Raw genomic sequence first — 67,469 nt, 5'->3', positions numbered from 1 at the left:
ATTTCCTTTATTTTTTCACATTCAGAATGAGATGATTGTTTCCACACCATGCCACAAATTGCTCCACCAGTTCCCTGTACTCAGCTTCCTGTCTATCTATGATAAGTCATCTGAGTATTTCTGCAAATGACAGGAGTGTTTCTTGTATTGGAAGCCTGAGGTGTAAAGAGTGAAAAGGGATGTTGCGCGCACACTTACCTGCGATGCTCCTGTGCTGCTGACAGCCTGTTTAGACACACAGCCCTTCAATCTCACAAACTGTGGTCTGTTGGTGAGGTAGTCTCTGATCCAGGAGATTGTTGAGGCCTCCACCTGAGATGTCTGGAGTTTCTGACAAAGCAAATCAGGTTGAACTGTGTTGAATGCACTGGAGAAATGAAAGAACGTGATTCCCACAGTGCTGTTTGCCTTGTCATTTAGACAAGGCAAACAGCACTGCGCATTTGTTGAGGCAGGTTTATGATGGCATCTTCAACTCCATGGCAATAAGCAAACTGCAGGGGGTCCTGATAGTTGCTCGTTTGATTACTGAGGTGGGCCAACAGGAGTCTCTCTAGGACATTCATGATGTGGGATGTCAGGGCAACAGGTCTAAAGGCATTGAGGACTGATGGGTGAGTTTCCTTTGGTACTTGAACAAGGCGGGAGGTCTACAACACCAGAGCCTTCTTCATGTACAGCACTTTGAATCATCTTGTTACTGAAAGTTTATAAATAAGCCTGCCTTGCTTTGCCTTGTCTCTTCGCTGTCTCTTGTCTTGTTTCTTCATCGGTCGTGGCCTAGTGGTTAGAGCAGCATGCTTGCACTCAGAGAAGGATGCAAGTACCCGGTTCGATTCCCAGTGCTGGCACTCTTGGTCCCTGAGCAAGACCCTTAATCCCTGATTGCTCCCCAGGCGCCGCACATGGCAGCCCAGTGCTCCCCTAAGGGATGGGTTAAAAAGCAGAGAACACATTTCGTTGCTTTGTACTTGTGACAGTGCATTGACAATAGCGTTGAATTCAAATTCTATTCATTGTCTCACTCCCTGAAGGCTTTTTTTCCCTCATTTGGCAGTTCCTTCAGGTCACTGGTAATCCAGGGTTTGTTGTTGGGGAATAAGTCTAGAGTTTTATTTTCTGCAGTAGAGCAGGTGACAAACTATTGAAAAGTTGGAAGTGGAACAGAATGAGACATAATTAAAATCATCAGATATTGCCTGAAAAAGATTTGGATGTTGTGTCTTTAGCTTATCTACAACCGAGCTGATGATATTGCATGCAGTGTTGGCAACAGCTGATGGTGGAACGTAGACTATTGCCAAAATAACACTGGTGAACTCTCTGGTTGAATACTATGGACAAAACTCACTGCTAACACTACAATATTTGGGTTGGAGAGACAAAACTTCACAGTGACATATCCTGGATGACACCATCTGTTGTTCACCAGCTCCCCAATCCACCACCTTTGCTTTTGCCACTCTTTAAATCTCTGTCTGCTAGAATGGTCAGAAAGCCCAGCAGAGAGACACTGGAGTCGGGGATATGATCCTGCAGCCATGTTTCTGTGAAACACGTAATACTGCATTCCCAATATTTTGGCTGGGTCCTTGTTAAGGCTTGGTGTTCCTCCAACTTTTTTCCCAAAGATCTGACATTGCCCATAATAATTGATAGAAGAGATAGCTTAAATTTCTTTCTTTCTGTCCTTGCTCCTGCTCTGCATCATTGATGCCTCCTTTTTAGCTCATTTATGATTTGAGGAAATAGTTGAAGTATTATTTCAGCTTTTCAGATGTTAATCAGGTGCTCCTGGTTGTCCAAAACCAAGTAATTGCTGATCATGTATTATAACAAAAGGTCCCAAAAATTAACAAAAAAAAGAAGAAAATAAAACATCAAAGCAGATCTTTCAAGTAGCATGGTATCCAACATCAGCTGAGAAAAACAAAACAGCAACTTTTGCAGCTCAAAAAAGAGGAATTGAAATTCCTTAAAAATATCTGCAGAGTGCAAACAACAGAGCTACTCCAAAATGCAGCCACCTTTAGCAGTGCAATTCTAGAATTTTGTTTTTCATTTATTAAGGTTTATTGAAGAGAGAACTGACAAATGGGAAGAACAGACACAAAAAGAACTGAAGAACATCTGACAGGAGCTAATAAAAGCAATGATCAAAGGAACACAGGCAAACCTGAATAAAAGGTATGTCTACCGATAGGATCTGACAAAGAAGCTCCGATCTTGATTGGCTTTTCACTGTAGGGAAGGTGACTGAGTGATGTGAGAAGCAGGTGAGTTCTGAGCTTCTAGGCAATGAAGCTCAGTGTGGACCTGAGCCGAAGAGCTGAGGGAAAATAATCCCCTTTTGTATCTCAGCGGGAAAAGTTTCTATCAGCAGCAAATTAAAAGGCAAATTTTAATTTGCCTTTTAGTATGCATAGACACACTAAAATCACGTAATAACAGTAACAATGAAAAACTGTACAACTGAATCCATGGTACATGTTGTTGTAACGTGTATTAACACTTTTATCAAGCGTTATTGTACTTTTATATTATACAGGTAAGCCATACTTTCAATATTTTTTCTAAAGGGCCTTTTATTGAAGTTGTCCTAATTCATATTTTTTGAAATAATATCATTAATTAAATTTTATGATCTTTATCAGAAACAAAAAAGTCCCTACACTATGAAACAGTTGTTTTTTCCCCCCAAATTTATTTTCAAATATATTTTTTTATTATATTGAGTTTTAAATTTTAGAATTATGAACACCCTACAACTACTTTCTGAAGGCCTCAGATGGATGTTTTGTTCTCAGTGGGATCTTCACTTTTACTGCAACAGTCAGTAGCACACCTAACGTCCTAATTTGTTTTTTACCCTAACCTGCAGATTTTTGAAATTGCATTTTACAAGCAGTTTAAAAAAGTATTTTCTTTAACTTTAAATGAAAGCAGTCATTTCTTTGTATTGTTAAAACCAATGTTAGACATTTCTATGTCCAAATGTTAGAAATACCCACAGGCTTTCATTGGGTGTCCTGTTTTTTTTTCATGACTCAAAGACTTTTCTAGTTGTGTGTAGGTGTGAAATTGGGCACCTGGAATAATATATTAAGTAGAAATATTTGTTTTTGTATAGAAAAACATAAAGGGAGTGGTGATAAACGTCTCAGTTGGCATAAAAAAGGAATTCCTCTTCTATGACTAGTCATAACAGTGTTCAAAGATTGCACAGACTGTTCACTGATGTGAACAGAGCTGTGTTCAAGGAACTGTGTACACCATGTACATCGTTGGAGGCACACTTCCCCACGATGTGACAAACAAGAGTCATTGTGCCATTCCTTTGTGTCATGTTTTAATCACCGAGTTAGAAATTCTTTGCTTATTTAAGTGGTCTTTGTGTATTAAATGTGTGTAACAGTTATGCAGGATTTAAAAGACAGACTAATACAGGACACAAACATGCCATATTTACCCTGGCTGCCCTTTAAAGCTGATTTAAATATCTCCAGAAGGCATTTACTCTACATACTGATAAAGTCTGATTAAGTCAGTGATTGTTTCGCTGTTTTTGTACAAACCCAAAAAGGGTTTTGATGACATTATTAAAGTGGAGATTTAAATCATGGGAACAACTAAAATACATCCACAGTGGAACCATTTTTTCATCCTATTTAATCTTTCTACTTTAAAGTTTTTACATTTTTATTATTTATCCTATGCAGAATGTATAATTCATTTAACTTTTTGAAATATTGGCATAATTTGAAATAATTAGATTAAATTAGACGATGAGACCTAACTAGAAAGGGAATTTCCAATCTTGTGACTGCTACTTTACTTATATTTACATCCTGTTTGCTGTGTTAATATACTGTCAAGACAAGTACATTCAACATTCATGCTCACTTACTTGTTCCCTTTAAACATAATCAGTTTTGTACCCACCTGTATAAAGAAACCAGAGAGCCACCATCCATCTGTCTGGAACACTCCTGCTTTGTAACACTCAGCAATGACGATCATAACCGGTATTTTCGGACTGCAGTCACTCACTTTAATTGTTTCTCCAACCACGGGCACGTTGTTTGGACTAAGCTGATGGATACAGCACCAGGAAAGAAGACACTTGGAAGATGGTACTGTAATCCATGCCAGGAAACTTGGTGTTATTAATATGGTGCCATTTCATGCAGGGTCAGCCAATGCAGGGATAAAGGTACCAAAACCTGACAGCTAATCGCTTATGACTGGATAATTCCAGCAGCATTCCTCCAGAAAAAAACAGAGGAATTGTTTTTTGCCATTAATTTGAATGACTTAAAGGTAAAGTCTACGATTTTTCCCGAAGTTTCCCCAAGGCCCTTTTTGAATAACTGCGCATGCGCAGGACCGTCTTACCTGCTCTTCCCCTCCTCGGGTGGATTGCGTGAAATAAAACTCCCAAATCATTCTGACATGCTACGTAACACCAGTGTGCGTGCACGTTCCCTGTTAGTTTCCGCTTGCTGGCTGCGCACGCGCACTTCTGGTGTTCACGTATCCAGTTAGCTTTGCAGTTAGCTTAGTGGTTAATTCGGTGTTAGCTGTTCATTGTAGCTCTGCTGCTCTCACCGTACTTTGAACATGGCTGAGAGTCACAAGAAGCAAACTGTGTACAAGTTTATGAGAAAAAGAGGAAAGCCTCAGTAGAAAGAAATAAGACGCTTTCCTCTTCTTCTCATAAACCCCTGGAATTTGAGGAACAGAGGGGGATGAGAGCAGGACCAAAACTCTAACCAATCCCTGCCCTTTGGACCGAATGGCAGGGATTGGTTAGAGTTTTTACAGGCCTGCGGCTCCCACAGAATTTTTTTAACCTCCTTTTTCTGAATACATAATGTATTGACTACTTCAGGATGGAAGGCCGATATTACCCAGTATAACAAAAAGTGTTTCTGAACAGGATTACAAACTACAGCTTTAAGGGATGTAAAAAAGTAGACAGTTCTGCTAGCCAGCAATCGCAAATATGTCAGTTTTCTTCACTCCTTGTCATTTCTGATACCTGCCATGCAGTTTGCCTGATCTCTTCACCGTTGCTTTGCCGTTAATTGCTCCTGTCAGATTCTCTCCAGTTCCTCATGCTTGTTCTTTGTTGCAGCTAAACTATAGTTGCCTACCAATCTATGTATCCGTAGGCCACTCGGGGTTCATTGTATGAATGTGTGCACATCAAGAGCGTTGCTGGATGAATGTACCTTTGAGTGGTCACTGTAACTTGAAAAGCCCTATATAAAGTTATTTAAATTAACTGACATTTACTTATTTATAAATGTCCATTTACAGTATGAAAATCATAACATGACAATGTAATGTTACAGCCGTAGGCTGTTTGTTTTTGTTGCTCTGCTGCTCTGTGCATGGCATCAACCCTTCCTTCCTGTGCTGAACTAGAAATTATTTCTGAGTGTTTACACCTGTGGCAGCTTTAATTACTGAGAGCTGCTGCACCTGGGAGGAGCTATATATAGACCTGGCTCTCCCAGTTATTGTTGCACCGTGGTTCACAAATATGTGATTCCTATCAAGATTTCTCTAAAGAAATAATTTGAGTGTTTGATCCTATACTCCTTGAGTGCCAGAGTACTTTTGTCCATTCGTGAAAAAGGGCAGACCTGTTACCAGCTATGTATTGAATTTCCATACCATCGTGGCACACATCAAATGGAATGATGGATGCATTTATGCAGGGACTAGATGAAAGAATCAAAGATGAACTGGCAACCTGTGACTTACCTGGCTTTCTGGAGGAACTGGCTTCCCGAGTGGATCTTTGGCTGTCTTAAGAGGTGTAGGGAAAGAAGCTACAGGTAAAAAAGATCATTTTTTTTCCTGGAAGGCAGACTAATTCTTTGTCCCCCCCCCAGCAATCTGGTGGAGAGTTTTCCCTTAGAGGAACCCATGCAGTTAGGTCGTAGCCAGTTATCCCCAGAGGAACAGGAATGCCGCAGGAGTTTTCAGCTTTCTATCTACTGTGGAGGTAAAGGACAATATATTGCCAATTGTCCATTAAAAAGATCAGGCTCAGTAGTAAAGAGGAGACTAATACTGAGTCAGAGTGGTCACCTGTCCTTCTCCACTGATTCAACTTTACCGGCTACGATCCAGACTAAGGAACATTCTCACCCTGTATCAGTGTTCATTGACTCCAGCACTGATACAAAGTTCATTGACGAGTATTTTGCCCGCAGTCTGGGTATTAAGTTGATTTCCGCTGATACTAACCTGAAGGTGCTTTGTCTTGACGGTTATATTTTGAACTGTTCATTTTCTCAATCTGAACCGGTTCATTTGAGTCACAGAGTGCACCCATCATAAGAGTCATCTTCTCTGTCATCAATTCTCCAAATGTACTTATCGTTCTTGGGGCCACTTGGTCAAGAAGACACAATCCACATATTGATTGGAGAACAAGAGAGATGCTAGGGTGGTCCAAGGATTGTCTGTCCTCCTGCCTTAATGAGGCTAGCATTAAAGCAGGACCAGAAATTAGGATGGAGGAGACCTACCCTGACCTTTCTAAAGTACCAGAGGAATATCATGATGTCAAGGAGGTTTTCAACAAACACAGGGCCACCTCTTTACCCCCGCATCGACCATATGTCACGAATCGGAGCAGAGGACCCAGAATTCAGCCAGACCAGCAGAGGTTCAGATCAGGTTCTTTATTAACAAAAAGCAAAACAGGGAAAAAAGCCAAAAAGACCGTCAAACCAAAAGACGGCACAAAAATAAACAGAGTAACGGGGCAGGCACGGCAGGAACAGGCAAAACAGGATGGCTCAGGTTTCTGGAGACAAGGGGGTCAAAAATCCAAAAGCAAACCATAACAGAAAGTTGCAAGAGGAAAACTCACCCATACTCAACAAGACGACCTGGCACTGATGTCTGGTCTCAACAGTTTATATGGAGGTGGAAGCAGGTGAAACCGGTGAGAAGTGATTGCAGCAGGGGTGGAGTAAGGCAGGTGTGCAGAATAAGTAATTAGACCAGACATCTGTGCTGAGACTCAAAACAAGAACAGATCAGACAAATATAAATAGCTGACAAGACAAGTGGACAGAAACAAACTACACACACACGATCTAATAAAGAACAAAACAACCCTGAAGTACAAACCTAAAACAAAAAATAAAGCTAAGACTAAAACTGATGACAAAACAGGATAAACTAACAGTAAACAGGAACCTAGACAAGACAAATCTCAAAGCAACCAGAGAACCTAAGGAAGGAGGGCAAAATACCTTAAACATAAACCAGAACGTGACACCATATGACTACTCAATTGATTTACTTCCTGGCACTTCTCCCCCTGGGAGCAACTGTATCCTCTTGCAGCTCTGCAGCAATAAAGAAGTATATGAAGAAATTCCTGAGAGCAGGCCTCATTCGCGCAGGCTTCTTCTTCATGGGTAAGAAGGATGGTCCCCTACGACCATGCTTTTATTATTGTGGACTGAACTGCATCACTGTTAAGAATCGTTACCCCTTACCTCTCATGGACACTGCTTTTGATCTCATCAAGGGTGCCAGAATCTTCACCAAGCTGGATCTAAGGAAGGCTTACCACCTTGTACGCATCAAAGAAGGGGATGAGTGGAAGACACCATTTAATACTCCTACAGGACACTAAGAGTACCTTGTTATGCCATTTGGGTTAACTAATACTCCAGCAGTCTTCCAAGCATGACTAAACGACGTTCTAGAGACATGATTGGTCAATCAGTTTATGTGTATTTAGACGAGATCTTCATTCAAACCTTGATTCATTACAGACTACAGCTGAAAGGTTTTTATAGATAGCATTTATACTTGAACTGCTTTGGCTTGTTTAACACTTTTTAAACTCTGGTCTGAGTAGCCATGAGACGGTAAATGAATAGGTTTCATCAAAAGGTTTCACTATAGTTTTCATGTAGTCTATTGTTCTGTCGCTGCATTTCCACTGTATGAACGTAAAATAAATTACCACTGTAAAGATTTACTCTAGATAAAGGGTGTGGTAGGGCGTGCTAAGCAGTTTGACTTGGTTTAACTGTTATTTAGTCATAACAGTTAATAAAATATGCACAGCTCCTACTGTCTATCAACTTTAGTTGTTACAGATGTTTTCATCTTTTTAAAGCCATCTGAAATAATTTGTAAATCCTCTATTCAAAATAATGTTTAAGGATTTAAAACCATTTATCAGAGGTACAAAAATCAACCATAACCTCATAGGTTGATTAGCACAGTTTAAAAAAACAAGGCACTGCTGTTGCTTGTGTGTGGTTAAGGTTTTTTGTTTAGGCTTTTTTATTGCTGTCGATTAATCTTACGATGGAAACATCAGATCCTGAGCGAGACCTCGGTTTACATTGCTGCAGGTCTGCCGTCCTAAAGGCCCTGTTCCTAAAAGCAACAAAACAAAAAAGTCCAGAGAAGAAAAAAAACTCTGCAGGTCTCAAAGTGGAACTGAATGGGTAACATCTAGTGGAGGTAAGATGTTGACTGCCCATCATAACCTTCCCACAGGGCTCAACCTCAAAACAATTGAACTGGTTTGTTTAGTAGATAAAGCAATGAATGAATGGGCGATTAAGTTGCAGGTTTTTATGCTTACTTGCCAACCTCACAAGGACCTCGAGAGCAACCATATAGTTTTTTAGATATAGTAGAGCAGTAGGTGGCAGTAGGTTTTTGGTGTGGGTTTTATTGTTCACCCACTCGTACAATGTGTGAACTATAAGACTCTCTTTCTCTAAAAAAGTCTTTACTGTCAAAACTGTGATTGACAAGCAATGTGTCATCAAGACCAAGATCCAACCTCACTAGTTCATCCCTGTAAAAAAACAAGAGTACAATGACAGCACATAGAATAGGCAGTAGTGTCAATTTAACTTCCAGGGAAGGACAGAATAAAGCAACCTAATCAAAACTTGAACTCAACTGTAAATAGACACTATGTAACACACAGACGCTAAATACTTTAAATATTGTCTTAAAAGCAAAAGACTAGACTTAGTTTTATATTGGACAGTAGTGCAAGAACTTTTGAATAATCGTTGTCACTGTGAAAACAATGTCTGGATCAATGAGGGAAAAGTTTTGGCAGAAACTGTAGAAAACCTACAGGGTAGTGTGAGTTTTTGCTGCCACTTCCCCTCTCTGTTATGTCACAGTAACTGTCAGCATCAGTAGTTAGTCATCTGACTATGGATGTAGCTAAGAGCCAGAGTGGCATCAATAATTCTTCTCCTCCGGGGTGACGGACGTTGGATCGGTGGACAGACGGACAGATGAGTCAGCGCAAAAAAAAAAAATAACACCCTAAATGTCAGGAAGGACTACAAGGAGTATTAATGAGATCAACATGACGTTGACCTGGAGTCTGGGGTGAATTAATGTGGCTCGTTCACAGTGTACAGACCAAACCAATGAGACGTTTCAACTCTAAAAAAGAGAGCCAAAAAACAGTTGCTTGAAATAAAATATCTGGGTTACAGATTTTCACTTTGCAAATGACTTTTTCTCGGTTTTACTGGAGCATATGAAAGCCTCCCTAGCTTCATCTGGGTCGAAGCACAAACCCCCAAGTCTGTCTGTTAGAAGCTCAACAGTCTTCAGTGATGATCACCAGTATAGATGTTGAGTTTATATGCATGGATGCTAAGAAAAAGGTGCAATCTTTTTCTCTTGTTGATAATATCTTGCTGTTTTTAGCAGTCTAACTTGGCTAAGAGTCGATTCACACTGGTTTAATACTTCTTGCTGTCTCCAAAACATTTAACACATTTGACAGAAAATGGATCAGAGCTTATTTTGAAAACCTTATTTATGCACTCTTATTGCATTTTGTAATATAAACCTATCATAATGAAACCAGCACAGGTATTGACATATAAATGGATTGCTTATTCACACTATGCAGAGTTTCTTTATAAACAGATGTGAAAAAGTGTTTGCTGCCATACAGATTTATTTTCCGTCTGGTTTTGTCACATTTCAATATCTGGGATTATCAAACAAATTCAATTTGTATCAGGCAAAGATAATGCGAGTAAATATAATGCTGTCATTTATTAAGGGGAAAAGCTATGCTAACCAACATGGCCCTTTGTGGGAAAAGTGTTCACTTCCCTGGTTAATCATGAAAAAACTGCAACTCACCACAAAACCTGAGATTAATTTCACAAGACACATTCATGCCTGATTACAGCCACATCTGTAAATAAGCGTCTCTTGAATAGAACCGGTCTGACTCCGTGAAGTAGGCTGAAAGATCTAAAAAAACATTAAGAGCATAGAAAACATAGAAAAAAAGTAATTGACATCAGTTTTGAATGGGTAATTTCTAAGGTTTTTGGACTCCAGTAAATGACAGATACAATAATAAAAAAAAAAAACCTAGGAACAAGACACCTTTACTCAGTTAAGCTCAGTGTTCACGATTAAATAGGAAAAGACTGGACCACAAATGACATTCATGGGAAAGTTCCAATGGCAAAACTCACTTCTCAACAAAACGAGCATGAAGGCCTGTCTCCTCTTTGTCAAAAAGGTACTCGATGATTCACCAGAGATTTAGGAAATTTTTCCATAGAAAGAGAAGATAAAAGTGGAACTTTCTGGAATGTGCACATCCTGTTAAATCTGGAGTAAAACTAAGGGTGTTCAATAAAAAAATAAGAATAGAAAAAACACTACACCATGGTATGGGGCTGCTTTGCTGCTTAAGGACCTTGACACTTTGCTGTAACTAATGGAACCATGGGTTTTGCTCTCGACTAAAATTTCTTAAAGGACAACGTCCAGCCATCCCTTCGAGATTCGAAACTTGACCTTGTGCCCCAGCGGATGAGAAGGAATTTAAATTATCTGTGCTCTTAATTGGCAGCCCTGCTCTGGTCCACTTTGATGGAATGATTCTGGTGTGTACAAAGAAAATTATGCTTCTCTGCAATATTCAGTATCTTCAAACATTCACAAAACAAATGGATATGACTGCTCTAAAGTTTTTTTCCATTGCAACAGCTGACATGAGTAAATCATTCTAGTTTGAGGATTAAGAAATGGGCGAACATTAAACGAGTACCAATGTGTGAAATGATGAAAAAGAAAAGCCCAGACTAATGTTGTTTTTCATGTGTAGAAATCTGATGGTGAATCTAATTAAAGCAGGACTATTATAGTGAAAGTAGCACTGCCTGAAGAGAATGAGCTGCCTTTGAGAAAATATTATCCCCTATGTCAATTTATTTTGAACCAAATTGTATCTCAAAGCCAGGTTATGAATTAGTATGGTGATTCCTTTTTACTCTCACTTCTCTCCCCATTCAGACATTAGCTGTTTCTGCTTGCTGTAATGGCTTTGCTTATAGTCGCAGTGAAAAACAACATGGATAATTTGCTGGAAGCCTATTTTGTATTCTCTAAATTACTTTTTTTTTTTACATCCACTCTTTCATTAATATAATAAATCTCGCCTTTAAGGAGGAAAAGATGATGTAAGGGAACTGAAAGTACACATTGGAGCTACATAGCCTCACACTAAAGATGGTCTCTGCAAAAAAAAAAAGTGTTGAAAAATGAGAGGCAGTGCAGAGTGGGGTAAATTAAAGGACACTTGAACTAAATGCAGTAGTTCATTGTGCTCTGCAGACATATCTGGCTTGTGTTTAACCTTTGAGAAGAATGAACGCAGGATAAATAAATCAGATCATCCTAACAGCTTAAACAATCCTCGTGTTGCGTGATCTGTAATGTGGAAAGATGAGAGAAGAAATGGACAACAGAGACAACTATAGCTGACTGTTCACTGGTATTTTATGAATGTTTGTTTTTAAAACCCTTTAAGCTCAAAGGGCCCACAGGTGGGTCTAGCTGAGACAGATGATTTAAACTCTGGCTCTTAATGTCAAACACAGCTTTTTCCCCCTTCAGATTATTGCTTTGTTTTGCTCAAATACTTATGGTTTTACAGCTATTTAAACATACCTAATGAGATTTAAAGGTCCTCTAAGCATGCCAGATGTTTAATCTACTGACTCAAACTGACCATGTTCCGTATCACATGAAACTACAGAAATTCTACTTTTGAGTTTTGCAAAGCCCGTCTTTGTAGCACCATATCTGATGATGTAATTTCAGTGCATAATCAAGCTTATGATAAACCTTTGCACATTGCTTTGTGCATTGTTGATATAATATTGTGCACAATGGTACAATATAATGCAGAAGGAGTCCGACAATAGAAATCAGTGCTTTTATTTGACCAGATTCCATTGTGTGATGTTCAAAACATACTTGACACAGTTTTGCCCAAACTGTGCAAACATCACAGCTCTGCCCGGCACGTTGCCCACTAAACCCTCTGTGGAACAAATATGCTTCAGCTGATTCAGTCCTCATTTGCTGCAGTTATAGGTTATAGTTATAGTCAAGGTGTGATATATAAATCTGATGCTTTTCCTAGGTTTTAAAAAAAAAAAGGGTTTTCTGTAAGGCATGTTGTTCTGTGTAGTAGAAGTGTGTTGTATGACCTTTCCCCAGCAGGCTGCAACGCCAGACACAGGTGTTTCCTATCCATGCCAATTAGGAGGAGCATCTACAGGTAGAGTTGGCGCGATTTTTCTGCAATTGCAATTAAGAAACACAAGTCCCTTTTTGAATAACTGCACATGCACAAGACGGTCTTATCTGCTCTTCTGCTCCTCAGATGGATCGCGTGAAAAGAAATCTCCTAAATGCCCTCTGGTCTTCTTTCATTTCTACTGAGGCCTTCCTCTTCTCATAAACATGTACGTGGTTGCTTGTTTCTTGTGACCCTCAGCCATTTTCAAAGTATACGTAAACACTAAAAGTGCTCATACGCCGCCAGCAAGCGGACACCGGTCCGCACATTGGTGTTATGTTGGCGTGCATGTGGAACAATGACCAGATACACTGCAATAAGGAACTAAAAGTAAGTAAAGTATTTTCTTGAAATGAGTGTATTTTCCCATGATTTGAGCCGATGAAAAAGATTATCTGCCAATGGAATAAGATTTTTGCATTTAAAATAGGAACAACTCATCTCAATCATCTTATTTCAAGTGCAGTAAATCTAATTATCTTATTTTAGAGGTAAAAAATAATCATTCCATTGGCACATCATCTAATTTATCAGCTCAAATTAAGGACAAATTTTACAAATTTTTTCCACTTTTTGCAGTGTAAAGCAATACCCCCTGAACTCGAGGGACAGAGGGGGCGTGGGCAGGACGAGACATGAAGGCATCTGATTGGTTCTTTTGATTTGGACCAAATGATTGGATAGGTCAGAGTTTTTACGGGCCTGCAGCTTTCACAGGGATCTAATTTTCTAACCTAGTTTTTCTGAATACATATTCTACTGGCTACTTTCAGGGGGGAAGGACTTTTGTCACCCAGCATAACAAAAAGTGTTTCTGAACAGGATTACCAACTATAGCTTTAACACAACGGATGGGAGGCATCAGATCATTAGCTCTTCCTGAGCAGTACGGCCTCACCAAATTCTGGTTCTCTGAAACTCCTCCTGAAGATCACCAACTCCACAGTCAGTTCCAAGTCCCAAGAGTCTTCCTGGAACTCCAATCGACTGCTGATCCTTCGGCCCTTTGGCCCCACCAAGTCTCCAGCTGCACTTCCACCCACAATACCAGCACCGACCGCTACCTGCCAGTCACCTGCGGTCCATGGACCATCCTCTCTGTAAGTCAGCCTCTGCTGCACCATCTTGCCTTCCTGCTTGTTGTCGGTGCTCAACACCTTCTATTCCTTTCCCACAGTCTGCGACCAGAGCCTTCCCAGTCGGCCTGTTCCTTGTTCCATCCCCTCTACCCGTCCATCATTCATCCCTCAATAAGCCTTCTAAGCACTACACTGTTTTCTCCGTGTTTGTCGGTTCTGTGTCGGTCATGGAAGATGAAAACATGACATTTCATGGTGTTGTAATGTTTTATTAGAAAATAATCTGGGCGAGGCTCAGAAAATTGGATTTTTTCTTTGTCCAATCACCAATAAATCAGGAATAGCACCAGTTTAAATGGTGGTTTCACTGGAAAATATTATTTTATACATTACCATTACACCGGTAAAAAAAAAAATCATACTTTATAAACTGTTTTTTAGTAACCAAGTTTTACAAACTGCATTCTATTTAAATTGTGTTTTACAAATCTTTACACTTCAGGAGGCGGTGATTTCTCTGAAATGTGGAGCAAAGACACATTTCTGCTGGTACCCATGGACATTAGCTACAGCATTTTGATAGGTCTGTTTTTAGCAAGTGTGAGCATTTTCCAAATTTCCACTTTTTAATTTAACATTTATTTTTTTATTTTTCAAATGTCCATTTTTGAAACTTTTTTTTTTTGCAATAATACTTGAACAAATTTCTCTCCATAAAGCCAGATGTACCACACTTTCCCTGCAATCATACCGAGCTTGAGCTGTTTTACTTTTTTGCAACTGGTTGCAATGAAAGATGGTTCTACACAGTATTGTTGCAAGGGGACTAAGAAAAAGCACATGGCCCACATTTCAAATTTTGATTTGTAAAACAGAAATCTGTAAAAGCCATTTAAGATTTATCTTTAACTTCACAGTTATGCATTTCTTTTCACTGGTTTATCACATAAAATAATTTTTAAAAACTGATGTTTCTGTTTGTCACATAACTAAATGGGAAAAAATATCAAGGGTGTGAATGCTTTTGCATGGCAGTATATGCTAGGATCAAATGTAAAGGTATGAAGAGCCAACAGACAGCTTCATAGTGGACCTCTGCATGGTCAAGCAAACAGTCATTCAGGGCTGGGTTCAAACGACCAAATCTCAAACATCGAAAACTCACATTTCTTTGTTAATTCACATCTACATATGACACTTATGTCATTTCTTAAAAACTGAATAACTTTCAAAGCAGTTTGCACTTTAAGACCTAAAGGAATGCTAGTGCTGATCTTTGATCCTTAAACACATAATGATATCGCTATGTGAAGAAAATTGTCCTCTTGCATTCAGGATTAGACCTGTGGACCTGTGACTGTTCAGTTCAAAGTGAATTCATTTAGCAGCCAGACGTTATTTAGAAGTAGAGAAAACTGAAACAATGTGAGCAACTCTTGCAAACCTTCCCAGACTTCTACCAAACATCACATCTCCGTGTTATTTTTTCTGTTATTTTAGATGACAACAATTGATTCTGGTTCTGGCTCTGTTTTGAATTGCAGCGGTACACCAACAGCCCATGGCTGCTGTCTGCTGCAAAATGAACTGCCCTTTAATAATTGAGTTTCCAACAGCTGCTGCTTTACTTAATGGATGCAAGCTTTAATGTCACATACAGTGCTGTGAAATATCATTTGCCCCCTTGCCCATTTCTAACGTTTTTACTTTTTGTCACAATTTTAATATCAGGAATAGGTAAGCTGAGTAAACACAAAATGTTGTTATCAAATTATGATCTAATTCATGGAGGGGCAGGCGGCATCTGCGTAAAGATCCTAGCTTGCTAAACCTAATAACTGGCTAGTGGGAGCAGCTGTCATCCAGAGTTAGTGATTACTGCCAATCAGTCTTTAGCATTGCTGTGGAGGAGTTTTGGTCCACCGTTCGTTGCAGAATAGTTTTAATTCAGCCTCATCAGAGCATGAACACTCTGCTGAAGGTCATGCCAAAGCCTCTCAATCAGATTTACAACTTACTAGGCCGCTCCACGGCCATCATTTAGTTCTCCGTTTTCTGTTGTCTCTGAGACATTCATAGGTGGTGTTGCTACGCTACCACCACAATCTCGTTTTTTTCTCCATTTGTTGATATAGGCAGTCACAGAGGTTAGCTGGAGCCCCAAAGCCTGAGAAATGGCATTGTAACCACTGATAGATGTCAGTGGCTTTCTTTCTTACCTGATCTATTCTTAGATCTCTTTAAATTGATGTATGATTTGTTTCCTCTTTTGAGGATGTTAGTTTCTGTTAAATGGATTTCTTCATTCTGCAGATTTGTCAATGATCCGGCTTGGGTGCAGTTTGTGAAACTGAACTCAGCTTTTGCAAAAATCTAGTTGTGCCTTTTAATGTTGGGCCATTTTTTCTTTTAATACCTGAAAACCTCATTTAAATCACAGTGCAGCAGGTGGCATAGAAGCAACGCTTATGGAGTTATGCATGATACAACCAGAAACCTCATTAAAAAGTCTGTGATCATTTTTGAGAATAAGCAAATGGTTGAAGAGTAACTAGTAGAACTGAATCCTCCTCTTTGGTTTATTCCATGCCTGTCCCGAACTTGTCAATTACTCTTATCAAGTTTTCAGATTCTCATTGTCCACCAGGAAATTTGAAAAACAATGGTTTGTTTCACTATAAAAAGAAGTCCTAGCTTCAGACTTGGTGTCCATGTATCTGCTTCCAGTTGGTGCCAAGTCACCTGTTACAACGCAAGCATCGTTGAATGTCCAGAAAAGTAAATCTGACGATCTCCTGATTGAACACCAAAACAACCAAACAAAAAATCCCAGCAGTGGCATCCATTTTTAGAGGCAATATGTTGTAGAGTGGGACAAATTTAGCCCTTTCATTCTAACTAATGAATGGAGTCGAAGAAACATGCACACGGCCAATGAGAGAAGACAAGTCAGGGGAGACAGATGGAGGTGACATAAGACCATGAGGCACAGTGGATGATGGAGATGAGAAAGTCTCCATGCTGTACTGTGTGCTTCCTCTAATGTGCAACCACGGGCTGGTGGTCGCATGGCATGAAAATCACTGCAGAACCCATTTTAAGTTTTAGCCTCATTAATTAGCTTTCAACCTCTGTGCCTCAGCATGATAAAGGAGGCACTGAATGCATGCATGAATAGAGCACGGGCTGACTGATGATGATGAGAATGAGGGATGGAGTTAGAACGCTGTGTTTAATGGAAGCAACAAAAAAAAAAAGAGAGAGGCTGATGACTGGTTTTAAATATGCAAGAAGGGCCTGCTTCTTTGCGTTGCAGAGTCGTGGCCATTAACAAACAGCAGATTTTAAGGTGAATCGGGTTCTAACGACGTTGAAGCTCGAGTGCGTGATGTGAAGAAGAGGAGGGTCAGGCAGATCAGGCGAAGGATGGAAGCAGACATTTAGGAGCCATTTTGTCATCACAGGAAATAGATTAACAGGGAAAGAATAGGAAAGGACAATTGTAAATGTGTAAAGCATTGCTTTGAAGGACAAAGATAGACAAATGACAGCAAGGGGACAGAGAGTGCTGGTGATTAAAATGGACTTTGTTCAGATTGCAGTTTGTTTGCATGTTAGGTCAATCATACTCTTTAAGTGTCATTATGAGTAATGGCTCAGTGTGGCATAGTTTTCTTTCTCCATCATGTAGGAGGCACCATATAAAAACATTTCATTGATATGTTGGATATTGTCTGGAGTTCATCCAGCTGTCACACAACAGATCAGTGAATCACTGTAACGACACACAACACTTCCTGAACTCCTGTTCATGTTTCCTCAACACCCCGTCGCTGTACACATACTCCAGCTTTTCACAGAAACTTAACATTCCTATTACAAAAAGGATCTTATTTCAAGCTACGTATTTCCCCATAAGCATTGCTCTGCATGGGAAACTGTGAATTAAATTGTTAAACAAGAGTATTCTGATGAGACAAACGTCCTCAACTATCTTATCTTATCTTATCTTATCTTATCTTAACAACACATCAGTAGCAGCTTCTGCAAAAGGTTGGATAGTACATAAAGTGTAAACCAGTTGCACGTATATAGAAGTACAAACAACCTTTTTCTTCCTCAATCTCTGACATTCATTCAGATCTAATGTTCTATTTTTGTTTAGTTGGGATGACCACAATCCTTTCTATTCGCTGACTGCCAGAATAATGAGTTCAAGCAGGAAGAGGTCACTCAAACACAAAGAAGAAAGAGACATGATCTAAGCCCCAGATATGAAAGTACTTTGGTGCAAAATGTTTGCATCAACCCCAGAACAAAAGCAAAATACCTTGTGGGGATACTGGATGAACCTGTTAAGATTCTCATTATCCACAGTGAAAAGGAGTCCCATACCAATATGAGCTGAAAGGCCACTCAGCGAGGAAGAAGCCATTACTCCAAAAGCAAAACAAAAATCCAGTTTGCAAAAGCACTCAGGGACAAAGACCTTCACCCTTTAAGACATTCATGTGGTCTAATGTAACTTTAAATGAAGTGTTTGGCAATTGTTTAATTTGAAGGAAACGGGGGGACAGTTGTGACCCTGAGAACACCATCCCAACTGTGAAACATAAGACTGGTTCGCTTCAAAAAATAGATGCTCTAATTAGGAGAGATTACAGTACCGTTGCCTTACAACCAGAAGGTCCTTGGTTTCAATAATCACCAGGGGATTTGAGAGTGGCTTCTCTGGGACGGGTTTGCATGTTCTCTCCATGCATGCATGTCTCCAGATATGCTGGCATGTTAGATTTATTGGTCTCTCCCCTCACTAACTGGTGGCATCTTTATTTACTATGTATGCACCATGCAGGTATACAATTTGATTTATAGATGTATTACTTTTGATTTGTATGGAGCTTCTACTCAAGGAAAGTCTCAAACCTAGTTGATCAGTTTATTAATTTAACTTAAAAATGTTGTTTTTTCTCATCACTCTCCGTCTCTTTGAAGTCACCTGGTTATGTGTTGCCATGGAAGTTTGCCCATGAGCAATGCTGATAAGAAAGTTATGTGTTAGTCTCACTGGGAAACAGAAACACATATTGACAGGAAGGAGGGGGGGGGTGGCTTGGACTGTGTTTGGCTTTAGTTTATCGTTTGATTTTGAATTTGAGTTGTTAAATGTAATGTATTTATGTCAAAATAAGGTGTTTGTGACTTTTGCCTTCACCTGTTTTGAATACCATTGGTATAGGCCGTAATGCTTTGAGTAGATTGTCGGAGATGGTGTCTTTCCCTCTGCTGGTTAAGGAAGAGGAATCCCTCACCATTTTGTGTGAAAAAACGCACGAAGAATCTTGATATTAAAAATAAAAATACAAGAAATTTAGAGTTCTGAAACTTTGGGTCCTGTGTGATTTTTGGTTTTGGTCAGTATTTTTGCTGCCATGGCCATTTTAAAGACAAAATGTTTTGATTTCACCCTCAAACCTTGCCGTCTCGCTAAATTGTCCGTAGGTGAGAGTGTGTGTCCATGGCCGTTCATCCTGTGAGTTGCCCAGTGATGGCCTGGTACCCTGTCTTTTGTCCAATGACTGATGGAGACAGGCACCAGGCTTTGATCCTTCACAGATAAGCCTGTATAAAGCATACAGCTAAGCCCATATCTATTCATACCCCTTGCAGAGCAGGACTCTGGAGAATTAATCTGCAGACTGAGGAGGTAATTCAGCCATTTGGTTCAGGTGTGTTGGACCAGGGACACATCTAAAAGCTGTTGGACATCAGACCTTGAGGACTGGAATTAAGGAACAATGTACTAAATCCTTCCTGTTATCCTTGCTCTCTATATTCTCCTCCTGTTCAGACAACCCCCTGAAGCAGGACTTGACTGGGCTCAAAATATGGTCCTGGCTTTTTTGGTCATAGTGGCCCACCATGATGGTTTTATTATATGCAGAGACACATGACATACCAGTCATGATATATGTGCTTACATGACCATATTAAAAAAAAAAGTATACTCAGAGACTTTGGTTTTGGGAGAGATGGCCACAATGCCACAATTCCTTTCTTGAAGTAAGACCGCTTTTCAAAGAAAGACTACTAGAGATGTCTTTTAAGTATTTAATAAAATATACTCTTTATCAGCCTATATACATACTCTGTATTTAAATACCAGAGTGTCAGTATCTGATCCCATCTCAGACAGAGAGCGCTTGTGATTTTCTTAAGATCCTACCCCCTAAACTCTCTGCTCACACATGTACACACCCTCAAACGAACCCCCCCCCCCCCCCCTTCCGCCTCCCTAGCAGGCCCTGAAAATGCTGAATTACAGAAAGGACTTTGGTTCCCGGTGTATAGACATCAAAGAATAATCAAGTATATTGACTTACCAACTAACCTTATTTCAGTCTTATTTCAATTTGCTAGGGTACTGAGTAGATATAAGAACACAGAAAACATTTACTAACAAAACATAGTAAAACACAAGCAGAATGTGTCATGAGCAGAAACGGAGGACCCAGTATTCAGCCAGACAAGCAGATGACGTTTAAAGGCAGTTTATTAAAAGGACAGGTAATGGGTCGGAACCAGCGTGACTGGCAGGCGGAATGAAGAAAGGAATAAAAAGAGTTAGTAATACAAAACCGATCCAGGGTCAGAGCCATGTGGTCAGAAATCCAAATGACAGTCCAAGTCAAAATCCAAGAGCAGAGTGAGGGCACAGATACAGGTCCGGTAACAGACAAACTTCATAATCAGACAGGGATCAGGCAACCTCATATAGTCCAGAGACAGAACGGGGTCAGGCAACAAAGGCAGGCAATCCGATCAGGCAGGGGTCGGGCAAAACAGGCAGGCAGTCAGATCAAGCATGAAAACAGGTCATTCAGGGGTCAGGCTGGCTCAGAATATCCGGAGGCAAACTCAGGTCAGATCAACAGGTCAACAAAGAAACAGAGAACGCTGGACTAGACTCACCGAAAGGCTCGAAATAATCTGGCACCGAGCAGCGAACAGGGGCAGGCATAAACAGAGGAGTGAACAGGTGAACAGAGTAGAAAACTAATTAAAGGAAACAGGTGGAACTAATCAAAGGAAGGGTGGTGACTGAAAGTGAACCAAACTGATAGGGTAGTGGCTGGTGGCTGCATTGTGAAGTGAGCTGGCTGATGAACCGGTAAAATAAAGAGAAGATCAGAAGAACACCAAAACAAAACCCAAATCATGACAGAATGCAAACCTAAGAATACTCACATAATCAGCTCACATTGTAACATTTGTCCCATTACGCATGTATTTAAGTTATTTAATGTTTATTAAAAAACTCTCGGTCTGTCAGGTATTGTCTGCTGAATATCTCCAGCATTCAATGAGCGAGAGGCAGGGTACACTTTGGACCGGTCGCCAGTCTGTCGCAAGCCCCTACATTCACTCCCATTTTATTTTTGTCCCTTGTAAAAATATATATAGAGAGATTTTTTTGTATTTTAAAAAAGAAACCACTTTCAAATAAAAAGAAACTGAGCCCTAAGGTTAGAATGGTAAGAGAATGAATGAAAATGGCAATTGTGTCAAATCAAATCTATGCATTTTAATGTGATTTCATTTTAAATACGTTCTGTTTAAACACTGGGCATGAGACTTCAGTTAAGTGTCTGAAGGGTATGCCATGTAAAAATGCACTGCTCCCTCTAGGCAGTGCTGAAGTGTACCAACCAATCAAGCCATTGTTATTTATAAAGCCCCACATCACAGGTTTGTCTCAGAGGGACGTTATTGATGTCATTTCCAGTCAGTGACAGAAGACTGTGCTAGTCTTTACTGTCTATTTTGGGAATTTTAAAGGGAATGGATGTGATAGGCACATTGTGACGGTAGGTAGTGTTGGAACATGTATAAGCTGTTATTGTGTATAATCTATGAAGCTCCGACTGGTTCACATGGAGGTAAACAATTATTTACTCTACACGTAAATATTCAAATAATATCCAAACAGCATGATAAATATTAAAGCATAAAATACCGTTTGACTATATTCCTCCCAACACTGATGTTTGGTGGAAATCATTGTGCTTTACAAAAAGAACTTCTTTTCTCTGGTGATCTCTGTCATAATCTAGACATTAAAAGGTTTTTTTTTTTTTTTTTTTTTTTAGAGAAACCTGTAAGTAGGATAATCTTCAGCCAAATTTTTAGACTTATGTACTTCCGGCAGCTGACTCAATCAATATTTTTAACATGCATTTGGCTTATCTTCATCGCATCTCCCGCTGTGTGTCTGCCTGCCAGGTTGCATGAGGTTATCGTCGCTGTAATCAGCTTATCACCTGAAAGAGCATGGGGTCTTGATTTAGATGAGTGGTAGACAGAACGACTGGAAGCTTATCTAAATAACTTGCTAGTAAGAAAATTTGGTCTATTTTTGGACAGTTGTTTTTTTTTTTTTTTTTTTAAAACGTGACTCTGACAACGCAAGCAGGTCTGAAGCAGCAGGCTAAGGCGGTTATTATGCCTTAGTGTCCCACTTCCTTCTGCTTCGCTTCATTCCAACCTGTAAGCAGAAGTTGAAAACCTCTAAGCCTGGGGTTCGGACCAGAGGGGGAAAGAGTACCAAAATAATGTACTCAAGTAACTCAAGTACAGTTACTTTGATAACATTATACCTAAATACAAGTAAAGTTACAAGAGTAAAATGTTACTCAAGTAAAAGTAAGGGGTACCTCATTAAAATTTTACTTTAAGTAAAAATTACTTAGTAAGTTTTTTATGAGCAGATGAAAGTCCTCCTAGTGTATTTCCCAAACATATTGGTCTCAAAACTTCTTTTAATTAAATGAGCCATCTCAGCGTCCTTGTATGTCACACTGTCACTCTGAATTCTTCACTACATCTTTGACGCTTATCTGTGATTATTCTCTTATCCAGAACCTGGCAGTTCTTTATCCCATTCTTTGTCTAATATATGCATACTATCCCATATGTAATTATTTTAAATAACTGACTCTAAACTAAGCGTCTGATCCTCTACTTTCACCTTTAGCCAAAACAAATTATAATCTCAACTACCAGATAAAACAGATATTGTTTACATTCATTTTGAAATTATTATTTAAGATGTTTACACGGTCATAGTCTTGAACACAAACCAGATACTGTCCACTTATTGACTCCAAAAGTAATTAGATGCCACCTGGTTAGCGCTAATGTTGCTATTTTTAGCTTTCCATTATGTCCGGTGTTCTGTCGGTGCGGCATACCGCGTCAGAATAGCATCCAGGTAGTTGATTTTTATATCTCTGTCCATGGCAGGATCCCCAGGGGTTTGATTACTTCGTTTAAGGTTCCTGTGTGTGTTTTTTGCACCTCTTTAGTATTATTCATTATCCGTAGACTCTTGTTTCTGTGTTTAGTTAACTTCATGTTTTAAGTAGTTTATTGTTACCTGCATCTCCTCAGTTTAGTTAGGTTTTTTTTCCATCAAATTTGACCATTCATCATGTATTCTTGTTAAATTCTGCCTTATTCCTTTCTCTGTCAAATAATGCCGTCTCTCGTCCTCAGTCTGATCAGCTTTACACTTTACACCTGTGCTAAATTGCTCCACCTGTTGTTCCTTCTGTTTTCTCCTCTATTTAGTCACCCAATCTAGCCACGCTCAGTGTCAGGTCCTCCGTCATGCAACCCCTGTTCTGGTCTCCTCCTTGTCGTGTTCCTGATCCTTGATTTCGTCTGCCTGTCCGTACGTTATTGTTGTTTATTTAATAAATCTCATCTCACCTTGCCACTCCCGAGTACTTGTCTGTAGTGATGGCCAAATGAAGCCTCATGAAGCAATGAAGCTTTCCAGCCCACTGCTTCATTACCTGATGCTTCATTCATTGCTCATTAGTGACATCTGCTGCTGCACAGACACTGTGACAGCCTTCATATTTCAAACATCAGAAAATAGCAGTGTGTGCAATATTGTCACAATAATGTTTTTTGTTAAACCCATCTATCATTTCTTTTTAGTTCTTAAAATAATTTATACCCAAAACAATTCTGCTAATATGTTGAATGTCTGTGGCAATTGTTTTAGTTTATGTGATGGACCGATTTGGCAATGAAGATGCTCTTTATACTTTGTTTTTGTGACTTGTTTCATGAAAAACTTGAATTCTAAATGTCCTTTTTTCTGGGACTTCTGCTTGAGATCCTTTATAGTTAGCTGCACACATATTCTTTCCTCCAACAGCATTCAGTCTGTTTCTCCTGTGCCAGATTTGTGTATCTTTGTCAATCAAACAACAAAATGTGAAATTTCTAGTGGATGGATAATCAGAAGTTAATTATGTTTATTCAAAAATAGGACTTTTTCACAGTTTCTGGTTTAAGACGGTTTCTTCGTCGGCTAATGGCTTCCCCAACCTTGGAAAAGACTCTCACTGGGCACTGAGGATGCTGGTGAACACAGGAACCTCTGTGCCACGCGATACAAGTGGGGATACACTTGTTTCATATGCCAGTATGCCAGTACTACAGAGGGTCCTCATGTCTCCTCAAGTGGACCTCTGCCAGGAGTTGCTCCACTTCTGCAATGGCATCTGCTGTGGCATTGGCGTTTCGTCTCTTCTGGTCCACTGTTGCATCAAGCAGACACCATAGCTCATCTATAAATAGTAGGGCAAAAAGCATTACATGAAATCATAGAACACCAGCAGATGAAATGCAGCAGTACTAATAGATCAAGGTCAAGGAATTTAAAGGGGTGAGACATCTGTGTAGGCCTCACCCCTGATGGCTTCCTCTGCCCCCATTTGCATGTAGATATTGAGGGGTATGGATGGGGTGGGCCGAATGCCCCCTTTTGGCCTCCCAGTTTTAAATGCAGTTTGCAACAACATGCAAGGCAAGGCAAGGCAAGGCAAATTTATTTGTATAGCACATTTCAGTACAGAGACAATGCAAAGGGCTTTACATGATTAAAATATAGGAAAAATAAAACTGGATAAAAGCAAGTAGGAATGAAATATAGAAACATAATAGAACATGGGAGAATAGAAACTAAAAGCAAACATTAAAAACAGTTGGACTGCAATGTTGAACAAATTATGTTTCAGTAAAACAGTTTAACTAGAACAGTCGAAGGCAATCCTAAACAAATGTGTTTTTAATCTTGATTTAAAGGAACTCAGGCTTTCATCACTTTTACAGTTTTCTGGAAGTTTGTTCCAGATAAGCGGAGCATAGGAACTAAATGTTGCTTCTCCATGTCTGGTTCTGGTTCTGCAGAGCAGGCTGGAGTCAGAAGACCTTAGTGGTCTGGAGGGTTGATACACTGATAACAAGTCTGTGATGTATTTAGGTGTTAAGCCATTCAGGGATTTATAAACTAACAGAAGGATTTTAAAGTCTATTCTCTGAGATACAGGGAGCCAGTGTAAGGACTTTAGAACTGGGGTGATGTGCTCTACTTTCTTAGTCTTAGTGAGGATTCAGGCAGCAGCGTTCTGGATCAGCTGCAGCTGTCTGATCCACTTTTTAGGCAGACCTGTGAAAACGCCGTTGCAGTAATCTATTCCACTAAAAATAAACGCATGGATTAGTTTTTCCAGATCCTGCTGAGACATCAGTCCTTTAATCCTGGAAATGTTCTTCAGGTGATAAAAAGCCGACCTTGTAACTGTCTTTAGATGCTTTTGGAGGTTCAGGTCTGAGTCCATCACTACACCCAGATTTCGGGCCTGATCAGTGGTTTTTAGCTGCAGCGACTGAAGCTGTGTGCTAACTCTTGATCTCTCCTCTATTGGTCCAAAGATTATTACTTCTGTTTTGTTTTTATTCAGTTGAAGAAAATTTTGACACATCCAGGCATTGATTTCTTCTAGGCATTTACTCAGTGCTTGAACTGGTTCACAGTCACCTGGTGACATGGTGATGTAGAGCTGTGTGTCGTCTGCATAGTTATGGTAGCTGATGTTGTTGTTTTTTATGATCTGAGCTAAAGGGAGCGTGTAGATATTGAACAGGAGGGGTTTGATGTTGAGGTTTTAAGTAGTTTGGTGAGGAATGTTCTGGTCTTTATATTGGAGAAACCAAACAACCTCTCCACAGACGCATGGCTCAACACAGGAGAGCTACCTCCTCAGGACAAGACTCAGCTGTCCACCTGCACCTCAATGACAAAGGACACTCTTTTAATGTTCACATTTTGGACAGAGAAGACAGATGGTTTGAGAGAGGGGTGAAGGAAGCCATTTACATAAAACAAGAAAAAACAACTCAGGTTTAAAACTTACTTACTTAATTTTTAACCTTTTTTTGGATCGACAATGGGAAAACAAGAACTGAGAACAAACTGAGGAATAAAAGAGGTATCAAATATACAATAACATGTAAAACAAAACTGTATATGCAATAAGAATAAACAAGGACAAGCACCACAAAATTGGCCATCATCAAATATCATCCCTTAACATGAGGTTGGTGGTCCATTTCTCCCAGAGGCCATCACCATCCTGTTTTTAAAGCCTTAGTAAAAAGTTTAAGTGCTCCATGGACTGAATGCTTTTCACTATGGGAAGCCACTGGTTTATATTCGGGGGGTCTTTGGTAAGCCTTCGCTTGGTAATAACCTTTTTACTTGCAACCATGAACATTTTAAGAAGATATTTATCTGCTTTTGACAGTAAGATGAAATACATGTAAATGTTACATCAAAGCCTAGTATTTTCTTTACCGTTCCATGAACATCGTCCCAATATGAGTCCAATGCAGTGCAGGCCCAAAAAATATGGGTGTGGTCTGCAGGGCATTGTCCACACTCTCACCAGCATTCAGGTGGTTGTCTGGTCTGTCTATGTTTTAGTTTGTCCAGTATCGTTGAGGCTTCTGGGACAGTAATAGGGACAACAATCCCAGTTTTACCATGCAAAGATATTTATGAACTAGATTATGAGGTGTTCAGACCTAGAATCAGCCATAGCTGCTCAGGGAGGTCATTTAATCATAGTTTGATCAGAGGCAGACAGGACCTATATTATCTTCAGCCCAGAGTCCATTACCGGCTTAATGAAACCACTGTGGAGTACAGGGACAAGGTTGTGACTAATGACACCAAGGAAGGACTGCCTGAATCCAGTATGAACACACTTGTTAGTCATGATTTGCAGTTAAATCTTGGATTCAATCTGTATCTTCTTTCTTTCCTTTCAGCCCATTTTCTTCGGTTTTTCACTGACACATATTTTTTGGATGTACTTATCCCCCAGGAGCGCTGCTCAGTATTCTGCTGACAAAGGCAGAGGTGGGGAAAAGGTTTAGGATGAGCGCAAATTAAATGAAAAGGCTCCATTAAAAAAAAAAAAAAACGACAAGCGTGTGCTGTTCTGTGGAAGTGTACAGGTGCTGGCCTGAAGAAGACAGCTTTTTATGCAAAGTGCGAGGAGAACAAATGGGGCTGGTGTTAAAAAAAGATGAGAGTTGAGAAGGTAGAGGGGAAGAAAATTGGAATCTATTGTTATGACATGATATCAAATGACTGAAATGTATAATTTATTGCTCTTAATATGGCTATAATCTATTTATAAACCCTAAAACAATACATGGCTTTTTAAAAATGGTGAATACACAACTTTGCATAATATAAAGGTTTATAAATAATCTAAATATCCCTTTTAGGCCTGTCTTTCTGAAACGCAGGCTTCTGTTTTCTTCCATTAATTAATTTGACTGATAGAGATAACTCGCAGCATACACAACAGATAAATCAGAGTGGGTACAGTACATGCAAAATGTCATTGTCGTAGATGCCAGACACCATTCATAAACCATGCAAGTTTATACAGAATATCTGATGTATCATTAGCTCTTCTGGAGGCTGTGCAGAACACCCCTTTATTCCCTTTTGTATTATTTATGTTCTGCTACACTTTGAAAAATTGTCTTCAGCCTGATGGGAATACTCATCCAGCATGTTCAGTCTTTGCTTTGCGGTGAGACAGAATAAGGTTTAGATAAACATTTAAAAAGTCGTCTTCTATGGTGCTGGAGGGCGAGTCACCATGCATCCAGCTCACAAGGCGAGAAGACATTAGATCCCTAGATCATTCAAGTTTTTGGCAATATTTTTTGAAAAACTTCACATCACATTTGTTTTCACAAATAGAGCACTTTATAGATTACAAGCTGTGTTTTAAATTATCTGTAATCAGTGTAGAAAATTCCTTTCTAGTCCACCGTGTCCTGTTTTTAAGCTTTGAGGATGCTCCTCTTCCACAAGAAGATTGTTACATCAATGGCAATCTATTTTAAGAAATATCTCCTACTTTCTAATAAATAGAAATCCAAAATGACAGATGTAGTTGTTTGACGTGTAACATAAGAGGTCAATAAAAAAAAAAAGAATACTGTGAAAAAGTTTTAAAATTCCACTCAGAAATGATTTCCTTGTTTCCTGGTTGTTGTGGGAAATAATAACTGATCCCTCAGTTACATATTAAATAAAATGAAGCAGCAGTGATTCCTTCAGGTTGCAGCATTTTATTCAGACGCAGAGCAGAGATAAAGTAATCACAACCTTGATTCGGCTGCAACCCGCCCCTTCTGTTCCCAGTTTTTGTCTCCTCTAAATCTGAGGCCACCGCCTCTGGCACGCTGTTATTCCGGGCCGCAGCTTTCACCGTAAAGATGTAACAAAACAACTCATAATCCAAAGATTGACAATCCCACACAGAAAATATGCAAGCATTGACCTCGACGGACCAGGGGAGAGTGGAGCCGATAACAGGCCCCGCTCGTGTCCCTTCTGCAGCTGCTCACGTTTTAGGAGCTAGGTCAGAGGTGACCTCAGAATCCAAGCTGTAATTTTCCATCCTCACCGACCCAGACTGAGAGACCATTCGTCACGATCCCTTGGCCTTTGAGCATTTCTAGGTTCCTGGAGATGGTGCAGTCTGTCTGTTTTCACCTTTTTTTTTTTAGCATTGTTCATTAGTCTGCTTCTGTTATTTCCTGTCATTGTTTAATATTCTGCTCATTATTAATTAGTTGGTTACTTCTGTTTCAGTTAGATGCTTATTTTCTTGCAGACCTGTCTTCACTTCAGTTAGTGAGTTTATTTTGTCATAGTCTGGTTATTCAACATGGTTTTTGTATTCTTGTGAGCTTCTGTTTCCCTCCTGTCCGTGTCATATCATCGCTCTCCCCATCACATCTTTCACCTGCTCTGATCGCTTTCACCTGCCTTACCCTCTGTGTCTTCTCCTATTTATCCTGCCAGCTCGTCTCACTCATTGTCACGTCCTCCGTTATGCTACCCCTGTTCTTATCAGCTCCTTGTTTCGTTCCTGGTTCTTGTGTTCACCTGCCCAGGTCTATAAGTTTGCCTTTTGTTTTATCAAACATCCACTTCTTCATGCGGCTCCTGAGCTCTTGTCTGCGCTTGGAGCCATCTCCAACACACAATTAACTGACACCATTTAGATGCTCAGAAAATGTTTGCAACTGTTTAGCGTTAATGATCTGATTAGGGTGTGACGCCATGAGTTTCCAATATTTCACTTTTCCCCCCAATATTAAAATTTTCTGTTCGGGTTTCATTTATATGTGAGCCATAATTATCAAAGTTACAAGAAATAAAGGCTTGAAATATTTCACTCTATCTGTAATAAATCTATGTAACGTATGAGTTCCACTTTCTGAAAACAATGACAAAATATGGACATTTTTCATGATATTATACTTATTTGAGAGGTACCTGTATTCCCAAATCTAGGTTTAGGAGGCTTGTCTATCATCCTTTTTGTCATCTCAGCAAAATTTCCCCCCACAAAATATTTTAAAAGTGATGGTAGCTTCTTCAGCTTTCAGTTGATGCAACACAGACTCAAGAACTACCTCCTTTCTTACTTCAAAAAACAGGAGCCTCAAACAGAGTCAGGAAGATTCAGGAAGCACTCACATTCATAACCAGAGACCATGATAACACGTTACAATATTTCACCAGATAAAATCATGTGTTGACACCGACTGAACAGTTCCTTGAAGACATACTTAACAATGATGTAGATCTCAATTCCTAATATCTAGATAATGTTAAACATCTATAACTGAACAGATTTTATTGCAATAATGATGGCTCAGTTAACCAGAGCTTTTACAAGCATATTATGAAAGGATTCAAAAACTTGCTTTGTTTCTGGTATACATTCTCAAAGGAAAATAAATCTAACCTTGATCTGTTTTTTTAAATTGTCTCCATCCATGCTGGTGGTGCTCGTGCAGAGATTAGCACCTCTTATCAAACAGATCTCCAAACTGCAGCACTTATCTGTGGCTGCACATGCATGAAATGGATTCTGTTTCTGCTCAACCCATTGCCTACATATCATTGGGATTTGAGTGACTAGCACTGATTTTTACACATATCATCCTCCTCTAGTCAGTACAGCCTTTATCTAATGACACGTTCTGCTCGGCTTATGCTATTTTTGGCTGACGTGCTATTCTGAGTGCCATCTCGTTTGGTTGGGCATGCTTTTCATCACCATGCTGATTAATTCTGTCAATGAAACTCGGTGCAAATGCGTGAAACAGAGAGATAACAAGATGACGATTATGTGCTTTTGTGCAGGCATTCATATTACCATCATAGACGGGTTTCTGGATGAGTGAGATAAGAAAGTACATGTTGCATTAATAGACTAGCAATATAATTTGCTCTTATTTATCACAAATTCCCACATAAATTGGGCTTCTGATTTTTTTCTTTCTTGTGAATGGTATATTTGATATAAGAGAAGTTAGAAAAAAATGTGATTTTCACCTGTCCAGTTATTAAATTGCACCATGAGAAGCAGCTTGTTGTGGTTCATATTGTTCTTTATAACGGCTCAACAATAGCGTTTGTTTGATTGATTGATTGATTGATTGATTGATTGATTGATTGATTGATTGATTGATTGATTGGTTGATTGTCTTTGTATTGTCTTTAGTAGGGATGGGGGATTAAAGTAAACATACTCTGGATGTCCTGATTCCAAACTCAGGCATTGCCTTTTGATAGTGATTAAGGGTCTCAGTCCCTAATGAAACTAAAAAAAAAACAATACCTGCTGTTCGTTCACACTCTATCTGCTGCACCCCCAGCTTGACTTGGGGCCAAATTTTGTCAGGGGTGCTCCTTGTCAAGCTGTCTTCTAGCAGTTCATATAATTTTATTGCTATTGTGAGTCTGGGGTTTTACCTTAAAACCTAGGAGTTTTTCCACACAGTTTTCTATCTGTCTGTGTCATCAGACATGCTCTGAGCTGCACTCAGATATCCTCAGCTATCATGTGGAAGCAGCATGAAAGCTGCTGAAACACTGGGCATTAAAAGATATAACGTTCAAAGCAAATCAAATAGTTTCAAAGTTTATAAAGCAAGATGATCAACTGCAAACGCAAGAAACATGACCAGGAGCATATGAGATTATTGACACTTGCTGCATGTGTTGAATTAAGTGTGTCTTTAGAAACAATTATTAAATCTATTAATGCTTTCGCTGACACATTGTCTGAACATTATGGCAGCTTTTCTAACAGAGTTAATTTGTGGTGTGTTGAATTTGTCCTGCAGAAACACTGACTGGATAGAATATATGTTGATAAAAAGAAAAACAAAGAAACTGTAATGTGTGCGAGTGAGATAATTGCCATGCAATCACAATACCAACGTAGGTCGTAAAATGTCTAATCCCTTTAGGTGACAATTTAATGACTGGAAAAAAATCTGTCCGTAACCCTAGTTTTGAGTGTTCTTGGTTATTTTATGCCAATGAAACCCTCATTTTTGAAAAACCTTTCCCTGGATGATATGTTGCTGAAAGGAGTCTGGTCTTCACATCTGTTAGGATGTTTTAATATACCTTCAAGAAACCTTTGACCTCAGTGAGCTTTACAAAACTAAAGTAAGAGCCCAAATCCATATTTGCTGGGGCAAAAATGGATTTGGACCTGAAACACACAACAAAGCTTAAACTTGTTGCATCCAATTGTAATTATGTTAACACAACTATCAAACAATGAAGATTATTGTTTATATATTACAAAGTAAACTTTCCAATTCTCTTGAAACTTCCATTTTCAACAATATAAATTATTTTAATATATCCCCTGTGTCATGATTTGGGTTTGGTTATAGTTTTTGTTTGTATTGGGTCAATTACTTCACTCTCCTGCCTTAAGTTCCGTTTCTATTTTTGGTTCTGTCTTAGTGTTTGATTTTGTTTTAGGTTATAAGTTTATCCGGCCTGCTCAGACCATTTCTGTCACCAGTCTAAGTTCAGTTCACCTGCCAGCATTCTTTTGTCTTCCTGTCACTTCCCTTCACCAGTCACCATCCAATCGGTTTCAGTTTACTCCCAAGCACTTCCCTGTTCCCGATTAGCTCCACCCATGTCACTAATTAGTTTCACTCCATTCACTCCCTTACTTATACCCCCCTGCAATCTGCCACATCATTGTTTGTTTTTTGGTTCCAAATGGTGAGTCTAGTCCAGCTTTCTTTGCCTGTTTATCTGACCCTGTTTGTCTTTGGATTTCTAAGTTAGCCTGTCCCCTGTTTTTGTTCATAGTTTTGTCAGTGACTGCTTTTTGTTATTTTTGGGTTATTGGATGCAGTCTTCCCATTTTTGTTTTGATACCCGTTTTGGCTTTGCGTTTTGTAAATAAATGTTCTTTCACCTAACCTCTGCTTGTCTGGTTGAATACTGGGTCCACCTGTCTCTGATTCATGACACCCTGACTTTTTAGGGACCCTAAGCAGTGACGGCTCTGTCTGTTTCACTTGCATATGACCTTATTACCTTAGTGATTACGAGTGCTACAAGCATGACACTGAAGTTGATCTTTGGGGTTTCAATCAGGCCTCTCTTTCTGAACAAGCAAGACCCTATTAGCGCTCTCTCTCTCTCTCTCTCTCTCTCTAAAACAGAAGAGAGGTAGGGTCAGAGAGAAGGTAATGGTTATGGCGTTCCCAAAGGGCAATCACTCACTGATACTCGGAGAGAGTGGGGGAGCCACAGGGCAGTAGTCATCAGGAAAACCTCTGACTTCATCTACAAAAAAAGACTGCAGAAGCACTTCTGCTCTGTCCCACAAAACAGAAATACAGTCATGACAATGAAAACCAGACTAAAATGCTGTTATTATCAGCTTGTAATGGAGAGTGCCATCTTGTGGTGTGTTACCTGAATGTTCGGAATGGCGGTTTGTGAGGAAAGGTAATATTTGACTCAGTTTATTTATGCAAGTGAATGTGAATTAAACATTATAAACAGTCCAGGGAAGAGTTTGATTCAGATGTAATTTGATCCGCAAGTGAACCAGTGATGGGTTAATAATTTATTCATGACAACGTGTACCAAAGCAGCTGTGACCATGCAAACATTGGTAAGGAAAGCTTTCCCCTTTAGGAAGAAACCTCAGGAGGAACCCGGCTCTCTGGAGTCTACCCCTCCTCCTCAGGACTGGGTGTCCTCAAACCAAGGTGAGCTACGCCTGAAAACAGACAAAAGATGTTCATGACTTACAGTTGAGTGAAATTAACTAGCTGTCATCAGAGTGAGTGTAGTCTTACCCTCCTCTGGTAGATGAGGACATATGACTCCTCTGAATTCCACTTAGAAACCATTTCACCACTTGTCTCCAACACATAGATGTCATTAAAGTGGAGCCATCGATCCGCTCCGTCCTCCATGCGACAGTCCGGGTGTAGTCCGTCACTCACGTAGTGTCCTAATGGAAGAATAAATTAGAATTTTATGGTTGAAAAACAGCCAAGTTTCTATCTCATCTTCAGCTTAAAGTTTCTACAAAGTTTAAATTTAAAGCCCAGTCAAATGTTTAAAAATTAAAGTGTCCAAAGGTGTTATCTGACCTTTCCTAGCTGAAGAACCCACATGGCTGATGACACTGATCAGGCCGTACGATTGGTCACCCTGTGAACAATCAGAGGCTAAAACAGTGAGCATCAAACACAACTCTCCTGTCACCATCACACATTGTTTCCACATTTCCTTTCAGCATTCGGTACTGAGCTTTGTAAATCTATGTACCTGGTGAGCAGTCACCAGCATCTCCCTACTGAGGACGATGGGGTCCACCAGCTTGATCATCACACGGTTCTTCGTAAACTTGAACCTCTTTAGGTGCAAAATCAAATACCTGGACCCAGAGATAAGAACAGCAATTTAAACTAAATGCTTCAGACTTCATAGGGGTGGAGCCAGTTGCTGCAGAAACCCATCTAACAAATTTAGACTGTAGCAGACATTTGAAGATGGTGTTGCCACTCACTTGGGGAGAGTGAGAAGTCTGGACTCCAGGCCCGATGAGTTTCCCCCGCACTGACACCTGAACTCCAGCTCTCTTTCCTGTAGGGAACACGTTAACATGATAAAAACACGATAAAAACAGACAAAATATCCACAGAGATGCACTGCGATTAAAACATGAAATGATGGGCTGCTTGATTTGGACCATATTAGTCAGAGCTGCAACAACAAATGGTAACACTTTATTTGAAGGGGTGTACATAAGACTGACATTACACAGTTACAGCTTCATGAATGTTTAGGACTGTTGTCATTAATTGTCATTCGGTAAATTATGACACTGTTAAAGCAAAGTTGACATTGTTTAAAATGTCTTTGTTATGACAAGCCTTAACAAAACCCCAAATCAAGCCCTTAATTTAACCAAATCCCAAGTCAAACCCTAAACTTAATCTTGTCTCTGTTAATGCCCAGTTGTCATAACAAAGACATTTTAAACAATGTCAACTTTGCTTTAATAGTGGCATAATTTACCGAATGACAATTAACGACAACAGTCCTAAACATTCATAAAGAGTCATTTATGGCCATAACAGGTGTTATGTCATGTTTATGACAGTGTAATGTCAGTCTTATGTACACCCCTTCAAATAAAGTGTAACCCAACAAATCAAAGGCACAAGGTTCTTGTACCATATGTTGCATGTGGATCATATCCTGGACTGAGCCTCCGGGAATCACATCCAGAGAGAGCGTGGTGAATTCCTCCTCTCTTATAGACCGAACACCACAGCTGCAGCCAGGTGAGAAATAGAAAATGCTACCCATTTTTTACACACATTAAAACGTGATTCTTCCTGAATCAATGAAGATGGCTCAGTACTAGCGTGAAGATATGTATATTCAACTCAGTGTTGCGAGTGCTTTTACCCTTTGCATATCCTAGTATTCTGCATTTTGAACAGTAGATGTCTCTGGACTGGGCAGCTGTAGCTTCTCCCCATACAGGCCGCCGTCTTTGATAGGGGAAGCACCAGGTTCCTGATTTGATCCAACACTGCTGTTAGGAACTCATGGGCGTCCTAAAACGCACAAGAACAGACAGAGTGGAATTAATGTCAAACACCGCAGACAGGTAAAACACTGACCCACATGAGGCTGCTATCTCACTTTCATGCCGCCACACCCAAATTCAACTGCCTGGAGAGAGAGAACCCTCTTGAACTTCATGACTGCCTCAAGTTTGAGTCTGGAATCAGCTGAACTGCGACATTTCACAATGTTCAGAAAACACCTGGAACATAAAGGCTTCTGCTTGATGTTGTCCTCAAACAATGGCGAGAAATCCACAGAAAGGTGTTTTCTCTGTGTGTGTTTGTCCTTACTTTACCTTATGAGCTGAGCCTCGGGACACAGTGCCAGCACATCCTCCTGGGATCTGATGTCCTCCACAAACTCCGTGAGCGTGAGCAAGCTCTGCAGGCTGGCGTTCATGTAGCAGATCAAGCCAGGGTTTGGAAATCTGATGCATAAATACACAAAATCACATCCCCATCATGTCCTTGTTTCATTGTTCCCTTTGGTTATGTGTGTTATCAGTGGTTGCAGACATTTTTTACCCGAGAAACATTGCCTCCTGATGTTTTGAACTACGTTCACAATTAGTGGGTTTGACCTGGATTCTATTGTTGCTACACAAACAGACACAGTTAGCCGATGCGATTTTAATATTTCATCTTCCAATGTTGAATGGGTATTGGTGGAGCTACTTTGTGGGGAGTTCCTGGTTGTGCGCTACCGTTGCAATGTCCTCTTTAGTGTGGCTCCTTTGTTGTTGGGTCTCAGTTTCAGTTTGAAGTGAGCTGCAAAGTGGAGAATGAGGATTTTTCAATCAACCATTAGAAAACATCTTAACCAAACGGTTGCTGGGTCAAATCCTTGCTCTTTCGGTCTCAGTTATTGTGTCTTTGGGCAAGACACTTTACCCACCTTGTTGTCTGCGTGTGAATATGTAACTGATTGTAGTGTGAAGTGTGACACCTTCACATCGTGTCCATGATCAACATAAATGGGATTGCATATCTGTCTGCTCTGTAAGGAGTATCTAACGACAATCAAGCCCTACAGGACTACATCAGTTTAACAGCTTCTACCTCCTTTTGTTGCCACCACAACAGGCACCAATGGAGCCACACATGCACAGGGAGCTGTCCAGTCATCACCATCAGGTGGAGATGACAGCTCTTTTCAGCTGAATGTCTCAGATATAAGGCCACAGGTCTGTTAATATAATTGCAAAATCCATCACCAACCTTTGGCCCAATGTGACCTGATGCTCTTGAACTACTTTGACCTTGAATATTGTATTAATTTTTGAATAGCCTGTGCCCATTGCAGGATTCTGGTAACAAAAATGGCTTGTAATCAGATCTGGGAGCACTTTTGCGCTTAATCACACCAAAGTCCTTACCCAAAACGATTCCCACCACCATTATAGCTTTTTAAAATGGGCCTGGTCAAAGCCCAGTGGACTTGGTTTAAATACTATCGCTTCTCTGGTGAACCCATTACCTGCCACCACCAGCGCCAGTCAACCCACAAAAAGGTTTCCCTTCTATGGCCGAGGTTTTGTGTGGTCTACCATCCATTAAAGTCTTGAAATCATTATTTGTCTGACCCCTTCCCTGGAGCTAAAGTTAGTGCACAGCTTCAGCTGCTTCAGCTAGTAACTGCTGATCAGGCCAGAAATTTGGGTGTAATGATGGACTCTGATCTGAACCTCTAAAAGCATTTAAAATATTTGTAAAGTTGGCTTTCTATCACCTGAAAAACATTTCCAGGATTAAAGGACTAATGTTTCAGCATCATCTTGAAAAACTAATCCATGCATTTATTTTTAGTCAAATTGATGACTGTGTTTTGTGTCTGCCTAAAAAGTGGATCAGACAGCTGCAGCTGATCCAGAACGCTGCTGCCCGCGTCCTCACTAAGACTAAGAAAGTGGAACACATCACCCCAGTTCTAAAGTCCTTCCACTGGCTCCCTGTATCTCAGAGAATAGACTTTAAAATACGTCTGTTAGTCTATAAATCATTGAATGGCTAAGCACCTAAATACATTGCCAACCAAACATGGAGAAACAGCATTTAGTTTTTGGAACAAACTCCCAGAGGACTGTAAAAGTGCTGAAAGCATGAGTCCCTTTAAATAAAAGTTAAAAGTTACTGGTATTTGTTTAGAGTTGCTTGTAAATATTAATGTGGGAGTTTTCAGTCCAACTTGTCTTATACTGTATCGGACCTGCTGCTACTATTCCAGTGCGATGTGCTTCCCTCTGTAATGTTTCCCCTCTGTCTCTGTAATGCGTGTCTTTCCTCTGTTTTTTGTTTTGCATTTGCTGTGGCTCTGCCCAGACTCTGGAATAGTCTTCCCTTAAATATTAGAACAGCCCAGTCTATTTGCATTTTTAAGTCTTTGTTAAAAACCCTCCTGTTTGTGCTGGCTTTTAACTCAAGCTGAGTAGATTATTTAATTATCTTTCATTATCTTTTATTATTTTTGTATTTTTCAGTATTTTAAATTATTCTTATTCCATGTGTGTTTGTTGTTTTATATATTATACTGTTTGTTGTGTACAGAGCTCTCTGTATTACATGTGCTATATAAGTAGAGTTGACATTAAAGTGCTAATTCTGTTGGGGTGCCACAAACTAATTAGGTTACATCTGAAGCCAGTTGATTCCACTAGAGTTAATTTAGGGGTATCAAAGTAAATGGTTCTGAATTAAAATGCACACATTTTTCTCATTTTAATTAATTAAAAATTTGTCAGTCAACTGAAGTCCCAAAGGATTACACTTAGGTTTGTTGTTGTAATGTGGGAAAATGTGGTAATACAATCAAACGTAAATACAGTGGATATTAGGTTGTTACCTTCTCTGATGATCCTGAGGATTATTATCAGAAGGTGTTTTTCTCTGTCAGACAAACAACAAACTCATTTGAATAAACAAAATCAACTTGCAACACTTCGTAAGAAGCAGGTCCAAAATGAAGCTCATGAAGTGTTAGATTTGGTCAAATGTACTCTGAAGCAATTGAATAGTCTCCAGAAACTCTTCTTATTCGTGTGTTTCTTTTTCTTCTCAAGCCGATGTGCCGTGGTGGTATCTACACCACCTGAGAGGTCAAATCTGCAGATAAAAGACAAACACAGCAATTTATTGTAGCACTTCATTGCTCTTTATTGTCTGGCGGCTTGAAGCCCACTTCCATCTGTAGTTTCCAACATCTTGTCAGGGCAGATGCGGGATTTTCTCACCTTTGCTGCTGTTCCTCGATGGGCTTGGTTTCACTCTTTGAAGATGCTTTGTCTTTTTTCTGTGTTGCAAAGCACAAAAGAATGTTTAAAAACCACCAAGAATATTTCTTTACATTACAGCTTTCCCAAACTCCTACTAGTTAGATGAATAAAGACAGGGCTTTGTGTATGGAGCTAGAAGAGTCTCAGAATTTACAAATACACATATGTGATTTATACATGCACGGGACGATTCATAAAAGCATTTGTGATCCATACACAGTTATATATTGATTTACTAACTACCTCTAGTCTTTAAACTTCACTGTATTTGTGTGTGGATTTTTGAGACTCCCCTGACTTGACTCGATACACGTTTTTTTTTTTTACCTGAATTATTTGTAACCAATCAGAAATCTCATTTGTTTCAGCTAATCACAAGAATGTACTCCACATGGGTGATGATTTACTTATAAGCCAATCACATGAACCTGTTCACAGAGCACTATGCACATTATGAGCACAGCTAGTGGAGTTCAGATTGTTTAGGCCTCAGCATGGATTCTGGCAACGTCAGTGGAGCGGTAAGTGAAACATATAACTTAATATGTTTAGCTTGCTATCCATTTGGTATGAAACTTTTGTATTTAATTATTTTAAACGCTTTTATTGTGCATCTATAAAATTAGCTAGTGAGATAAGTACTGCAAGTTATGCTAGGGAGCTACGCTTGGCTTTTGCATGTCGATATGGAGCTATAGTATCCTTCCATAAAGTTTTAATTATTGTGAATAAAATTACTATTTCACAGGGTCTGTCCTTTCAAGTAACATCTGGATATAACTGACGCGAGCATGCAGAACTGCAGCAGCTCACTTACAAAAGCAGAAAGCATGTCTGGGTCTAGTTTACAAACAGTAATAGGGATGACTCAGTGGTTAATTACAAAATCATCAGACTATTGCAAAGTAAACCTTTTATGAGGGGGAAAAAAAATCTATACTCATTTTTGTTTTTCAGTAAGGTTAATCTAGAAGCGCTGGCATAGCTTGCTTATTGCTAGATAATGTTATAGTTGCACAATTAAACTGTTTTAAAATCAATAATTAAACAATGTATCGTACCAAGCGGATAGCAAGCTAAACATATCAAGTTATATGTTTCACTTATTACTACAATGACAATGCCAGAATCCATGCTGAGTTCGAAACAATCTGAACTGCACCAGATGTGCTCATAACGTGCATAGCGCTCTGTGAACAGGCTCATGTGATTGGCTTATAAGTAAATCATCACCCAGGAGCAGATTCTTGTGATTGGCTGAAACAAGGGAGATTTCTGAATAGTTGCAAATCATCCCCTGTTAAAAAAAATGCATTTGTGTATGGAATCAAGTCAGCAAAGACTCAAAAATCCACACAGAAATGCAGTGAAGTTTAAAGACCAGAGGTAGTTAATAAATTAATATATACTTGTATATGGATAAGAAATACTTTTGTGAATTTTGTCCTGTCCATGTGTAAATCTTGTGTGCATGTGTGAATCATCCTGTGCGTGTGTGGATCTTATGTGCATGTGTGGACCTTGTCCTGTGGGGCTCTTGTCCTGTACATGTATATGTATTTGTAAATAATGAGACTCTTCTAGCTCCGGATTTGTGAACATACCAGCCTGTATCCAAACAGGCAGGGGCACCAATAAGTTGTCCAGTTGTTGTTTCTTAATGAGGTTTGGACATCTGGGGCTTCAGGAACAATGACCCTGGTCATAAACAGAAACACAGAAGGTTATTCTTTACTTCAGTCATTTATAAAACTGGTAGACCAAATTATGAGTCACTAAATTTTTAAGAAGGGAGTGTCTATCCAAACTCAAACTGATCAAGCACGTATATAATGCTCAAATGATCAACTAGTTGTCACTATGACTATACATGGTAGGTTCTTCTTTCCCTCATCTAACCAGGAAGTCAAAAACAAGAAAATCAAGCATTGGGTCATGACTTTTGTTGGGTAAACCTTAAAAAATCTGGATGCTTTTTTCCCACATATTTTGAAAATAAAGGCCTTAATAAGCAGAATTATGACCGTTGATGCAACAAAGATCTCAAAAGGCAGGTTTATTTTTATTTTTTTTTAAACATACTTGACCAAATGGTTGATTTGTCAGTTAATGGTAAGGGTAGCAAATTCAGACTAATGCAATAAAACATATACTTTTCTATATAATCAACTCATGATCTAGTTTATCTATTTCTATAAAGGACTCATTAAGTGCTAGTACATCCTGAATATGCTAAAAGAATGTTCCTAGTCCTTACTTCTTTTGGTTTATAAGTTGACCTAAGTTACTACAGGCCAAAAAATCTTTTGGGACCACATGGACACTCAGATGCTGCTGACATGCTAATTCACCTGTACAAGACGTAGGCTTCATTTGAATACCTCTATTGGGTAAGGACTCTTTAGCCAAGCAGAAGTGCGTCAGCGGTCGCCATAAGTGCTGTCTGAATAGTGCAATCAGTAAGGAAGGAAAAGGGGCCTGTATGCTTCCTCTCACAGCTAACTTAGCATTGGAACCTCACAGTGTACCTTACTGGCGCTAAGGAACTATAAGGAATCCCAATATCCTTTGCATGATGTGACATATACAAGCACAGCCCACCTCACAGAAATGAATGAAAACAGCCAGGGAGAAGAAAGTGTGCACTTTGTAGTTCATTTTTGGAGGGTTGTAGGCCTGGATTTTACTAGACTCATCCATTTGCATTTTCATTGCATAATGACGTATAAGTTAAAGGCTGTACTAAATTGGCACCGCAGTCCAGAGCTCCTTTCCTACCCACAATAGTGCTCTTACTGTTGACTTCATGAAAGGTGAAGGAGCAGGAGCTAGGAACTATAATTAAATGTTTTTGGATGGAGCCCAAGACTATGTCCAGGATATGGTATCTGCCCATATTTGGACACAGCCTTGAGCTGTGAGTTGCTAATTCCTGGCTGGTCAACAAGAGGGCCTGTGGCCTTCTCAACCAGAAACTGATGTCTGTCAAAAAGGTTACATCTGGTAATTGCCCAAAGCTTGACCCCAGCCAACAAGCCGGTATCCATAGTTCATTGACAATCACTCACTTTGTCCCTCACAATCACTCACAAAAGAAAAGATACACCCGACGACCCTCACGACCATAACCACAACCTGATATGCACTATGATGCATATGCACCATGGCATATTGGCCTTGTCATTGTTGCAAGCATGGACGATGTAACCCATGTCCTGAAGATGTATTACAGTGAGAATTTTCTCTTGTATTTGAACACAAAACCATAGAATAGTTTAAAGCGTATCACCAAAAGTGATACGCTTTCATTTGTAATTTCTAACAATCACAAAGCAGCCGTGCTTTTGCACAGTCACACCAATGAAGTGTGTTGCGTTGTAAAGTTAAGGAACGTAATGGTTTAATATGTTTACCACTTTATCACGTTTTCTAATTTTAGATGAAATCTGGATATTTTTTGATTATTTTTATTTAGAAATGAACATGTTTATGTTACTTTTTCTGTTGTTGGTGCTATTTACAGTTTTGTACCTTAACCATTAAGTGACACAACAGCCATTTGTTAGAGGTCAATATTTTTAAATCTAAAGGGTATGTCTTAGAAAAATTATTGATTATTGTTATTAGTCATCCAAGGGAATTAGAAATGCAAAAAATACTTTTTTTTTCATTTAGGTTTTTTTAGTTGGGCAGTTGAAGGGTTAAATGAAGTTGTCAAGTTGATTAGGAATGTCATTAACATTTTCATCACTTTTTAAGTTTCATACGAAAATGCCAATATAATGTGTTTTAGAAAGATCGGAGAAGCAGCTGAAATAGTGGTTTACCTTACATTCGATTAACTACAGTACAGAAGGTTATGGAATAATATTTTAAACCACTGCTTTCACTACGCTAGTCTGCAATACCAAAAGCCTTCAGGTGCATGACATTATAAAACATTTATGTGCTTCCTCTCAGTTTGCATTTGATCATCTTTCTCACCTCTCATCCAATCTACATTTCGTTGAACTCAGATTTCCTTCAACTTTTTCACAGATGATTTGCTTTTTCTGTGAAAATAAAACAAGGAAAATAATATGTAAGCTGGTAGAAACTGGCCTCAGAGACTACAGTACCTCCAAGACTCTTGATGAAGAAATCAGGTGAAGTGTGAGGATAATCAGTGAAGCAGGTCTAAAACAGAGGAGAAACAGTGATGGGGTCAGTGAAACAACCTTCATTTCTGGACATCTCTTGGTCTGTAAGATCTGTGTGAAATGCAGGACCAAATCTTCTGACTGTGGGAGTTTCCCAGCAGAAGACTTCAGAGAAGATTCTGAAGAAGCTTACATCACAATAGAACAGTTCCAGAAGGTGACTAGGGGACAACAGCCCATGTCACAGCAACAGGTTTCAAAAATAAACAGCATGTATTTAGGCTTTAAATGCTTCAAATAATTGTAAATATTAACATAGGTCTTACCTGTAAACCCAAAATCAGAGTGTTTTTAGGTTGGGAGTTACACATCTTTGATCTTCTTTTTTATATTTGTTGAGCCTGAATTTTCCATCTGTGCGCAGTATGGCACTAAACAAATTCACTCAAAAGACCCATTCATCTTTATCACTTTGTCAGTGTGGTAAAATAAAGACCTACCCACTTTGTAAAATAAAGACCTACATGCCCATTTCCTTCTATTTCCAATATAACTTAATTCATTATTTTTGTTAATTTTGACCCCAGATTTCAGATGTTTACTTGAAGATCTGTTGTATCATGCGTTTAACCATTTCACTTTTACAAACTGCCAACATATGATAAACTGGAAAAGTGATGAGGCTTTTTCATGGTTTTTAACTGTTTGTGGCCATAACAGTTCAGTGTGGCTGTGTCAATAGTGCTCAAGGGTTGATCTTGACTCTTCCTTTCTGGGTTTGAAACAGTTACAAATATAATCCTATTCACTTTTTCAAACACAAAGGCTATTAGAAAACATTTCTTGATTATGGAAGATTGATTATTATTATTATTATTATTATTATTATTATTATTATTATTATTATTATTATTATTATTATTATTATTATTATTATTATTATTATTATTATTATTATTAAGAAGTATGCAGGTTAACACTGAACTAAGAAGACCAGCATACAAATTATAATATATCCAATAGATTCCATGTGAGAAGAATCCCCCTTTTAAAAATGTTAGGAGTTTCTTGTTTTTTTCATTAATTCTCAAAGACACCATTGGCACAAAGTAAGAAACCCTCTATAAAGGCCTTTGTTTGGTACAGTGTGTACTGCTGACTTTATACGGTCTCTGTGTTGTTTGTTTTTTGTCAGAAAAAGAGCTTTGACAAAATGCTGAGGAAATGACTAAGCTAAGTACAGAACAATAGCTTCTATTTCTTTAATTAATTATTTCTTTATGAGATGTATTTTTTTTAATCCGTCATTGCAAGAAGATGATTTAAACTTTAAACAATACAAGAAATATGTATAATTATGTAAGCAAACGTGTCAGTTTAGCATGAGCTAAAAAAAATATTTTCTTTTGTAATAAATCAAGCAGGCAGAATATTATTGATTTTTTTTTATCCTGGGAAGGATAAAGCATTTTTTACTCTATAACAGACCTAAAAGTTAAGTTCTGACATAACATCATATTAATAATTGCATGGTTTTGTTGTGCTAGCTCAAGATTATTGACCCTATATCTCCACATTTTTATATAAATATTTCTGAGACATCTACCTCTTCAACAGTCAGTATTTTTCTGGACATGCAAGTTACAACATACAAATGAATATATTTGACACACTCTACATAAAAATTCAGAAAACATGAGGAAAATTTATTGTATCTGGTATGATACAAATAAGATTTGAAAGGCTGACATTTTATCTTTATTTTTTTAAAGCCACAAAAGAAGATTTTCTTTTTTAGAAATGTAAAGTTTCTTCACAAATACCTGTATCACGCGTTAAAGGGTTATTTTCCTTCAAACATTCTATCTTATTTTGTTGAGTGTAAAACATGAGTGATTTATACTATTGTCCCAGACCTCTGCAAAATAAGTTAATGTGATAACTCCATTAAGCAGCTGAAAATGTGGAATGATATCCTTGGTTTTACTTCAAATGCTACTTGAGGGTTTTTATTACTAAAGGTATTCAAACCCCTTTATGTTTATCATAGTTTGTCACATTACAACTATACAAATTGGTTTTATTGGGATTTTAATGATAGGCCAACAGCAAGTTCATGATAGTGAATTGGAATGAAAATGATACATGTTTTATTTTATTTTTTTATAAAAGAAATCTGAAGGGGGGGGGGTCGCATTTATACAGGCATCAGCCTCCCCACAATAACACTTGAGGAGCTGCAGAGATCCACACCACAGGAGGTCGAGTCTGTTGACAGGATTGGAATTACTAATGCATGCCACAAATGTGACCTTAAGGATGATTTGCAAAAGGAAAGCCTTTGCTGAAAGAATACTAAGCACTCTCATTTACTGTTCGCCACAAGCAATACAGGGGCATTCAGACAACATCTTTGCTTTGCCTGTTTGACACTAAAATCTATTTTTTGGGACCTAGATTCAACGTCATTCCAAAAACACAATTGCCATAGTATCATGGTGATTGCAGCCAGCAGCATGTTGTGGGAATTCAGTCACGTGAATCCATGCATCATTTTGTGTTGGAACATAACTTATATAAAATCCATTGAATGTTGTGGGTGCAAAGTGGCAGAACATGAAAGGTCAAAGAGGCAGAGAACCTTTGCAAAATGACAGAAACTGGAGAATTAACATTGTGTAGTTTTCAGTTAAAGCTACCCCGTGAACTAGATCTTTGTACGCATATCTACCCAGCTGTGTCCAAAGGAAATCATTTCGATGTAATTTCAATGTTCACTAAGCCAAATAATTTTAGCACTTCAACAGATATCATAAAATAAATGTTGCAAATCGTCATTGCAGTCATTAGACATCTCTGTCTGCCTTTCACATTCATCCATAGAGCGACACCCAGTGGTGAAAAGAAGAACAACAACTCCAACAAACCAATAGGTGGAAGCAGAAGCAGGACTATGGGGTATGATAATAACTGTCAATAAAAACGTATTAGGTGTCTGAATTTTTAAATGTAAGACAATAAACAGACAACGGACATACAGGACAGGGGTTGAGAGAAGCTCCAGTAAGAGGATGACAGCTAGTTGGTGTGGGAGGGGAGTTACAGCGTTAAATTTAAATTTCAACATCAGAGGCTTTTGGGTTTGTCAGACACGACTGTGGATTTCGGAAGTGGCCGTTTTAAAGATCAACACAAAATGTGAACAGAGAAAGAGTATTAAGTCAGTCAATCTTGATAGACTTTGAAGAAAAAGTATTGCCAGAAGACATTAAGATTGGTTATATGAGTTATCCAGTGGAGCCTTTCATCCCTTCACCACTCCGTTGTTATAAATGCCAGAGATATGGCCATATAGCAGCAGTCTGTAAAGAACACAGAGATGTCCAAAGTGCAGAGAAGTCCACACAATTGAAGATTGTAAGGAAGATGAACAATATAAAAATTTGTAACTGGGGAGGACAGCATAGAGTTACATTTGGAGGGTGTAAGGTAAGGAACAAGGCAAAGGAAATTCAACAAATTAAAATTAGTAAAACCATAAGTTATGTACAAGCTGTCAAGAGTGTACAGAGTGAAATAATAAGGAATGCAGGTCAAAATAAGATCCAAATTTACCAACAGAGTAATGGAAAATCAGAGGAAAGTGTAAAAATGTCTGTGGAAAAACTAATATTATTTATAGCATAGGTCATTAACTGCACAGATCAGTCTAAACACAAATTTAGAAAAGATTCAATTAACTAATCTGAGGGGCAGAAAAATGCTTAGGGTTCAACAAAGGATCTTGGGAAAACATTACTAAACAGTTGGAAGGCCAGAAACTCCATCTGACAAAGACATATTGTCTTTCATTTCATATTACAATGAAATACAAGAAGTTTAATTGCTAATGGAAAGGAATTAAAGGGATATACTGATAGATCAGAGGAGAAACCAGAATCTATTTGCATACAGGAAACATGGTTAAAAACTACACTGGACTTTGCAATCAGAGGCTTTGATAGAATAAGAAGGGCTATACCAGAAGGAAGTGGTGGAGGCTGTATTATATTTATTAAAAAAGGAATACAATATCAAATATTAGGAAAAGGAAAATATTTGGAATACATAATAATAAAAATATTTGATACAGAGAGATCATTTAAAATAATTGATTTCTATAATTCATGAAAAACAATAAGTCACTGGGGGATTTAATGGGGTACCTAGTAGGGAAAATAATTTGGTGTGGGGGCTTTAGTGCTAACAGCACATTATGGGGGAATAGTAATGATAAAATGGGCAGGAAATTAAAGAAGTATGGAGATAAAAAACAAACAAACTAGTATGTCTTAATGATGGTAGAGGAACCAAATTGATGTCAGGAAACTAACAGCATCTGCACTTATTTCACATTGGTGTCAAATTCATTGGCAGAAGTTTGTCTATGGGATACAGAAAAAATTACAATTAGAAGCGATCATTATCAGGTTAAAATTAATATAGGGATAAAACTGGAGAGTAAAAACATAGGAAATGGTGAAAGGTAACATATTAGTAAAGCAGATTGGAGTAAATGTAGCTGTATCACTAATCAAAAATTAGAGAGCATTGATATGACAACTGATATAAATTGTGTGAATAGGAGTATTTGACAAATCATACTAGAGGCAATAGAACAGTCAGTAAAGAATGGAGGTGGATGGAAAGAAAGGAAGATTGTACCATGGTGGATAAATGATTGTACTAAAGCTATTAAGTCAAGAAATAGCTTTTAAAATACTAGTTTGACCACACAAGACTTACTGAGATTAGTTCTACTAAATATGTTTGATACAAGAAGATGTGAACATTGTGGAGAAAAGGAAACGTGTGTGGGTGATATGAAAAAGAAAAGACAGGTGATAGAAGATTTAGAAAAGATTCAAGAAAAATGTGTAATAAACACTTTGCAGAACGATTAAGAAAGTAAAATGATTATAAGTTTGATTACATTTTAAATAGCAACGTTCATTAACAGAAATTAAGGATAGCAATGAATTAAATATGATTAAATGACAATCATTCCGTACCACATTCCGTACCGGTAGGTGGCGGTAATGTACACCTTTTGTTTTCTTTTTTGCCAACCGCCAAATAAACTCCACGAAGAAGAAGGTTTGTCCTCAACGGCTTGCTGTCACAAGTCGTTGTCATGTCGGCGCCCATGCTAGTAAGTTATCCTTCAGCTTTCTGCTCAGCTGTTCGAGTTTAAAATATGATAAGTCCGGTTCTTAGAGCGGCCATGTCTACTCTGAGCGAATTGTTTCTTTACAAGAGGGACTGCTACAGGGTCAGTTAATGTGTTAGCTAACGTTATTAGACTGCACGTCTGTAGCTTCCTTAACTTTGCTCCCACCACTTTGTTTTTTAGTCTAACATTTTGTTATTTATTTTCTTTATCTTTCCATTATCAGTTGCCCATGCTTGCTTTTCACCAGCTCCTCTCTGTGTCTATTTAGACTTTACGCAGATGCTGCCAGCGGTCTGCGCTCCTCCTCGTTGCTAGGCGACAGTGGAGCTCCAGCTCAGCAGCTCCTGCCTCTCTCCTCTCCAGGTGCCTCCTCTTCTTCGCCCAGCGTTACTATGATGTAGAAATGGTCCTGAGCTGGAAGTCCAAGCTGGAGAGAGACCAGCTCCGGAAAAAGAACCTGTAAGACATGTGAAACACAGAGGTTTACCTGTCAAAGAGTTACGTTTGTGTCAGCCCTGGTCTCCTCTGAGAGCAACACTACAGGAGGGGCTGGAATCAGTTTTCAGGACAAATGTGAAACACTGACTAACGCCTCAACAACCTTTTGATTTTGCTTGTGGTTCTACAACTCAGACTAGTCCCATAATTTTAATTGGCCTACATGTGTACAGAAAGATTTGTGGCATGATCATAAATCCTATTTCATCATCACTGACCAAGAAACTACATTTTGCTTATATTATTATACCATCATTACTTTATTTTTTTTAGTTTAGTTTAGGTATTTACAATAATTTTTGTATACAACGCCTGCATATGTTTTTTTTTTAAATATGAAGTAATGTTTGCATCTGTCTCCAAAAAGTATATATATATATATATATATATATATATATATATATATATATATATATATATATATATATATATGATATTTGTCTGTGTGTTTAGTCATAATGCACAGCATCAAGTTTGGGGAGGACCAAGAACAGCACATCACCACAAACGACAGCTCATACCAGCTGTTAAGAACAGTGGTGGGGATGAGGGTTTGCGCTGTTTTGCTGTCACAGGAACTGGATGGCTTGTAGTTTCTGAGATGATCTTGGACTTCTCCGTACGCAAGGCCCATAGTGTTATAGAGAGCGTTATGTGAGACCATTTGACAGCTGAATCCGGTCTAATAATGGATCATCAACAGGACAATAGAGTCACATCTGTTGGAGGTTCAGTTCCATAATCACGAACTCAGGCAGGTATTGAGCCATACGAGATTCTCACAATATGATTGTTTCAAAAGAATAAATTAAACGAAAATAGAAACAATGAAATCCTGCCTACTGTTGCTTAATTATTATAACATATATGTGATTCTGGTTGTGTTAATATGTTTGGACAGGTTGCAGGTGGGTGCCTAACAGACCTGTTGCCAACTGCAGATTTGAGAAAGTGATGGGTGGCACCCCATTAGTTTCCACACTGTGACTGTTGGTGTTTTTCACAATTGGATATATTTCCAAACAGGTGTCCTTCCTTGTTAGTGGAGTGAAATGTGTTGTAGTCTTTATTAAACTGACTGTTGCTGAGATCAGTTGCTCCAGGACTTTCTCTGGCTTCTCATTAACTGTAAATATTTTAGTTTTTTTTTTTTTAAGGTTTAGCCTTACTAAATGTTGACTTTGGTAACCAGCTCATGCTTAATCCCACTTGTCTTTCTTCTTTTTGGTCATTCACAGTTACTATGGTTACACCGAGAGATTTTATGGACCAGACATAGCAACAGCTTTCTATATTCTAAGTCTAAGAGGAGGATTTAGGTAGGTACCCATTCCTTACACCTCTATGTTATTTATTGATTGTCTCTAAATGCTTCATCAGACAACCGCCTGTTTCCACATCTACAAAGGAAGGTAAAAATAGAAGATATTTGTGTAAAAAAACCCACAACTAATTATACTTCTACTACTTTTATAAGATTAAAGAGGGAAAGTAGCATAGAGGGGCTGCTAGTTAAGCACTTAATTAACTGATTATCAGCAAGTTTAAACACCTATATACCATCAGACGTCTTAGCAGTTTGCTGCTCAGTTTCATACAGATGTGTGTTGTAGGGCTCCAGCTACTGATTATTTTAGTAATCAATCTATTGGTTATTTTTTCAATTCATTTTTCAATCAATGGATTAATCTAAAAAGAAATACTCCTCATAAATTAACATACCTCAATAATCAAGTGCATTGAGTTAAAAAAAGCTAATGTTTAATGTACATTTTAAATGCTATGTAAATGGCAGAAACAAATACTGACAGCATGGTCATTTATTAATTGAGGTTTATCTGTCTGTCTGTGTCTAATCTGCTAGGCAAAATAGTAGACAATATAACTTGGACTGCAACTATTATTTTTCTAACTGTTTATTTTGTGTACTTTTTTTTTTTTGATTAAAGGATTAATAATCAAACAGCAAAAAAGGTGCCTTTTTGTGCCTTTTTTTACAGAACTTGAACCAGGTGAAGCATAAACTAAGACACTTGAAGAGTTCTGGATAGATGTATTTATAGACAAAGAAGGGTTTTCATCTTAAATGTATATTTTTGTACAGTCCTGGCTTAATTACTGCTATAAGTGGATTGTTCTTTCAGTGAATAACATATTTTAGAGTCTGTAGACTCCAGTTAACGATTTAATTTGATTGCTGAATTAGTTCATATTTACATCCCACCAAATTCCAATAGCAAAAAAAACAAAAAAAACAAAAACATCTGATCTCCATCTTGGGATACTCAAATTGAAAGTTTTGTTGCTCTGCTGCCTTTCAGCAAGAAGGTCTTGGGTTGGAATCCCGTCCTGAGACTGTTCTCCGTGGAGTTTGCATGTTCTCTCTATGCTTTCTTAGACTTTTGGTTCTTGGGATGTACGTAGTCCTCATATAAAGCTTAAATTTGGGAATCATGATATTTCACATACGCTATAATGTTAGAATCAAAAGAAGGGGTACTTTCTTTTCCACGTGGCTGTAAATAAGGACACACTTGCCTCATTTGTGGTGAAAGAGGTTCCTTGGAATATCTTCTCAGTAGCTCCCCATAGACGATTGCATAAGGTTGTTACTGGTGCCACCATGACCTGATGCTTTAGGCTGTGGCTGAGCGCATAGCCATAGCCATTAGCACCAGCAAACACCATCATGACCAAAGAAAAGAAATGATGTCCATCAAAGAGGGAGAGAATGTCAGGCATGGCCCAGAACAACAACAACACGCTTCACAAAGCTTCCAGTTCCTTCAGCACATGGAAACTTGCCTCCACCGCACACAACCATAACCTCTGAAACCACCAAATCACCTGCTGAAAAGCTGGAAGACCGTCTAGGAACCCATAGAAGTGGGCTGCAGAGGATTTGCTGGTTGCTTCCTCTGCAGACGTCTCACCCAGCTGGGCATTGCAAGGATGGCTGCAAAGAGGGACGTAAAACCTTCAAGCGACGCTTCAGAGAAACCCACAGGGTGACTTTGGGTAAAGAGGACTGATCCGAAGAATTGGGTGAGGGTGTATCATGTTGACAGACCTGAAACACCCATTGACCCCAGTATACTTCACCGATGATGCTTCCTAGATGATGTTTCTCACTAAGAGTTACTTCTGCAGGTTTGTGGGCCAGACCGAATGGTTCCGCACTAACTCCAAGGGCAAGTTCAACTGGGATTTCCTTAACCACAAGGACACACCTGTGGAAGAAGTAGACATGAGTAACACCATCATTAACTACACCGGACTGTCTAACCTGGGTAATACATTCATATAAACATCCTTCCTTGTCCTGTTCTACTGTGAATCATCTCTGCTCTTAAGGTTTTCAGTGACACAGTGGTGCCGTTTTTGATCTAATGATTTATCACCACCTCCAGAGAGGCAGCGACATCTGCGGACTCTAAAACTACAAGGCTGTCCTGAGGTGGACGACTGGTTCCTAGCAGGTCTCCACCGGTTCCAGGACTCTCTGGAGGAGCTGGACATCTCCCACTGTCCAAGAATAACTGCAGGTGGCCTGGCTGCTCTCAGGAATCTCAGGTGAGCGCGATACTCACAGTGTGGCCAACTTTCTGAAGCAGGGCTGTCCAGACCTTTTTCACACAAAAGCATCAAGTCAACTCGGTTGCTGTGATTTTTATTTTACCTACTTAACAATAAACTAAGCATTTGTTTTTTGTTTTTAATTTGTTTTATGTTTTTATAAAATAGATGCTTAAATCATTTCATATCCAAAACAAAAGGATTTTGCATGTATTCCTTATTGAATGAAATACACAAATTTTGCAATTTCTTTTGGGTTTGATTGGAAAAAGCGTTTAAAAATTGTCTTCTCTCGGCAAAAGGAACCGGATTTGGATCAGTCTTTCTTTAAAAACACTTTAGTGTATTTTGCCCATTTTAATAAATGAATTAAAAACAGATTTGGGTGCTTCAAAGTCAGCTTTTGAGTAAACATCACTGGACGCACGTGGTCATATTTACTATAAAATTAGATAGAATGTAGAACGTGTGGCTAATGAAACGTGTTATTTCCATTTCTAAGAAGATTTTAATGTGTTGGTAATAAATGGACCAAAAATAAAAAAAATAAAACATCTCCGTTTGCATCAAGCACCTGAGGCCAAACATTCTTCTTTTTCTGTGTCCATGTGTACTGAAGGGGACTGAAGCGTCTAAATGTGTCCTCCCTACCGAGGATTTCAACTCCAGGGTTGGTGATCATCCTGCTGGAGGAGATGTTGCCACAGTGCCAGATCACAGCAGACGGCTATGACTTCGAGTCGTCAGAGGAGCGCGTGGAAACAGGGAGGTAGTGGACAGATTGGATCTGGAGTCGCTGGGGAAAGACTTGGAACCTTTTGAGCTTGTTATTTTGTTTTTCCAAGATCTAACCATAAATTATTTAATGGTCTGATTGAAGATTCATAATGTAAGGTAAAATAAATGCAGAAAAACAAAAAAATTGCTAAAACGTGCAACAGATAAACATGGCGGGTACAAGTTGGCTTATCCTTTTCTGCGTGTCATGTTTATTTCGTCAGTCTAGAGTAAGGCAGCACATTCATCATGTACATGTTTAGATTTGGAGAACAATTTCCGTTTATGTTCATATTTGCTGAGACTTGATCACTGTATGTAAACATTGGTGTACATAATAAAGATTTTATCATACAAAAGATTATTGTGAATTGTATGTATGCATTTATATTTGACTCAAACATAATAAAAAGCATCTGGCAATACGTCATACATCTCAAACAAATGTATTTGCATTCCTTATAAAAATTGGTGAAAAGCCTTTTTAAAAAGCCATAGTCAAAAAGTATTTAAAAAAAGCAATCTTTAAAGTGACTGCTTTATTTGGTGGAGTAAAAATGCCATGTTGAGAAATTGTTTTTATTAGGATTAATCCAAGGACTGTTGGCACTCCTGCTGTCGATACATTGTACAACCCCTTTTTTGCCAACCAACATTCCTGACACTTCTATAACATTATCCCAGGTTAGAGAAAACAGAAAGAGAGATCTTTGATCTCTTTGCACAATCTCTCTAGAATAGATCATCCAGAGTCCTGGGTGTGTCTCTTATGCTATCTTCTCTTTAGTTACCCCCACAATTGTTCTACAGGATTTAGGCCTGGGGCCTGAGATGCCCATACACTAAGGTGGATTTTGTGTTTTAGTGAACCAGTTCCATGATGATCTGACATATGTGTTGGATCATTATCTTGTTGAAAGATATGACTTATTTTATGTTTATTTGCAGCAAATTCAGCAGGTTACTATTTAAAATATCCCCCTGTGTGTCATCATCTTAGTACATGATCATAGAAGAGAGACAGAGGAGCCCTACTCACCAAAAGTATATAATAGGCATAAAGAAGATATAATAACGTCACTGTAACAAGATTATTTTAAAAAAAAATTATAAGATTCTAGCAATAGTACAATTTTCTATCACAGGCTTCATTTCTAAACAGCGGGTTGGCATGTAGATAATGTACATTGGTTGTTATGCAAAGCTGGAGACCCCAAGATGCCGCTCTTTGCTGCAGTTGTCTAAAAGCAAGCTTTTGATATGTTTTCTTAACTTATCTTTGCATTCTGTTGACTGCATGTTGGTAAGATAAGCAGGTCCTCAACCAGCCTAGTGGCCTGTAGTTGAAACAAACGGGCCTGTGTGACTCGTGATATTTAAATATGAAGTTTAAAGGGATTTGCTAACGATACCAACAACTGTGCTACCAGATCAATTGTTTAGTGTAAGATTTGCTTATTTATGTTATTCTATTATTTTTGCCTCAGTGTGATTTTATGCTTCTTGGTCATGTATTTATTTGTGTCCACGTGTGTGGCTGTATGTATTTGTAATCTTCCCATTGGAGGCTTATGTGAGAAAGTAAAGCCCATAATCCTGTGTGAGCCTGGTTCACGCAGCACACATAAAGCACCACACCGGACCAATGAAGACACCAGGAGAACCTGAAGACGACACTGAATGTCGCCTCTGTACGTATAGATCTCCAATATCTTGGTTGGCGGATGTGAACAAATATAAACTTTGTTTGTGAATACTATTATATTTGACTCACGTTAGGTTGTACAGCGACAGAAAATGGGCAATGTGCTTAAAGACAACTTGGTTTCATTAATTAGTGGGACAGGTTAACACTGAAAGTAGTTTTTTTGTTGTTGTAAACTAATAAAAGGGAAGGGGGAACCAATGTTATCTGTGAGCGCGATGAACACGGACGTAGTTTTCGGACGGACCACAACAACAACAACAGTCCGCCGTTCGAGCTTAGCGAATTGTCCGATTCCTGTGCTGTTTCGCCGACTTTAGAGAATTGCTCCTGCATGTCAGCCCTGACGGTGTAGTGCTGGAGTCCTAGCAGACGGATAAATGTCTGAATCATCAGGTAGGACGGCGGTCTGGCCCCGAAAGGAGGAGACAAGGGGGGTGTACTTATCGCGCCGGCGTCGTCCCTTTAAAACAGGTCTGTCGCGTTTCACGTCCTCTTGATTTCATTCCCAGAGCTCCCTGCAAAAGAAGAAGAACAGGAGGAGGCTCCAGCCGACCCCGAGGTGGGATTTACTCTTTCACATCGAGCTTGGAATGTTTTTTTTTTTTGTTTGTTTTTAAAAAAAAAAAAAGCTGCTGTCAGATGTAAAGAGACTCGGTGGCTGGTTAGCGCCAGGAAGGAGCTGCTCTGTCTCCGGCTGATAGCGCAGCTTGAACCAGAAATGTGTCGTTTCAGCGCGATGTTTTCCACCAGCTAACGCTGTGTCCTCTGCAGGTGCAGTCAGACGACAGCAGTGAAGACGAAGCTGCGGGAGACACAGAGAGTACGTTTAAAAGCCCACTTCATAGAGCTGGTGTAGACACCAGTCTTTGTGCTACGATTTTTTTTTTTTTTTTTACACCTTCTTTGGGTTTTTTATTGCTCAGTTTTCTTTTGTTCGTTTCGTTCTGATGTTTATTATAAATCAATGTTCACTCAACAAATTCAAATTCGGACAACATTCAACAGCAGGAGTTTACAGCACTCCAGGAGTCAAAGAGGACCAGGAAGAAGGAAAAAAAAAAAAAAAAAACTAACCTGCTCCTTTTATACTGCATTACAACACAAGCATATACGCTATATTGCCAAAAGTATTCACTCGCCTGCCTTATGAACTTAAGTGACATCCCGGTCCTAATCCATATAGTTCAATAGGATGTTGACCCCCCACCCCCATCCCCCAGGTTGAGTTCAGGACTCTGCAGCTCACTAAAAGTCTCATCCATGTCTTATGGACCTTGCTTTGTGCTCTGGTGCACAGCCATGTCTGAACAGGAAGTTCCCAGCTCCAAACTGTTCCCACACAGTTGTCCAAAATCCTTTGGTCTGCTGAAGCATTCATAGTTACTTTCGCTGGAACTAAGGGGAAAAGACAACCCCCCCCCCCCCACACACACACACACCCACACACCAGAACCCCTCTTCCATAAAACTTTACACTTGGCACAGTGGAGTCCAACAAGTACCGTTCTCCTGGTGTTACCAAACCCAGACCGGTCCATCAGATTTCCAGATGGAGAGACGTGGGTTCGTCCCTCCAGAGAACGCGTCTCCTCTGCTCCAGAGTCGCTGTGCTTTGCACCACTGCATTTACGCCCTGTTCTTCAGCCAATCTGAAGGCCACGGGAAGTTTAGAGGTCTGCGGCGACTCTGCAGAAAGTTGCCGACGTCAGCCCATCCGCCGCCCCTGCTCCATCGGTTTACGCGGCCTTACCACTCCATGGCTGAGTGGCTGGTGTTCCCGCTTTGTTGTGACGCCGCTGACATTTGACTGGAATATTTAGAAGCGAGGACATTTCACGACGGGACTCGTTGCACAGGTGGCATCATGTCACTGAACGACGCTGGAATTCACTGAGCTCCTGAGAGCGACCCGTTCTTAGACAGATGTCTGTAGAAACAGTCTGCATGCCCAGGTGCTTGATTTTATACATCTATGAGCATGGTGTGACTGGAACACCCGGTTTCTATCATTTGGATGGGTGAGCGAATACTTTTGACAGTGTGGTGCAGCGATCCCTGTTTAAGCATATTGCGTATCCTGCTGATTCTGTGTTGTTTTATGGCCAAACGAAGGTGAATATAATGACCGTCTTGTCCTTGCCAGTGGACTTCCTGCGCAGCCTTTTCTCCAGTGCCATGGGGCTGGGCTCGACAGAGAAGGTTCTGGATGAGCTGTCTCTGGAGGGCGTGGCACGCTACATAAACAGCGGCAAATGTGAGCTTTGTTTTTTTAATTATTATTCTGTTTCACTACTTACTGCTTATTTGCAGGAACATAAACTCACACTGAAATTGTATTTTAAAATCCAATATTTTATTAAAGTACATTTATTCGCAAAAGAAGGAAAAAAAAAAGCCTGTCAAGAAAAGACCACGTAGACCAGGCATGTCCAAAGTGAAGCCTGGGGGCCATTTGCGGCCCCTGGACTGATTTTGTGCCTGTTGTAAGAGTTCTAAACCATAACTGACTTCCTACAGTTATTGAATAAGGAAACGGTGGAATGATGAAGTTCCAGCACTTTTACTGAGAAACAGAGCAGAGATCACATAGATGGAAAGTAATCGCACCCCACGGTCCGGCCGCCAGCCTGTCTGTCCTGTCTCTGTCTGTCTGTTCCTTCGGCTCCCACTAAATACCCGACAGATGGCCATGAGACCAAAACAAAGACAGTCAGATCCTGGACATTCATTATCTGCACAGTAAGATGCAAGCATTTGGCCGTGGCAATCAGCAGAGCCATGGAGCTGAGCCACCCTCCGTGTTGGTACAGAAGGTTTTTTTTATCTGTTTGTTCAAAAACCACAACTTGAATCCCCCACAGTAAACCATCTTCAGTAAAGTCTCCATAAATTAACTTCAGACACTCTTCTGTGATTCTCTCGTCCTTCGGGATTGAGTGGAAGCTTCATGCATTTTATACCACCTTCGAACATTTCAGCTGTCTTTTTTTCTTAGTAACCGCTGTGAAGGGGCTGACATCAGACATGCCAGTGAGACTCACAGCCGGGTGTATCAGCTGGGGGTAGAAGGAGGGGGGAGGCTGTTTGCTTGATGGTGTGCTCTGATTGGAGATTATGAATTATGTAGAAAGACAACCTACGTAGTAAGATAACCCGTTTTCTGAGCTGAGCGTTTTTGAGCAGAGCTGCCTGTCCCTGAGCGGGTTCTTTGGTATTCACTTTTGACATTAACAGGGTCTCATCAGTGCATAACAGATCATATTACACCCCTAAAACCTCAGAAAAATGAAATTCAAATCTGCTTTGAATTCTTTTATTTAAATTTGCTAAATACACCATATGTTTTAAAACAAAGGCAGTACCAAATCTTGTTCTTGCTGGAACCAAATTGCTAGACCAAAAATAATTCTTTTTTTTTTTTTTTTTTTTTTTTTTTACAGTCGATCCCAAAATAATTTGCAAACTAGGTGACCATCTTTGAATTAATTTTATGGCAAATGGGCAAAACCTTTTTTTTTTTTTTAACATCGGATTGACACAGATTTAGACATCCCTTTCCAACAGAAAATCTGACTAATTTGTTCGTTTCAAATTATCATATTTTTCTAGAGCAGGTTAGAAAATTAACATACTTTTTCAGTTATTTATTTGTATTCATGTTTTGGCCCTCATGTACTTTTAACTTGGCAATTTCGGGCCGCGTGCAGAAAAGTTTTGACGCCCCTGATGTAGACCATGAAGATTAACACGTGCTTCATTTCAACAGCATGTTGTCCTTTCTTACCCGATTTGAACAGAGGAATTTGCCTCTAAGTCGCGTCATATGTATGCACACGGAAAACAGGAAATAGTGGACCAAATGTTCCTAGAAGCTCTGTTCAGTTTAAAACCATAAAGTAAAAAATACTGATACTTTCATCTTAAGGGGATGTCTGGGCTACCAACAGTTTTACATCTGATTTTAGTTTATTTTTTAGAAACATTTCTCTCATAACATGGACTTTTCTAATCACAGAATAAATGTACTTGCTTCAGTGAGAGGTTATGTTGCTGGAGTACAACATGAAGCGTGTAAAAGAAACATTTTTAATGTTTTTCCTTTCCAGTGGTGCAAATAAATGTGGGGAGTGCTGAATTGTTTATTAATGTGCTAATGAGTGTCTCTGTGCATCCAAACAGGTAAAAACATCGTCTGTATGGTTGGGGCAGGAATATCAACATGTAAGTATGTCGCATTCATTTTGAGAGAATAATTTATTGATCATTATCAAACAGTTCTTGTTCTGTGTGAGTGATTCCTCGTGATTTCTGCCTCCACAGCTGCTGGGATCCCAGATTTTCGCTCTCCAGACACAGGCCTCTACGCAAACCTGCAAAAATACAACCTGCCTTACCCGGAGGCCATCTTTCAGATCGATTACTTTAAGGTCTGTTGCAGATTGAGTCGCGTCTCTTAACACAGCGTATCACCATTAAACTCTGGCACCTGAACAAACAAGAACTTTGCATCATTTCATCACAGAAACATCCAGAACCATTCTTCGCTTTGGCCAGGGAGCTTTACCCAGGACAGTTTAAGGTACAACACACAGACTGCAACTTGACAAAAGCTGTTTTTAGCTGTCAGGTCTACTAAAGACTTTTTTATTTTATTATTTTTTTTACCAATACTTGGTTTCAGCCCACAATCTGCCACTACTTCATAAAGATGCTGAAGGACAAAGGGCTTCTGAGACGATGCTACACACAGGTGCGGCGGAGACAGAGCATGTTGCTGCAAAAGCGGTTATAAAGTTGACTTTAAGCTGCTGTATTCTTGTGTGTGTGTGTGTGTGTGTGTGTGTGTGTGTCTGTGTGTGTGCGTGCAGAACATCGACACCCTTGAGCGAGTGGCCGGGCTGGAAGGAGAGGACCTGATCGAAGCACACGGAACCTTCTACACCTCCCACTGTGTCAGCTTCTGCTGCAGGAAGGAGTACAACCTGGACTGGATGAAAGGTGCTGCCTCATTTTCCACACGTGACGTTCGCAGATGTGAGATTCTGATTTTTGTCGCTTTGTGTTTTGTAGAGAAAATCTTCTCGGACGCGATTCCCAAGTGTGAAAAGTGCAGCAGCTTGGTCAAACCAGGTCAGTCGTTGCGTTCGTTCATTTTACCTGGATTCTGCACATCACCGATTTAGTTTCAGGTTTGCTGAAGATCCCGGGTATTTGCTCACCGTTCTCCGCGTCTTGCTTTACTCAGATATCGTTTTCTTTGGGGAGAACCTGCCGGCCCGTTTCTTCACTTCCATGAAGATGGTGAGCACTCGATGCCTTGGCCAGGACTTAACCCCCGCATAAAAAACCAATAACTGTCGCACCTTTCTTCCGCTGTCAGGATTTTCCCCGGTGCGATCTGCTCATAGTCATGGGCACGTCTCTGCAGGTGCAGCCCTTCGCAGGTTTAGTCAGCAGGTACTCCGCATTAAGTCCAGTGGGTTGTTGTAGGATGGCAGCATTTATAATCTGATCGTGTAATTCAGTCATCAGCCAAACTTTCCCGTGGTGTCGGCAATAACCTCACCTCAGATTCTTTCATCCTCCTATATTTGACGTTTAGGGTTTCCAAAAGTTGCCCCAGGCTGCTCATTAACATGGAGAAAGCCGGACAGGTGAGCCTTTATAACTCCATCACCATTATTCTCTGTACGTGCTTTCTTCACACTGTCTGCTCTAAGCCACTGACATTGCATGTGTATGCGGTTGTCTGCAGGCAGATCCCATGTTGGGATTGCTCGGTTTCGGAGGAGGGATGGACTTTGACTCGGACAAGGCGTACAGGTGATGCTTTTATGCTGCAGCGTTATCTCATGAACTGGTTTATATAATTATTGTAACGTTGCAACTTTATTACCTGTTGAGGACACATTTATTTTAATTGGAATCTATTTACGAAGTTGGCTGATCGTAATTTTGAGCTTGTCCCGGTGACCGGCCTGTTGGAAACATTCCCTAAATGTACCTGAGCACTACCAGTTCCTGATGACAACACTGTGCAGCGTAAACGTTGGTACTGAATGAGGAAAACTCAAAGTTAGCTATTTTCAGTGGCGAGGGGAAGTACAGTCATGTAAGGAACTATTTAAGAGGAAACAGTATTTGCATCAAAACATGTATGTTGTTCGTTAAGGCTGCAGAAAGATCAAGGCTTTCAGCATATAACAGACTGAGTTCTGTTCGATTTTTTTATTTATTTTTTTAAATCTTTTTTTGAGTTTTCAATAGTGTTGCACCGATACCGATACCAGTATCAGCCGGGGTGCCGATACCGCACTAAAATGGTGGTATCGGTATCGGCGAGTACCAACAAATAGGTCACAGATACCATTTTGATGTTTGTATGTCACTTGAACGCAGCCTTCTCTCTCCCGACACTCACTAGTTCTACTGGATTCACTTTGTATTAGTCTTTTTCTTGCTTTACAAAGGTAGCAGCTTGACAAAGGCATGATGGCAATTATTTTACATCCAAGTAGTATGCAGTTCTTACTATATACACACACATCAATTTCAAACAGATGGTATCGGTATGGAATCGATATCGGCCGATACTGCACAGCCAGGTATTGGGTATCGTATCGGGGCCAAAAAATGGCATCAGCGCAACACTAGTTTTCAACCCCTGTCATGGAACGTGTTGAACCTGGAAGCGTTTTAGAAATGTTAGAACATACACAATGAGGTGGCTGCTTCTAGCCGTTTGCCTGATACCCACAACAATGGGCAGAAAGAAATGCTTTGATCACTCTTCTTTGTACTTGTAAGGTTTGCAGACAGAGGCAGAAACCTTGTGGACTTAAAAACAGTTTTCTGTGCTTCAGTGAAGCACAGAAAACACCAAAAGGAAAAAAAATTCAGACGTGATCCAAGCTCTGGTTTTTATATATATTTGCAAAAAACAGCTGTTCTTACGTTTTAAAGCAGAGGAGCAGGGGTTCCACTTTCTTCAATCACAGCAGAAGAACTAAAAAAAAGACACCCCCCATTTAAAGAACTCTGCTTTTAAAAGCATCAGCCTGTACCATCTCTAATTTCAGGGGTGGAAACATTTACATTTTCTATTTGGGACACAATCAACTAAATTAAACCTCTAGAGTAAAACATAACATAAATCCATTTACATTCAACTTAAACAAATTGAAGAGAAACAGTAATCCAAATCCAAACAAAACCCAAAACATCTCCCCTCCCTCTCAGTCAGTGTGGATATCCACTAATGAGGCTGACTGGAAACATCAGGTCCTTGTCAGCACTGCTCATGGGCGTGTTTCCATGGCAACACCTGAACAGGTGACCTCAAAGAAAAAGAGAGTGAGAACAAAAAAAAAAGTTCTTAAAGTTACACCAATAAAGGCAAAGACTTAAACCTTCCCCAAATTACAAAATTTTTTAAAAGGCAGAAAATGCCTGTTTACAACACCTATTAGTGAGGGGGTAAATCCCTCACAGTACTTATACAAATAATGAATGTAATTGTCAAAACCTGTGGTAGCGGGTGAAGACATTTAAAAATTAAAGATTAGAAATTGGACTCTAAAATCTGATCAGTGCAAATCACTTTTTTTTTTTTTTACCTAAATATTTATGTCTGAGTTTTAACGCCTTCGTTTCTGGATATTTTAGTCATCATGCAAGCTATTAATCACCAGAGGGCAGCAAAGTCTCCTGCATCATTTATGTAGAAATGACCGAACCCACGCACACATGCCCAGTCATGTCCCACTCATTTAGTAATTTCCTTCCACTTGAACTTTGTTGTGAACTCTCAGGCATCAGTCATCTCAAAGAAAATGTCACTTAAATAAAAGGCTCAAGGCTCTAAGAGGGTCTTTGTTGCACGAGAGACGTTCACATTTAGGACGTAATGCTTCAGACACCAGTGTTGAATCAAACAACTGCGGTAAAAGAGAAAAACGCAGGACCGTTTTAGTTTTGAAGGGTCCAATTGGTGTTTTGAAGGATCTCTGTGCAGATGGAGGGGAAAAAAGCTTGAGCTAGCAAAGCGCTTTCTTAAAGATATAAAGGTTCATGAAGATGGCTATCAGAGAGAGACACCAGCAAAGTAATCAGAGATCAAATACATTAACCCATGTACAGCAGCACATGCAGCTTTTTCTCAGGGGTTTCATGACCCAACGGATCGTTCTTAAACAACACAGCAGTCTGCTGGAATCTGGTGCTCTATTTGCTATATTTTTCTGTCCAATTGACAGATCGCAGCTGATTAACACACCCTGGTCTGCAGGAGATTAATGCGGTCAGCATGTCCTGTTTGGAGGAGACCGTGTCTGAGGACTTGGGGAAGGCAAATTCCTTACCTTGGCAGAAGTCAGCGAGTTGGTTAAAAAACCTCCCCGGCAGTAAGGTACCAAGTGGGGAAGAGATTTATTCCTAGATGCTGAAGGCTCTGGACGTGGTTGGGCTGTGATGGGCTGAAAGCACACGTGACGTGGCAGACTGGGGGTGGTTGGTGCCCCCTGGTACTCAAGAAAGGAAATCAAAGCTCATGTTCCAACTCACAAGGGATCACGCTTCCCAACTTTCTTCCTCTTCCTCTTCCCTTGGACTAGGGAAGCTCCGGGTCTGACCGGGTGTTCATCCTCAGATCCAGGAGGAGCAGTGTGGCTTCTGTCCAGTTCCACTGAACATCGGTCTTTACCCTCGCTAAATCGTAGAGGAAGTTTGATTCTGCGATCTACATGTGTTCTCAGGATTTATTGAAGACTTGCAACTCTGTGCCCCGAGGGCATTTGCGGCAGGGTGCCGCATTAGAAAAGTCTAGAAAAGTTTGTTGTTACGTCACTCCTTGTATGTTGTTCAGGTGTTTTTTTGATGTCTACCTCAAAATGCGAAAAAGTAAAAAAATAAATTTTAATGACCTCATCCAACTTTATTAAAAATTTTCAACATGATAGTTTTATATGCTGCTTCTCATTGGTATTCATTTTTGGGGAAGTATGGATGACACAATTAAAGATTTTTAAAAACAAGACTTGATATGGTGAAAAGGTTCAATAAAGTTTTTTTTTTGTCCTTCGTTTCAGAAACTGGAACTCATATATTATATAGATTCATTACACATGGGGTGAAATAGTTCCAGCCTGTATAACTTAATTATGTAATTATGATGGTTATGTCTCACAGTTACTGAAAACCTAAGACTCAGTGTTTCAGAAAATTAGAGTATTGTGGAAAAAGTGAAATATTGAAAACTCATGGTGTCGCACCCTACTCACCTGCAGAGGTCTCCATCACTAACTACAGGTAGACTGAGTTTCACAAAGCAAATCTAGCCCATTGGTAGGGTGCTGGTTTGACGGGTCTCCTAGTTACCACGTTCACTTATTTCTTCTTTTCGACCCACTGTGTGATGCATTGACACCCAAACTGTGAGGTTCAAAATTACGGCATGACACATTTCGGCTACATTCTCAGCTGACATGTGCTCTAAATTCTTTGTTTCACACATTTTCACCCATCTTTGAACATGGAATTGAACTATCATGAGCTTCAAGTCTAAACATAATTTAAAACTATGACGGATGCATTAGATTTTAAATATATTTACATTTTCATTCATTGTATATTTGGGCTGGGCTTTTTTTGTTTGTTTGTTTTTTGTTGAACAACACATAATCTAAAGTGGCCTTTTGTGTTGAATTCCTCTGGACAAACAAAACTGCAAGAAAAATCTAAATTTACCCAACGTTGGATTAATTAAACACACAAATCATGCTTTTGCATTGTGTTCTTTGCGATGGGAAATAAAAATGTGTCGTGAAGTCTTTTCAACACTCTGACAGGTCATCCTTTTTCTCGCTTGCAGAGATGTTGCTCACATCAACACGTGCGATGACGGCTGCTTGGCTCTCGCTGACTTGTTGGGTTGGAAGGTGAGCTTCACGGTCTTCTCTCTGAGACTTTCATGTGTCGCCTGCAGCTCTGCAGCATGAAGAGCGGAGCTCGGTCATCAAAGGATGAACAGACATAATCATAATGCTGCTTGCTCCTCGTTCCTTATCTGAAAATGCATTTAATGTGGGTCTAGCTGTAAAACATCGGGTTTGGTCACGTTTGCGAAGAATGCCTGTTGCTGATAATCCTTATTTTATATAGTGCATGCATATTGGGATAGACAGTAGGGCTGGATGATAATTCAATAACAATATATATCAATCAATAGACGTATATCGATTATAGAAAAAAAGGGTCACAAAAAAGTTCAATAATTTTTTTTTCCTTCCTTTGGCATTCTAGCCTATCATGTAGGTTAATATTACAGTCGTTACGTCCTCCCAACCAATCACAACGCAGACCCAGGAACACTCTGCACCCTGAGCTCCGCCCCCCTCAGAGTTCAGAAAGCATGCATTCTTTTTTTCTTTTTTAAAAACTTACAGTTTTGGTTAAACGTTGGTTGAATAAAGGGTTGAGTTTGAATTCAGTGTTTGTGAGTACTGTAACTAAAAACAGGTCATCAAGAAATAGCGTAAAATGGCCAGGGCTGCACTTAAAATATATGTTTTGAATTAGTTGATATCGATCAATATGATTTCTGTTTTATCGATTATGCTTTTTTTTCCTATATCATCCAGCCCCAATAGACATTGTGACACTTACTTTTCTTTTTTTTTACTACTTCCGGTCAGAGTAAGCTATTGTTGGGGTATACTACCCCCTTCTGCCCTGAAACTTAATGACCACCTGTCCATCTTCGACTGAGTGTTCAGTGTTTTATACACACTCTACAAATGCATCCAGGTGGTTAAAAAAATAATACTTGATTTAAATAATAGGTCAGGCTACCGTCCGTTGGAGCCAAACATTCAACATGCTTAATGAATCGTCATCGGTGCAGACAGAGTGTCTGCATAGCGTAGCATAAAATAAAATCGTTATCAGGTCATTGCTATGAGATTTGCGTAGCAGTTTTCTAAATTTGATAGCAGTGGCACCTATGTCTCTCATACGTCTAAATTGCGAAGCTCATGCTAGTTGGAGGTAGCATGCCGTTTGCTACAATATCAAGGAAAGACGATGCTTTAAGTTTCATATCTTCATACTCCATAGTAACAAAAGGCATAAATGCATTAGTGGGACACCATTAAACACAAAGAGCAAACTTGCCTTTTTTATTTCTTTTTGTGCTCACCTGTCCTCCATTATGTGCCTTTTCTACATTGATCCTTGTTTTGTTTTCACATCCATCCAGTCGGAGCTGGAGGAACTTGTGAAGAAAGAGCACACTAGGATCGACAGTCAGGACAAGGAGAAGGCTGGGGAAAGCAAAGGAGCCGCAGCCAAGGTTGCCCCAGCTTCAGCTGAACCAGGATTCAAAGCAGAGGAGTAAACTGCTGACGTGCAGCCTCGTTTGATTAACAATACAAAAGCGTTTTCACAGTTAAAAATGTTTAACCAGATGTTAATATATGAGGGTTTGTTGTTGGGTAATGAGGCTGGGTTGGGTTTCTGCTACACTCTATACTCTGATTTGAGGACGGCTTATTGGAGTAATTATGCTTTCGTTTATATCGGGCTCTTTACTAATATTGTGATGTTTTCCACAACCTTTAATTTTCCCCACCTCTAGATCACCGGTTTCCTCGCACCAAATGAATATCATTGTACATAGCTTTTAGCCCCATGCGTGGAAACTTGTCTCTGCCCTGCTTCTTAGCGTAAATGACTCCTAATAATTGACGTGTCCTAACAAGCTGCAGCGCTGCATTTATAAGTAAGTGCATTAACGATTTCTCCCCCCCAAGCTAAATTTGTTTCATCTGATAAAACTGTCACTGTTTCCGTCAGAAAATTAACTTCCTGATTGGTAAAAATGTTGATCAATTTGATAAAAAGTCTGGTAGAACCTCCAACTTGACCTTATTTCCATACCATCACTGGCTTTTACTTTTGTTGAACTTTTAGTCATTTATTATCTTTTCATTTCTAAAACTATAAGACATATTTTTAAATGTAATGTTCATCATGAAACAACAGAAAGAATTGGGATCAGTCTCGTCGGTCGAGCGCCACCTGGTTAATTTGTTTTTTGCTGAATGAAATTAGATGGAAAGCGATGCATGGGCATGAAGAAAGGAAAATGTAGAGAAAAAAAAACTGTTATCACATTTTTAAGACGAACTGAATGAAAGATCTGAGAGCAAAAACGTGTAAAAATATTTAAGTACTGACCTGGATTCAAGTACTTCAACTTGTACTGATTATAAAAACCAATGCAAATTCCTGCAATAAATGTTCCCTTTGTTCAACTGAACCTGCTCACTTTGTGTCATTGGCGCTTTGTCATTTCATTGTCTTATTGCCTTCTTATGAATGCAGTTAGTTAAGAATGAAACAGTTGAAACGTCAGACTGAAACTCTGGTTACCGCACTTTGCTCCGACTAACACCTGCCTAATCAGCATTTACTCAGGATTGTTTTTTTCCAATGATACATTTCATGTCTAGACAGTCAAGTCAAAACTTCATCCTAACCATGGCAGATGTATATTTGGAATAGTTTTCATTCAACCAACAAGTTGAATAAAAACTTTGCTGCCTCTTGGCCAGGACTCCATTGAAAAAGAGATTTTTAATCTCAATGCGATTTTATTTTATTTTTTTCCTGGTTAAATAAAGGTTAAATAAAAATAAATAAATTCTATAATAAAACTGTAAAAACATTTTTTTTATTCTAGTAAAATTTGCATTCCAAAAGTTATTCATACCATCCTGGATAATCTGAATAATATTTATTGACATTTCTTTTTGTTCATAAGCTCCAAGTCTCTGACTTTGGAAGGCCTCCTCACCAACACCCTAATTTTTACTTCCCTCTACAGATACTTTATGACTTTTAAGCCAGGTCTCTGAAATGCTCCCAAAACAATAATATTACCTTCAATACTATACAACTTTATCTATAAAGCACTTTAAAAACAACACCATTGACGAAAGTGCTGTACACCAATAAAAATTAACAAAATACAGAAATACCCTTGCGAGCATAATCAAGCAGAAATACAACAAAAATATGACCAACTAATAAAATATCAGAACAAAACTAATTACCAGTCAAAACATCCTGGCAAATTGGAAATAACTTAAAACCTAAATCTGCCAGGGGTATGAATAATT

At 39.3% G+C, this 67,469-nt stretch overlaps 3 protein-coding genes and 1 long non-coding RNA gene across 7 annotated transcripts; 3 read left to right on the top strand and 1 right to left on the bottom strand.

The window, feature by feature from the left end:
- Positions 1-12,953: 12,953 nt before the first annotated feature.
- On the top strand, positions 12,954-13,486 carry LOC118566715. The gene is made up of 3 exons (XR_004933245.1): positions 12,954-12,979; positions 13,229-13,333; positions 13,423-13,486. It is a non-coding gene; the product is annotated as an uncharacterized LOC118566715 (long non-coding RNA).
- Positions 13,487-33,075: 19,589 nt separating this feature from the next.
- LOC105920504 (ubiquitin carboxyl-terminal hydrolase 37-like) lies at positions 33,076-38,206 on the bottom strand. Of its 2 annotated transcripts, XM_021312635.2 has the most exons (13): positions 38,106-38,206; positions 37,952-37,995; positions 35,788-35,880; positions 35,638-35,709; positions 35,409-35,540; positions 35,189-35,312; positions 34,949-35,100; positions 34,712-34,811; positions 34,041-34,117; positions 33,800-33,908; positions 33,622-33,682; positions 33,322-33,479; positions 33,076-33,242 (listed from the first exon to the last, which is right to left on the bottom strand). In XM_021312635.2, the coding sequence occupies exons 4-13, from the start codon at positions 35,646-35,648 to the stop codon at positions 33,237-33,239; spliced, it is 930 nt and encodes a 309-aa protein (XP_021168310.1). In that variant the 5' UTR covers positions 35,649-35,709; positions 35,788-35,880; positions 37,952-37,995; positions 38,106-38,206; the 3' UTR covers positions 33,076-33,236. The 2 variants fall into 2 exon arrangements, with proteins under 2 accessions (XP_021168310.1, XP_036006068.1); XM_036150175.1 differs by having other exon boundaries at positions 33,076-33,479.
- A 9,381-nt stretch (positions 38,207-47,587) lies between these two features.
- Positions 47,588-52,945, top strand: si:ch1073-228b5.2 (distal membrane arm assembly complex 2). Of its 2 annotated transcripts, none has more exons than XM_036150038.1 (6): positions 47,588-47,711; positions 48,001-48,191; positions 49,469-49,549; positions 51,381-51,520; positions 51,641-51,803; positions 52,426-52,945. In XM_036150038.1, exons 1-6 carry the CDS (start codon positions 47,694-47,696, stop codon positions 52,577-52,579), a joined length of 747 nt encoding a protein of 248 aa, XP_036005931.1. In that variant the 5' UTR covers positions 47,588-47,693; the 3' UTR covers positions 52,580-52,945. The 2 variants fall into 2 exon arrangements, with proteins under 2 accessions (XP_036005931.1, XP_036005930.1); XM_036150037.1 differs by lacking the exon at positions 47,588-47,711 and adding an exon at positions 47,730-47,831.
- A 1,256-nt stretch (positions 52,946-54,201) lies between these two features.
- On the top strand, positions 54,202-66,607 carry sirt2 (sirtuin 2 (silent mating type information regulation 2, homolog) 2 (S. cerevisiae)). 2 transcript variants are annotated; one of them, XM_036149907.1, is made up of 16 exons: positions 54,202-54,274; positions 54,801-54,850; positions 55,063-55,111; positions 56,435-56,545; positions 58,471-58,512; positions 58,612-58,718; positions 58,814-58,870; positions 58,973-59,041; positions 59,160-59,289; positions 59,362-59,421; positions 59,537-59,592; positions 59,672-59,748; positions 59,894-59,945; positions 60,047-60,114; positions 64,160-64,226; positions 65,546-66,607. In XM_036149907.1, coding segments are annotated over exons 3-16 (1,035 nt in total). In that variant the 5' UTR covers positions 54,202-54,274; positions 54,801-54,850; positions 55,063-55,110; the 3' UTR covers positions 65,684-66,607. The 2 variants fall into 2 exon arrangements, with proteins under 2 accessions (XP_036005800.1, XP_012711569.2); XM_012856115.3 differs by lacking the exon at positions 54,202-54,274 and adding an exon at positions 54,508-54,684.
- Positions 66,608-67,469: the final 862 nt, after the last annotated feature.

Source organism: Fundulus heteroclitus, chromosome 18, assembly GCF_011125445.2.
Source record: "Fundulus heteroclitus isolate FHET01 chromosome 18, MU-UCD_Fhet_4.1, whole genome shotgun sequence".
Taxonomy (NCBI): Eukaryota; Metazoa; Chordata; class Actinopteri; order Cyprinodontiformes; family Fundulidae; genus Fundulus; species Fundulus heteroclitus.
Note: the sequence above shows the minus strand (reverse complement) of the source record. Positions and strands in the feature narration are given on the sequence as shown.

Bases quoted from the DNA above. Each gene is read 5' to 3' on its own strand.
- LOC105920504 (XM_036150175.1), bottom strand. The intron at 35,313-35,408 runs GTAAAGTAAGGA...TTTATGTTCCAG, and splicing joins CCCGAGGCTCAGCTCATAAG to GTGTTTTCTGAACATTGTGA. The intron at 34,812-34,948 runs GTAAAAGCACTC...ACCTGGCTGCAG, and splicing joins AATACTAGGATATGCAAAGG to CTGTGGTGTTCGGTCTATAA.
- si:ch1073-228b5.2 (XM_036150037.1), top strand. From the start codon at position 47,757: ATGATAAGTCCGGTTCTTAGAGCGGCCATGTCTACTCTGAGCGAATTG. The intron at 49,550-51,380 runs GTAGGTACCCAT...TTACTTCTGCAG, and splicing joins AGTCTAAGAGGAGGATTTAG to GTTTGTGGGCCAGACCGAAT. The intron at 51,804-52,425 runs GTGAGCGCGATA...TGTGTACTGAAG, and splicing joins GCTGCTCTCAGGAATCTCAG to GGGACTGAAGCGTCTAAATG.
- sirt2 (XM_012856115.3), top strand. The intron at 59,422-59,536 runs GTCAGTCGTTGC...TGCTTTACTCAG, and splicing joins CAGCAGCTTGGTCAAACCAG to ATATCGTTTTCTTTGGGGAG. The intron at 60,115-64,159 runs GTGATGCTTTTA...TCTCGCTTGCAG, and splicing joins GACTCGGACAAGGCGTACAG to AGATGTTGCTCACATCAACA.